Below are 72089 nucleotides of genomic sequence, written 5' to 3'. Positions count from 1 at the left end.
AACTGAAGGATGTGAAGTCTGAAACAGAAATGGATGTCATTAATTAGTGACTTCAACCCCAGATCATCCTAGTGATTTGCCAAAAAAAAAAAACAATTGTATGAGGAAGAGACCAACCATAAGAGGCAAACCTCTCGACATTGAAAATCTGGACAATTGAGAGGTATGTCATATACATATCAGTGTTGGACATCAAATCACAATGAAAATGCATGTTCAGACAAACCCCATTAATCTAGCAAGTTTCTAACTGTATAACAGCAGTACTTACAATCTTTCCCATGTTTTGGAACTTTGTCCCCCATTTTGTTGGGCTTTCCCCACATTTCTTGTGCGAGCAGGTTAACACAGCATGCAAAATTGTGGACATTGCACATCAATCCAAATAGTGGATAGTATTTCCACCTACCCTCTGTGATGCTGTAGCTCCAACACCTCCATAATGTCTTCACAATCAAGAAAAAGGACAAGGCCCACATGAAGGACTTAATTATAGACCTGTGTTTCCATGCCATTGGCTAATAGAAAGACAACACAGCTGTGCTGGATGCACTTAGCAAGTGGGAGACACCAATTGGTGCACAGGCCATCACCTGTTCATGAGCATTACCTGCAAAATGCAAGCTGGTGCCTATGCAAAACAAGTCATTACCTTTCTATGCAAAGACAGACTGTGAATATAGAAAGCAACACTTCTGGATTACCTTGAGAAAACACTAAAGCACTATAACAGGTATGTCAAACAATTAAGCATGTAATGGAATGCAGAAGGGGGGATGCAATAATGTGAAATAGGAAGTCAAACAAAAGGTCTCAAGAAGACTTCCTGGTCTGACATGTTGCTGTCCAGCATCTATGGCCATCCCTGCTGGCTCTGTCTGTAGTGACATAGAGCACAGCTCTAGCTCCTGAGTCAACCTTGCAAAGGTCATCTCACATATGACTACTACTGTAGTGTATGTTGTACAGTACTGACTGTGTCTCTGCCAGGCCAGCTACCTGGGATGTTGTAAATATTTATGTCACTTGTGAATGCTACTATGATACTTATGCTTGTCTTACAAATGTAGGAGACCTATATAGGGTATGTGCATAGTAAACAACTGGCACAGAAGTGTGTGTTGAACTGTATGTTATATACTGAGCTCATACCTTTCAACTGTCTGGAGTTTTGCAGACTAACCACATGTTTGTCTCATATTTGAAGTCATTTTCTCATACAATTCTATTTAGTCTGGAAAATCACTGGCAAATCATTAAAGAATGAGGTCATAACATAACAGGATACATTTGAATGTCAGATGTCATATCCTTCACAGTATTCCTGTGAATGCAAAACCTACTTTGCCATCAACTGTCTCAGTGTATTACAGTAATATTTCTAAAGTGTCAGTATTTTTGGACATTTGCCCCCCATTTATGTGTGCCTTTGTCCATATGTCTTGCTCTAGCAGGTTGAGTTTTATGACTGAGCTGCAAGTGTGTAAACACAGTGTGCCATACTGACAAAGAAGAGAAATGTATATCAAGTATTACCTGTGCACATGTATGTAGTAAAAGTAGTAACTGGAAGCCTCAAACATACAGACATGGTTGCAAAATGTCAAGTAAATATGCTGTACTTATTTTACAAATGTGTAATCTGGGTTTCAGTGCATCAAACTGACATAAATGTCTACAGCAACGGGTTTTTGTATTGCCTTGAAACAGAAATAATTACAAAGTCTGACTATAATTACTAGCTTGAAGTTGGAAAAGTGTTTAACTGTGTCAGAACTTTGTGCCCAAGCCTACACCAAATATATATATGAGCATCTACATAGCTGTATGGACTCAGCAATATCTGACTGGACAAAATCATATCCCCCCAAGGTAGATTAAACCTCTGTGGTAGAAAGCAGCAATACACAAACCCCATAATAGGTGGAAATATTGGTTGTACAGGGCCAAGAAAGAGCAGGTGCCAAATTGCGAGCAATCTTACCTTTGTCTGAGTAAGCAAATGAGGCTACAGGTGAATTACTCTACGGCTAACTTTGAGGCCAGATTGGACACATCCAGCAAGGCCATTCACAAGGTCTTCCCCACATATGTCTGCAATCCCAGAGGCAACACCCAAATCTGCTCTGTACTCCTGGTCAATAACACCACATACACATATGCCACAGATATAGCCAACCTGCTGCAGACAGGTAAATGAAAACCTCACCCTCTTGTCCTCCCATCAGTAAAGGAGGACATTCACAGCTCCTGCCCCATCCTCTCATCATCAGGGAGCATGTCTGTAATGCCCTCTCAAGGCCAACAAACTGAAGTCTCCATGGGACCTGATAACATCCCTGGCTGCATCTTATATGAATGCAGGCATGAGCTCTCAGTTCCATTACACACTGTAGTCAACCATAGCATGAGCACCAGTGTTATTCCACCTGCTCAGAGGACAGCAACTGTCACCCCTCTACACAAAGTTGGAGTATCCACTGACCCAGCCAATCATATGCACATCAGCCTAACTGGCCTGATCTGCAAGATCATGGAAGGCATTATCAAGGCCCTTATAAACAGGGACATTGGCAACCTCAAAATGCTTGAGCTAACACAGTTTGCTGCTGTCAAAGGGAGATCAGGCCTGTTAAACCTGGACGACTGCTTTGAAGCGGTCATCAAACACATGGATGAGGGGAAGACGGTGCACACTGCCTATCTTCACCTAGCCAAAGCCCCTGATGATAACCCCTAGTCGGCCATAATACATAAGCCTACATAAACCCACTCACACAACCCACATGCAAGGCCCTCACATGGCCTGTGACATGAATAATACTTGTTTTTATGTTTTATAAACATAAATGGTTTTATGAAATAAGTTGTATTGTCATTTATACGTAAAGTTTAAGTGTAGCTGAGCAGGTTGGCACAGGGTGGTGTGATGCTCAGCAATGCATAAAAGAAAATGAAGAGCTATATATAGCAGTTTAACAACAGATGCTCACTGGCTGAATAGTTAGCACACCAGAACTTGTACCTGAGGTGCAAGGGTTGAATCCTCTCCATTCATCTTTTTACTCGATAGGGAAATGTTGTAAATGTTTTGCATTTCTTTTGTATGCATTGACATATGTTAACTGTGGTGGTCCAGCCATTCCAGAAGCCTATTTGCAGTGGAGATCCCAGTATAAACCCCCCAGTTACTCACAAGTGTCCAATGCTGTATAGTGACAGGAACAGATAATGTACTGAAATGCATAAGTTTAGAAGATATAATAAAATAGTGTCACTGGATGTATGACGTGAAATCCCCCATGTAAATACAAGTGTCCCAGACAGTACAGTCACACCCCAAAGTAATGTAACAAAAGCACATAGGGGACATCATGTAAAGTAAAATATGTACACTTAATAATATGTCAGTAAGGACTAATTAATGTGCAAGTCATTAATTGTCTAGAAATGAAAACTGAGCAATACTTAGCAGTGCATAGTTCTGCTTACCCGGTTTGAGCATTGCTAAGAAGCATAATTGTAAGCAGCATTCAGCCCAGCTACGCGGATTTGCACACTGCTTGGTCTGGTGGACTGGACTTGGTAATGCCATACATTACTATGCTGATGTTGTGGATAGACAGTGGGGTGAAACATGACCATTGTTCACCTGTGCAATGTCTGTGCTTGAGCATGAGGTGGGAGTAGGGTGTTGGCCATGTGGACATAGGTCAGCAACAAGATCAGCTGAGAGTACAAGTGTCCATGCACATTCACAATCCTGTAGTGGCATTAACACCAGCAGTACCAAAAGGAGGGTGCTGTCTACACCACAACGGTGCAGGCCATGGGCACATGGTTCTTGGGGGGGGGCCCGTCTGGGACACAGATCCAGCAGATAGCAGTCACCATTGGGGAGTAGTACTGCATCTGGCCTTGGGCCTGGTTGTGCCAGTGAGACTCCTGGCAGAACCAGTCCCCATGTCCGTGGTCAGAGATAGTGAACTGTACATCCTGCCATGTATGGCCCATGGCTGTCCAACATTCCCCTGTGTAGGGCAACCACATGGCTTGACTGTGTGTATACAAATGCTCACACATCTCTATCACAGGCAGATCACCAGCAGACACACACAGCACCTCTGCACGGCCTAGTTAGACAACGCCCCTACAAACACACACACATGATGTCAACCAAATGGCCCAGGCTAGGCTTCTGGCAAACCCAAACCACACCCTATGCATATGATGATACCTGTGTCACATCTCTGTTAGCCATACCATCAATGCAGGGATATGATAATATGGGTCTGATGCACAGGGTGAATATAGCACAGTGTAGTAATATAATGCTGTGTAAGGTGCTGTCTGCTGGCAATTGTTATGGGTACACATGAAAGTGTATGTAACTTTTTAGCCATGATGCATTATTGCTGTTTGCACTGCTGACTGACTGTAGTCTCACATACTGTATTATGTTTGTGTTCCAGGTGTCTGTGTGTCTGCAGGCTGTGAGCCTGCTGACATTACCAACGATGAGTCTGGCAGAGTGGAAACACAGTAACCTTTTAATAGCCAAGATACAGCTGTATATGTACATGCTTAACTGGTGTGTATGCATGCAACAGTGTGTGAGGAACAATTGGGGCAGACAGTGTGACCTTGCATACATACCCCTTGACACTGCCAGTTAGCTATCATACATGTCACCTGGGTGTTCTGTAGTACCACAGATTCATACATACAGAGGAAGTTATTCGAGTACTGGCACTAGGTCCCTCACATTACTTTAACCCCAACAGATTCAACTATCAGCACCTGTTGCCCCTGCCATTTCTTTCCCATCCACTCAACTTTGATGCATTTGATGAGGGTATGCATGGCACTGTGTTTGACAAGTTTGGGAAGTGTATTCCTGACACAGGTCAGGCTGTGTTAGATTAACCTGGCAATCACCAGCATGTGTGCCTGCTATCTCGTATGCAAGTCTGGCCTACTATGCTGGTAGTGACACAGAGTCATAGTCTTGTATGTGGGGTGATTGTTGAAGGGCTGATCCCAACCTCTACTTGCCCATTTTTACAAGCGATAGTGCTAGAAACATAACACAAACACCACAGTGGTAATGTAGTAGTGCAGTGTCTGCCAATACTATTCAAGTGGGTGACAATTGCAGGGGCTGGTAGGATTGCCAATAGTGGGTTCAGGGGCCCTTGACATGGTAGAGCAATCAGAAACACACACATGCTGCTGCATGCGGACATGCATTGAGACACACATGCACACATAGTTGACACTTCTTATATTAGATGACCTACCTATCTATGCACAATACACAGTGATGTCACTATTGCATGCACCAGAGTGCCTTTATGTTTGAAACTTATAACTGTGTTTGTAAGGTGGATGACATCTGTAGGGGCTGCAACTAGGTTGGCAATGGTGGACTTAACATGGTGGAAGAGGCACACAAAATGGTATAACCATTGCATGCACACAGTAAAGACAGCCACAGGGGATATGCATACAGAAACACATACACAGTTGCCAATAGACAGATTAGTAACCCTATGTATCCACTTGTATATACTATAATGCTACAGACACATTACATGCAGCACAGAGATTATATGCCTGGGACATAATTTAATTCCTCTTACAACAAGTAATCTTCGGAATGCCTTTATGGATGGTGTGATTAATCACCCAAAATAGCTTGTGGTCTCATATATTTTTCTTAAAAACCTGGACAAGTGATAGAGTAATAGGTTTTGTATCAGCATGATGTTTCAGACAGGTATAAAGTATGATGATAACATGCGTCTCACTATGGTAACTGTGACATATTTGGCAATGATTTCTCATAAATTACTATTGTTAGGGGACACAGACAACATACAGGTTGCAAACATCTGGATATTCCATATACATCTGTATAGGTGACTGGTATGGGCTGTATAGTTTAAAATGATGCATGTAAGGCAGATGCTATTCATTGGCTCTTTAAAGTAAAGCTAAGGACTGTCCAAATGTACTTCTAAGGTGAATGACATCAGCAGCCCTTGCAAAGTAAGGAAATGGGAAGTGTACTGGGTAGGAAAGGCCTCAAAATACTTTAACTTACAAACACTTATAAGCATACACACATTTGCCAGAACTGAGATTAAAACCCATATCTATCTAGTCATTTACACTACTGTGTTACGCAGTTATTGCACATGCCACGGAGCCTATAGGGCTGAGGATTCTCCAAAGGTGCTTCTAAGGTGAATGACATCAACAGCCCTTGTAAAGTACAGAAATGGGAAGTATACTCGGTGGGAAAGGCCTCAAAGTACTGTAAACTGCAAATATACGCACAAACACTTACACACACACACACACACACACACACACACACACACACACACACACACACACACACACACACACACACACACACTTGCCAGAAGTGAGATTAGAACCATTATCTATCTAGTTATTTACACTACTGTGTTACACAGTTATTGCACATGCCATGGAGCTTATAGGGCTGAAGACTCTCCATAGGTACTTCTAAGGTGAATGACATCTGCAGCCCTCATAAAGTAGGGCAACGGGAAGTGTACTTGGTGGGAAAGGCATCAAAATACGTTAACCTACAAACATACACACTTAAAACACACATATGCATGCACACATTAGCCAGAACTGAGATTAGAACCCCTACCTATCAAGTCATTTGTACTACAGTGTTATGCAGTTATTGCATGCACCACAGAGCTTATAGGGCTGAGGGCTGTCCAGAGGAACTTCTAAGATGAATGACATCAGCAGTCCTTGTAAAATAGGGAAATGGACAGCATAGTGGGAAAGAATGGCCTAAAATTCTTTAGCATACAATCACACGCACACACGCACACACACACACACACACACACACACACACACACACACACACACACACACACACACACACACACACACACACACACACACACACACACACACACACACACACACACACACACACACTCACATGCGCACGCATGCACACACACACACACACACACACACACACACACACACACACACACACACACACACACACACACACACACACATTTACCAGGACTGAGAGATGAACAAAGGTACTTCTAAAGTGAATGTCATCAGCATATATTGTACAGTAAGGTCTTTGGATGTGTATTGGGGTGGACAGGCCTCATAATACTTTAACCTAGAAACACACATGCACACAAAGGCGGGTGATGTGATATTAAAAACCCCTACCTCAGTACTATTACACAATGGGGCTCACCTTCATGTTGGCACATGTGACTGGTTATAACTTGTATGCAACTGTCCACAACAGGACATCACTCAATGCCTTTAGGTATCCCTGTCTATGACTCATTCTGTGTGTGTGTGTGTCTCCCTGTGTCTCTCTCTCTCTCTCTCTCTATCACTGTCTGTCTCTCTCTTCCCCACGTCTATGTGTGTGTACGCTTGAAGTATTGATATGTGTTGCCCATATATATGTCTGCATATCACACGCAACAGATTCGGATATATCACATATGGGCCACCTATAGCTAGCTGAGAGTAATCCTGTCTGACAGGTGTGGGTAGAGACAGTTAAGCTGTACATAGCTGTCTGTATGCAAAGACATCTATGGACTATACAGTTATATACTTTGATGTGGGTTTAGACATGGGCTGTAAGACATGTATGAGCATGCCCAGTATGACCTTGTATAGTAAGAGTGGGACTCCATTCCAAAGATAGTTGTATTCCAGTCTGGTGTTTTGTGTGTTACAGTCATACAGGTCAACCTGTTAGTGCAAGAAATCTGGAGATAGCTGGCCAAAATGGGGGGAGAATGGCCCAAACATAGGGAGATACTGTAAATATTGTTCATATTAGTGTAGAAATTTGCTAGAATAACAGAGTTTGTTTTAGCAGACATCTTCTGGCATATATGCCATCTGACACTGAAATGTATTGTGTCATTACTTACTGACAGATATCCTCAGATCATCACATTGAGTTACCTGAGATATACAGGATGTATGATACACAGACCGAGATATTGAGCCAAACTCTGGGCATTCTTGCTCAATCTGGCCAGTTGAGAGGTGTGGCTACAGCTGATTGGCTGATGAAGCTGTGTAAACAGTCCAGCACCTCAGTGATATACTGTCTGGGAATCTCCTGCTTGTGTGGTATTTTTCTTAACTGAAAAGCTATATCCTGGTGTGGGTACAGAGTGCATTCTACTGAGCAGAGAAGTCCTTATATATGTGGTATATTTCACATAGCACTGTGATTTCCAGCTATGTCGGTGGCAGACCAGTACAGAGTAATGTGGTGAACCACTGACAGACATTTGTTTATAGCTTAATAGAATGATATAAGGTTACTATGCTATTGGACCTGAAACTCTTATAACCCTCTCAGATGAGCATGTAGCTCATGTTAAGACATGTCAGCACCCAGAGCCCCTGTCCAGCAGGGACACAGGTGGATTCACAGGACTGTATTTTCTGTTTTCCATACACGTATACAGGGAGCACTTCACAAGGGCTATTGCGGCACTCGGCTTGATATAGACAGCGAGTGCAGTCCACAGATGGGGGAGTGTGTGGGACACATACCTGTCACAACAACAAGCCCTATTGATATCACAGACCAGGTTGATTGCGAGCCTACAGGTTGTATGAGTGGGTCTTGCCTTCCAGATGTGCAACAGTCCCATCACGGCAGGGTCTGGCTTGCTTTGTATGCCAGACAGAGGTCACCTCTAAGGAGTCTGTATGGGACTGAGTAGAGTGACAGTACTGTTAGCCTATCTGTGTAGCGTAGGTGTTTGAGGTCCTGGAATCTCCCGGTGAGGAACTACTGTGGTCTCTCCAGCTGCAGCATGTGCTTTGTGAGGAACATGCCAAAGGGGGCATTGTACAAAATAATTGACCTTATAAGCTTAGAATAGATGGATGTTATCACTTCTTTGTCCCTGGATGAGATACCTTTACTTTTGAGCTGGCCCATCTATGAAGCTTTCTGTACAATGGAAGCAGCATGGTGCACAGACTTCAGGTTGCTTTCAACCTGGGTGGCCAAATGCCTCAGTACTGATTGTGTATGTAGGCGATTGTTGTTAATGTGATAATATGTGGGAATGTCAGTCTCCATGAAGGAATGATGCTACATCTGCAGGCATTCAGCTTGAGGCCATGTTTCTGGCAGCAGTCATTTGTTTTTGTGAGACCCTGTTGTAGGATGTCCGCATCACTTTGGGTATTGATGACTGTTCCCAGCTTGCAGTCATCTGCCAACTTAATCAGCCATAGGCCAGTGTTTTTGGCCTGCACCTCAGGGAAGTATATCCCATACACCAGAGGACCCCAGACCAATCCCTATGATATGCCACTCTTTATGGGTGTACTGATTGGGTTGGCTACCCCTATTATGATCTTGTGGGTTAGATCAATGAGTCAGTTTGCTACCCATCTGATAACATATGGCTTGCTGCCTAGTTGACAGAGTTCATGTACTATGGCCATGTGGGGAGTAGTGTGTAAGGCTTTGGCCAAGTCAAGGTGGCTGGGGTGCACCATGTTTCCCTCATCCTTGCCTTTGTTGGCTGTCTCAGGGAAGTCATGCAGAGTTCACTGACATACCTCCCCTTGAGAAAGGCAGACTGTGTGGGGTCAAGTATTTGGTGTTTGCCAATGTCCCTGTTAATGAAGTCTATGATGATCCATTGCATGGCCTTGCAGATCAGGCTAGTTAGGCGGATGTGTCTTTAATTTCCCAGATACATGAACACTCCACCTTGGTGTACAGGGATGACAGTGGCTGTCTGCCACCTGGGTGTGCTGAAGGTGCTATTCAGGCCTTGGTTGAGTGCGTAATGATGATGCCAGTTCATATCTGGGTTTATGTAGGTTGCAGACCGGGATGTGTTCAGGTCCCATGGAGGCTGTCTATTTGGCTTTGAGAGGGCAGTGATAGTCTATACCCTAGTGATAATGGTTGGGTGGTCAGGTGCTGGGGATGTCCTGCTTTCCTGATGGGGGGGCAGAGGGGAGACATTTCCACTGAATCCATCAGCCAGTAAATTGGCTTATATCTATGGTATTTGTGTATGTGGTGTCCTTGACAACCAGTTCTGTACAGATCTGGGAGCTTCCATTCAGAATGCAGACACTTGTGAGGAAGGCCTTATGATTGTCTGTCTTAGATGTAGGCAATTTGGACTTGGGAATGACTTTAGAGGATTTCAGTGGTGCTCTTATTTGTTTGTTCAGTCTAGGGGTGATTACTTCCAATTGTGCACCTGCTATTTCTTGATCCTGGATAGCAAGGCCATCCTTTTCTTACATAGTTCCTTTATTTCAGATGTTTGTGGAAAATGATGTTGTCCTGTCACAGGTATTCCTGATTCCATGCATCTGTATATATATATATATATATATATATATATATATATATATATATATATATATATATATATATATATATATGCTGGTAAAGTATTTTTGTGTACATTTGGGCATTGGTGTATTTTCCACCCATGGGGTGGGGGGCTATTCAGCTGTTTATACCATCCCACCATCCCTCTGGTGGTTGTGCTCAGCTTAGGATACATTTTAATTTTACCATGTCTGGGGAGGGGGGGGGGGCAGGAGAGCTGGTGATATCGAATGTGGCAACTTTTTTGCCAGATATTTCCAGGAGGGATGATACCATAGGGGTGCTGCAGTGGTTAACCATGTTGGTCACTGCCAAGTCTGACATATGTATCACATCTTGTGGGGGTATCAAGTAGCTGTCCTAAAGTTTAGCATTGATAAAATGGGGGAATCTCTGTACATTTCTGTTCTGTCATGGTTGATTTTCCAATGGGTGGTTGGGTAACATAAGTCAGGCAGGATCAGGGTAACAGGTTGAATCCTGCTAGATTTGTAGAGGGCAAGATATGTGGGGTGGGTATCCTGAGTCAGATATGTTTGCCTGTAGCTACCTATAATTGGCATAGGGTTCTTGTCATCAGTTAACTCCAATTGAGTGTCTTGTGTGTGTCAGACTGTCTGACCAGAGTGGAGGTGTGTGTCTGTCTAATATATCTTTATACTCCATCTCCTTTGGCTTTGCTGTGCACATTTTGGGGTCTGGCTGTGTGATAGGATGAGTGATCAGGTAAGGATGGATGGCTCCCCACAGCTGTGGCCCAGGTGTCTGTGAGTGCACAAATGTCATCATCTGCCAGGGTTACAAATACTTACAATGAGTATATTTTCCTGTTTTGACTCCTAGCATTTAGCAGCATGGCCTTTACTTTGCATTTTTTTGAGTGTTATATGTTGGTAGTATTGACCCTATGACTTTCCCTAAAAAGGCACTATGAGGGAGGCAAGGACCTTTGCCAGAAGCCTGAAGGCCAAGTGAGACAAATGCAGGCCTTCTCTAGCAAAGCAGCATGGTCTATCGGTCATATGTTTCCAGGCTGCTAGGCAGTGGATCCCCCTGGGATGACACCAGTAAGTAAGCCCGTTTTACTGGCAATCATTTTCTGTATGCCATGGGCCATCATTCCAGGTGGAATGCTGCTTAAGGCTAGGGACATACCTGCATGGGACACATATTCAGCAAGCTGAATCAAGTTTGTCTTCCTATAGTCCAGGGAGACACATATGATGTCATTCACACTGTCATGAACTAGGCCAGACTGATAACAGTACCTGTTGTGGAGTGACCTGAATACATGTGTGATATGGCAGATTCTGGCACCTGACAGACATGTAAGCATGACTTTCTCCTTATCCAGCCTGGTGAGAGGCACATCTGTGTGTGTCACGATGGAGTCTCCTATGAATAATATGTTGGGTTTATGGTAATGCCTTAGTAGTTGCAAGATACTGGTGTGTGGACTAGGCATGTTCTGTGGTGTGTAGGTTTCGGGGGGTCCCACGTGCTTTTGACTCTATGTTTGTGTTTCTGTTTTGTTGATGATCTCCACTTATGTGGGTGTGTGTTGTGTTGTTGTGGCTGATGTTTGCTGACAATACTCTGCAGGGAACCTATGTTACTGGCCAATTTGTTCTGGTGTGCACATTTTCCATTTGTCTGGCCAGTGGTTCTCCTTCCCCATATGTGTGCCTCTTTGTCCTTCTGTAATCCAGTCACAGGCTTTGGCCACAGTGGCTGTTGTTATATATTTGTATTTGTGGTGTGAGCGAGGTAGATGTCATAACATCACACACAGAGTTATGGGCTTCATACATCTGAGTGTACCTATTAAGCAGGTTGTTCATTATTGCACCACTACATCTGCTGTGGTCCTCAGATGGTTTGTGTTGCTATGTTATTATGAGACTACATGTTGGCCCTAGCTATTAACCTGTCACAGACTGCCATCTGGACAGGCCCATACATGACGGTCAGACACAGACTCACAAATGGGGATAGGGTGTTAATAATGCTCTGCCAAACATAGACAGTCGGGAGACCAGTCTGGTATTTGCTTGCTTTTGCTTATGGGTATGATGTGTGCTTCTCCACTGTTTGCCACTGATGTTTTGACATGAGCTTTTCTTGTTTTGCAAATAGTTTGGCAAGTAAATGCAATGTTAGGACAAGCAGAACAGATATATGTGGCACACCTGTGGTCCTTCTGTGACAGCCTGTCATTCCAGGGGTATAGATGGTGGCCAGTGACTTGTTGTCAGTGCTGACACAGTAAGGTGGCAGCCATTTAAAACCTGGCAGTACAGTAACTTTCAGGTACCTGCTATCTTACTAGGCACTGTACCTCTTCAACTGTTAGAGCCAGATATCTGGGGAAAGCCATAAATAACTGGGTGACAAAGGGGCAAAAACAGGTACAGCTGTTAAATATTGCCCTGACAAATGTAGATAGTTGCTACAATAACCGGTTTTGCATTAGCATGCATTTTTCTAAAGGGTATGAAGTCTGAAACTAACATCTGTTCATTATTTTCTGACTTTAGTCTTTCATGATTTGCAAATGATTTGCCAGTAAACCGTAATTTCATGACAAACAGCAATCTTATGATGCAAAACTCTGGGCATTCTGAAATATTCTGTACAGTTGAAAGGTATGCTAGGCACTGTGTAGGTTACACTGAGCTGTGTACTGTGTATATGAGTTGGCCCTGTCCTTGATTGTCCATCTTTCCTGCACTAATGGATATTGACTTCTGGACAGTGTGTACAGGTCCTACTGTAGGTGTAGATGACATGCAAAATAGTTGGCACAGAAAGACTTGGAATATGGACCCTGTGACCCAAAGTACTGTACCTAGGCCACTAAGCAACTACAGCCAAGTGTACATGCTGCCCACTTCCTGACAGTATTAACCATGCATATACATTGCTCACTGACCCCTGAATATTGTGGATGTGCAACAGGTTATCAAGTTGATAGGGACAGCCCTGGGAATGTGTGCTCTGCTGCTATTACCCTACAAAAATACATGTTACTGCATTTCTATGGAGACACGGGTGTGTAGCGGGGGGAGGGCATACTTTTCAACTGTACTCATTTGCACAAACTGTGCAGATATTGGCTTTACTTTTTGACTCCACTTAGTATAGTGTTGTGCCTGTCTTGGAGAATACTACCATATCACTAAAGGCTGAAGTTTTGTATGTAATGGCAGACATTTGAGTATCAGACATCCTACCCTTCAGTGACTCCATGCAACTGCAAAACCTGCTGTGATATCACTGTGTAAGTCTGTCAGAGGACTATTTCATCATTGTCCCTATTTGTGGGCCTTTGCCACACATTCCTTAATGGATTTCTACAACTGACTTGCTGGGAGAGGCTGAGGAATGAGTATGGGATCCCAACATTGACACCCATGCATGTGACCTATGATCCCCCAGTTTATTTCTCCCCCGCATACACTGCAGTGAGTTTTGTCAGCTAGGGGACTACTGCATGCTCTGTGTACACCAGCATTTGGCAGATGTTTCCTGTTGTCCCACATAACTGTCAGTTCTCTGCTGCTCTCCTGGTAGGCCACCCCATTCCCTTGCATACATGCAGCAATACATGAAATATGCTACCAAAACATACTACTACATTCATCTCATGTTAAGAAGTGTGAATTACCTTCTGCCTGCAACAGTTGTGAGGACGGTGCTTGAGGGTTAACTCTGTCAGATGTATGTAGTACATGGCCTATACATGGTAAGGTACACCCATTTTACTGTGTGTGTAAGTCAAAGAGAGGTGTCATTCCCTGGGTCCCTAGGTTGTCAGTGTATGTGCTATGTGTTGCCTCTTTGTCAAGGCCAGGGCATACTGGGCATGCCTATGTCTGCCTACAGGGGCAGGCTCAGGGGGTTCCTCCTCTGAGTCCCCCTGTGTTTGTGGAGGCCTTTGTGGGGGGCTGTGTGGCCCTTCCCTGTGATGTTCCTGCCACAGCAGTTTCCACAGGATCATATTGTGTAGCACAGCACATACTATGAACATGTGCGCACATGTGGCTATAGAGTACTGCAAGGCTCCACCATATATATCACCACAGTGGATCTGTGACTTGAGCGTCCCAAACAAATGCTCTATGATGTTCCTAGTTTGTGTGTGTGCCTCATTATGGCATTCTTCAGTGGGTCTGTGTGTGCATTTCTGATGGGAGTCATCATTCACGGTTCCAGTGCATAGCTAGGATCCCCCACGAGATGGCTATATGGGATGTCCCCCCTGGCAAATGCCTGGTACAGATGTGAGGCATGCCAGATGTGGGAGTCATGATAGCTACCAGGGCAGCCAGCACACACATTGATGATAATGCCCTGGGCATTGCACACAACCTGGCAGTTGATGGATTGATAGTCCTTGTGGATGACATACACTCTACCATCTTCACCAGGTGGTGCTTTGATGTGGACGTGAGTGCAGTCTCTGGCAGCCAGTACCTTTGGGTAGTCTGCTACATGGTGGAAGCAATGCATATTGCTGGTCCTCTCCTCAGGGGTGCTGAAGGAATAAATGTGCTCACTGGCATGTGGTCGCATGGTATCCAGGAATTGGCGGAGTACCCTGGATACAGCTGCCTGTGAGACCCCCATGATATTCCCAGTAGGTCTTTGGAAAGTACCTGTAGCTAGTATTCTTAAGGCTACACATACCTTGGTTTCAACTGGGATGGGTTCCCCTCTGTTGGATCTGGGTCTGAGGTGAGGCCGGCAGAGCTCAATGAATTGCTGAAGTTTGTCCCTGTCCATCCTGTAGTGCTCTAGTATCTCCATATCATGCAGCCCCTGGAAGGTTACCCTGGGTGTGAACAGTCTTCTCCTCCTCTGTTTGGGCCAATTGTCAGCATTATCCTCTTCACCACTCAGTCTGTAGCACATACAGTTGTAGCAAAGCAGCAGCATTCCCTAACATTTTGTTAAAATGCCCATGTGTGTACACCAATGGTGCATAGTTTGTGGGAAAAAACAGACTGAAAGGTGTTTGCATACTTTATACTGGTGTGCTGCAGATGCTGCCTCTGTGATTGGCTGATTATGATACATTCCACCTGCCAGCTGTTTTTTGAGGTGTTTGAATGGGCCACTGTGTGGCAGGGTCCTATTAGTGATTTCAAGTTCATTTATTTTATTCTTCTATTTCCTTTTTTTTTCTCTATTTCCACTGTGTTTAAGCCCCAAGGCTCGCCACTCAAACTGTTTTAACTAGTGTACACATTGCTGAGCAGAAAAGGCCCTCCCATGGATATGAACATGCTTATCATTTCTTGAACTAGCTAAGCACATCTAAGCAGCCTCAGACAAACCCCCTTGCTTAGTTGCGCTTAGCTGAACACAAATAGGACCCGCAGAGCTCCAGTGTGCTTAAAGCAAGCATGACTCACCCCCTTCTCATGTCAGCTGCTTCTTCTGCTTACACCACTGCATTTTAGCTGCTACACAGTATAAGTACCCATGGACAAAGTCTCCAATTTTGCCATTCAGTAAATTTGACTCATTTACATACCCCACTGCCATAGTCCCTAGTTGCACCACTACACCAGAGCTCATGTTCTTAGCTACCACTGTTACCTGTTATTGTTATGAGTATGAATTGTGCCATTATAAAGGCAAAAGTCATCTTTCACATTTAACTGACTTTTTACCATCTTTTTTTATTTTCTTCATGATAACATTTGCGTGCAGCTGTGCTCAGCTTAAACGGCTGAAATTGGTCAAAAATATTGATTTTTGCAATTTTAAAACAATTTTGAATGCCAGTGGCCATAGTTCTGGTAATTGGCATGCCTAATAAACATAATGCATGCTTTACTTTGAGCTGTCATGCCCCCATTCTGATTTTTGCAGAAATGTACACAGTTAGTAACTGAATACATTTTTGCTGCGGACACGGCTCCAACACGGATGTCTGTCTGCTTGCTGACATACAAATTCACCTCATTTGCATGGTTTTCTTCAGCAAATGAGGTGATTTGCATTATTCCATAGTGTCCATGTTGCAATAGTGCTAGGGGCTTGTGCACGCCCCCAGCCTTGTTTACTGGATCGCATAGGCTCAGAACTCCATGTTCAAGCCATGCCACTATTCTTACATGGAGTTTAGCTCCATGTAAGCTTTAATTGATCCTGGGGTATGTGTACAAAAATGTAATTGTACATAAATATATCTAAGAAACATATATATATATATATATATATATATATATATATATATATATATATACAAATATTACAGTATTTTGAATAAATAATATAACAAATGAAATCATAAAACTTGTATATAAGTATATGATAATCATACTTTTATAATTTGGCTACACACATTTTTAGTACATTGGCAATAGAAAAATTGTTTTTATTTAGTTTGTGTTTCCTGCTTAGTTAAGCAGAAACATATCGGCATCAAGCAGTAATAGAAATCAAACCAGAAGTAAATAAAAATCAGGCAGCAACTGAATTTGCCAAAAAACAACAGAAAAAATATAAGGTAAAGGATCAGATGAGAAGGCAAAAAATGTGGAAAATGTATAAATATAGTTGCAAATATAGAAAACTCTTGGAACAACTTCATGTTGATCAGGATCTAACTTAGGAAGGGTTAATAACAGGTGAATTTAAACCAACAGACAAAAGGTTAATATTGGCAGTCCAAGATAGTTAATTACATACATGCTGGTTTACAAAGTCCATTGAACATGTGGGAGAAACAGACAAATGCAGGTTTTGTAAAACTGAACTGGAAACAGTCACACATCTTGTTGCTGATTGTGATATACTAATGACAGAAGGACTGTATACTGAAAGGCATAATAATGTGGCAAGACTGTTGCATTGAGGATTGTGCAAACATTATAATACTGAAGTAGGTAAAAACCATTTGGAAACATGATCCACAAAGCATCATAGAAAATTATGAAGTTTATATCACATGGGATCATCCATTATCAACAGTTCAAAAAACAGATGCAAGAAAACTAGATATAATAGTCCATGAAAAGAAGACAAAAGTAGCATTGATCAACGAAATTGCTACAAGCAGTGACTACAGTGTGTTACATATAAAGAGACACAAAATCATAAAATGCCAGGATTTGCAGGCAGAAACAACATCAGAGTGAAAGAAGGATAGCCAGACACTTGTAGTAGTAGTGGGAGTAATGGGTCTTATGAAAACAAATAATTTATAATCATAATTATATATGTTACCGATACATGTAACTCCATACTAATTGCAGGAGTCATTACTAGGTACACTGCAGGTGCTACTAGGAGCATTTTTGGCTAACACCAAAGATTGAAACAATACTAATTTCAAGAACTTTAATAATACTTTGACTTAGGAACAGGGTCCATTCCCATCATGGTATTAGAAACCCAAAAGAATTGGAGAAATTAAAATAGGGTATATATACTATAATTGCACTAACTTCAAACTATTAATCCTCATTGTATAATTATGGGAATGCAAGATGCTAACTTGTGCTTTAATGGGCCATTTTGTTTAGTGCAAAATTTTAAAGCCACATGTATATCAACCTTGGCTTGAAATTACCCAAATACCTGTGCATGTTCTTCCAGTCTTTAGAAACTTGATCACTTTCACCAATTTCACACCATTGTATCAACCACAGACGCAAAGCTCTTGGCTATACTGCTAACACTGACTTTTGCCAACTAATTATAAGAAGAAGTTTGATAATGTGGGCTCCTAAATTTTAATGTTGTCTGAAGTGTTATAAGAAAATGACACGTACACAATACATAATTTCAAATATTCTGCATGACAAAAAACATTTTATCACAGTTATATTCATAACTGCATTTTAATTGACAAACTTATTTTATGTGATTTTGTTTTGTGTTCTGCTTTATTTACTAAATTTTGCAGTTGCTAAATTAAATGTTATATTCCAAGATGGCCTTAGTGTGTGTGTGTGTGTGTGTGTGTGTGTGTGTGTGTGTGTGTGTGTGTGTGTATGTATGTATATATATATATATATATATATATATATATATATATATATATACACACACACACACACACACACACACACACACACACACACACACACACACATGCACAAACACACACATAAAAGAACACTTACCCAAGCATTAATAAGAACATATTTTGGTTATTGATTCCGACTTCAGCAGCTAAGCAGCTAACATATTTGCTGGCAGGTTTGCAGAAGTCAGCATGCCAAGGGCATTGTTGAAGTGAGGGAAATGTACCTTTCCCAGAAGATTATGTGACCTTAGGGTTGATTATTCTAAGATGGGGACTATGGGAGATCTGAACTGAAAAATGATCTGTCTGATTTTTCCAAAACTCCAGTTTATGGCATTGTTTAATATAAAATGTCATTTACTTGCATTTTTCCTGTGACTATAGCATAGCTTTACTAATGCATTAAGGCATCTGTTTATCGCATCTGTTGACAAAATCTTTGATTGCTTAGTGAGATGTTATGACTAGATCTTAAGTCATTGCCAGGAAATGTGCACAGAATATGCACATTTTATTGCAATGTATGCAGAGAGTTTTAAAATGACAGTGAGTGAAATTTGTGAAAGAAAACAGTGTATACTGCAGTGCTAAACTGTATAACTGTGCTATGCTGATAGCAATATAAGGTAGAACAGTGATATATCACAAGTAAGCATTATCTTTTAAAGAAAACATTGCATATTCGCAAATAGGAAAATAGACACTGCTCATAAATCACTGAGCAACATTCTACCATGCAAAGCAACATACTATTGCATAACAGCTGCACTATGGTAGATCAGAATGTCATTTTGGACAAGGAAATCCAAAGATTCTTTCTCAAACAATTTAACAGAAAATTTAAGCTTGTCAAAAAAGAATTATGCAAACAGAATTTAAAGTAAAGAAATCTGAAATATGTAAAACTGTTCTCAAAAATGAAGTAAAAAAGAAGCAGGAACAAGAAAGAAAAAGATAAAATGAACTACAACTTTTTTGCTGTTGGTGTAGGAAAATCACCCTGTATGCCCACCACAACCTTGCTTATATATTCTTAATCCAAAATCACGCAAACTCAAAACTCAAAGAACAGAATGCACTCTAAAGTACATATTTTAAATGTATTCTATTTTCTGCAACCACTGGTCCCAAATGCCAGCTGGGATAGCATCTGTAGTTCCAGTAAAGTACTGCAAAATTATAACAGCATCAATGAGGCAGAAGCTAAGAAAAACTTTGTTGACTACTGTCAAATATCCCAAACTGAATCAGGCAGCTGAAGAGAAGGTTAGCATATATGAATATCATGAAGTGTCCCTGAAAATTATTCATAAATACAAATACAAGCAGAGTAAGACTGACAGAAAACATATTTCAAAAGAAGAATGACTGAGATGAATATGACAGACAGCATGCATCATGAAGTGGGGAAAAGGAGGAGACAAAAATATGGAATATTAATAGATAGTGTTTAATAATTGCAAAATGCCAAGTGGATAACATGCTGCAATTTGCAAAGTGAGTACTGATCTTTGTAAGTGAAGGTAGCACTAGCTAGTCATGTACTGAAAGAACAAGCAGGTAAGAAAGAGTTGTGGTAAGCAGTAATGATGTGAAGTGCAGGTGCAGAGCATTTGAAGGGAGTATTACATGTAACAGCATGTGCAATGTACAGCTATGTACAGACAGGACAAAGAGGATAGAGGATCCAAAGCAATTTCATACCTGGCTTTTCCAACCCATTTGCAATCCATCGTCTTTTGTGTGGTACAACATACTGAAAACTGCAGTGACAGGAAGTATAGGAGCAGCAATATGGCATATCTGTAAAATTAAATGCTGGCAATGTAGATGCTTTCATATAGCTCAAAAAATTAATAACATACATCTCATGTCACTACTTTAAAATAAAGACCAAGTATCACCTGCAGCTCAATATGTTAAAAAATGATTTTCACATGAAGGCCACTGAGTTAACCATGTGGAAGAATGGAACATCAGATACCACACCACAGCCCATGCAGTGCATTGACCATGTCCTGATATCACCAGTGTGTTGTAATATATGCATATTGTGGCTATGTCTAAAAAACAAATAGTCAGACATTGAAAAAAATATCCCCCAGCAAAAAAAAAAAAAAAAAGAAAAAAACATCACATGCAGCAAGCCATATTGCTGAAATGAGAAGACAGCAAATGAAGCAAGAAGAAAGTGTACAGGGGATGTGGAGAAGGGGAAAACAGAGCTAAATACAAGAGAAAAATTATGTGTGCTATAAAACCTTTATTGTATTATCAGAAGAATAAAAAGTTGGGGACAAGGAAAATAGCAGAAATCGGGATACAAATGGGAACAGTGATTCACCAGACATAATGTGTATGGCATGCAAACGAGACAGTAAGGGTAATGTACATTTACTACCATGCCCATGCAAAAGACGCAGTAAGGGTGATGTACATTTACTACCATACCCATGCAAAAGAGACAGTAAGGGTGATGTACATTTTCTTCCATGCCTACTGACCTTCTGTCTACATTCTTCTTCGGTGCTACATCTCAGATTATTGTGATTTCCTGGTTCTGTGTTTTTTTTTTTCTCTAGGGTATAGTCATGTGTTATGAGTGTGTGTGTGTGTGTGTGTGTGTGTGTGTGTGTGTGTGTGTGTGTGTGTGTGTACACATGTGCGTGTGTGTCCACATTTTTGTGTGTGTATGTGCGAACATGTGCATGTGCATGCAGGTGTGTATGCGCACACGTGCATGCCTTTGATTGTGTGCATGTGTGTGAGACTGTGTGCATGTGTGAGACTGTGTGTGTGTGTGTGTGTGTGTGTGTGTGTGTGTTTGTATGTGTGTGTGTGTGTGTGTGAGTATGTGTGTACATGTGTATATGTGCGCACGTGCATGCCTTTGACTGTGTGCATGTGTGAGAGACTCTGTGTGTGTGTGTGTGTGTGTGTGTGTGTGTGTGTGTGTGTGTGTGTGTGTGTGTGTGTGTGTGTGTGTGTGTGTGTGTGTGTGTTTTTCTGGTACCTTCAGCATCACATAATACATCACAATGTCCTCACCTTGCTGCCTTTTAAGGTTATCACCTGAATGATTGAATTATTCTACCAAACTGGAGTCGATTATCAAAAAATAGGTGACAAATAACAGATTGCAAGTGTTTTAGAAGGAAATGCATTAATCATGTAAAAGAAACATATACATTTTCTTGCTACAAAGGCTAATATCCATGGCACTGCAACACCAGTTCTACGTATATTAAACCTTCTGTTGGACAATTACTTAAAACATGGAAAATAATGCACAGTAGTATAGTAACTATGTCAGTAGTTAAAAAGATTTTTTTTCCTTTTTTTCTAAACAAACAAATAAAAGAAAATGGTGGTGTGTGGTCTGAATTACTTTTCTCATGCCTTGGGACCACCATACCTTATATTGAAATAACCACAGCGTCCTGTTATGAATCTTAGACATCTGGTCAGCATTTCAGTCATATTCTGATATGAGGAATGGTGCTAGACACTTTGCATCTGCAGTTCTTAAGCACTTTGGATTCATAGTACTAAAAACAGTAAAAGTCAAAGCATGGGTATAGAAGCACGCATCTGGGAAACAACATCAGCTCACATTATTTTAGATGCAATAACGTATCTGCAATGTGCTGTACCATGGTGGTAGGTTAGTCCAGCTACAAATTCTATTACCTTGTTAGGAACATGTACAAAACAAAGTGTGAAATATGTTTAGGTAGCTATCAGCTTCTTATATACCCAAGCACAAGGTGGAGCTATGCCCAAATGCTTTTACTTAGTTGACCTGGTAGATGGACTGGTCTCAGGATCCTTTTAGGCATGATCGGGATACAAATTTACAACTACAGAGGTTCAACAGAAATGAGAGTCAATCATTTAAAGAAGTGAGAATAATTCTGATTCAGAAAATCTCAGTTATATAAAGCAGTTATTATTCAATAAGTAAATCCACTTGTTGCTCCATAAATCTCAATTATTAAAAACAGTTGTTTTTTTTTTTATTTGTTTTGTTTTGCTTTTTTCAAACACCTTCATTGAAGTATCACTTGTGACATAGGCAAACTTACATTCATACAAAAGTAGTCATACTATAATTAACATAACTTTGCATCCACAGTTATCAAAAACAGGTGTTATACAAAAAGCAAATCCATTTGTTATTCCATGTTATGCAATAGGTCAAACCAGTTGTTCTGTGTAATAAAAATTCATTATATTGTACAGAAACAGCATTGCTAACATTTTGAAATGAGCAGTCACACAACTACTTTTATATTTACAGACATAGAATTTCCTACTTTATAGGTTACATCCTTACTTGTGAAGGGAAGTACACTATGGAGGGTCTATATCACTACATCAATCCGTCAGTTCAGTGAATGACATTTCATTGGAAATGCCGTTCATCGAATTCCACTATTATATATACCAACTCTGAGACTGCACTGTAGTGAGGAAAGGGCAAATTTCCCGAACCTTACTGTATGGCAATTTCAGCATGAACAGTTCAAAAAATGGCATGTGCAGTGTAAGTGCACTGAAAATGCCATTCACTGAACTGATTTTTCGCTTAACTGACATAGACCCCACTATGGATTGCCTTTTTCATATTATACAGCAAGATGATAATGGTAACATGAACATAAACAATCATACCTCATCATAGATTCAAGGCCCAGAGACAGTAAGCAAACACCCATTACTGCCATTATTCTCAGCTAAAGCATGATACATAGCATATTCTCTTAGTACACGTAATTATTGCATCATTACAATAAACTATAGTATTGTCTTTACAAGGCCGAACACCAGACCACAAAATAAGAATTAGCCACCAGAAGAAGCATCATGGTAGCTGTTACAGGACAAAAAAAAAAAAGGTTTGATTATACCAGCATTTATCCAACCCTCATTCTGACTGCCCCTACAGCAGCATAGAGGACTGTAATTTGGTTTCCAAATGTAACCAGCTTATTATGTGTTCAATACACGAATGCCAAGAAATTCTCGAAGCGAATCTTGGCATCCATATCAAGAACACGTAATGTGATGTTACAGTCAGAAATCTAGTCACAATTTGTGCAGTGCACTCAGATTTATCTTGTTATTTGTTACAGAAAATAATGGAAAGTGCTTTTCCTGGATTTTAAAGCCAGTAATGAAGATGATAAACATTGTCAAACAGATAGCAAGAGATTTCTTCATGCATTTTGTTAGTGAGGGAAGTGGTTGGTAAGTACATTTGTTTTTTTGCCATTTTGACAAACTAATTTTCTAGACAGCAGGCAGAAACAAGTTTTTTTTTTTTTTTTTTTTTAAGTTCTGCTGCTGTTTGTTGGTCGGCAATGTGAGTAATAACTACTGAGTACCAGACGTGATCTTAACAGTGTATAAGGGGTGCTTAAATAGCACCTTTCTAAGTGTTAAGATTGAGTGTTGTGCCACAGTATTGCTAAACTAGAGTGTATTTTAATTGATACTGAAGTGTAATCACAGCGATCCATGAGCTATAAGATATTTATGTTCTGGCTTTGTCAGCTTTAGTCTGCAAAATCTGGATTTTTTTTCAACCTTTTATTTCATAAGACTCACACCAGATCTTCATATGTTTGTACATGAATTTTACATCCTATAGGACAAACATGAAATAAAACAGAAGCATAATGTAGTTTAGAAAATAAATAATCAATAATTTGGCTAAATCTAAAGGAGCTGATTAGAATCTGAATAAATCAGTTTTGAATAGATGTTTTTCAAGCTCAACATTATAAACTAAATATATACGATTTTTATCGATTTTAGATTTTAGCTAATCCAATAACCTGTTTAAGATATACTGAACAGGTTACTGGCCTACAATGGCTAGTCTTTAGTCACTCATGTATATCAGACATTCATATTAGAGTAGTGGGCCAACTACAGGCTTGTATAGTACTCTGATAATCACTTTCCTAGTTACTGGCATTGCCTCCCTCAACATAACTCTTAGTGTCCTACAGTTAAATCATGTGGCTAACCCATTCCTCAGTCTTGGATTTACCCCCACTCCACTAATTTTCTTACTGGACTCCTGTGTACACTAAGTCAATGTTCTTGCCAATGTCTAAGGAGGCAATGTCTACTAGTCCTCCAATGTCAGGTTCATCTTTCACCCATTTTTAAAGGTGTATCAGGTTTTCTTGACAGCTCCTTCCATTTGTGAATGTTTCCTGGTTACTTTACTAGACATTGTTGTCCTGTAGCACTGCTACCTGCCATCCAATCAGCACTCCCAATAAATTTCTCATACACCATTGTTAAGCTATCAGATACATAGTCACCCGAGGCTTGTAAAAGGAGGCAGACCATTTGAACCTTTTGTTGTATCCTTGCTCAGGGAAGCCTGTTTTCTTTAAAAATCCTCCTGATCTATCCTGGTGTCTATGCATCTATTCTGCATCCAGCATGGAACCTTCTTGCTTTCTTTTCTACAGACTGAAGCAAATAATTCATTCACTGTCTTCGCTCTTTCCCAGTCTTTTGTAATCTTGCCCACAATATCACTGAGCCGGGACTGTTTGGTCACTCCCTTCCTGCTTTCTGATGTGTACCTAAAAACTCTTTCTTTCCTTCTTAAATCTTTGAGCTAATAGTATTTAAACTTTACCATTTGCTTTACCATCATTATTACCTTTTGCAACCCTCCATAATTTTTCCTTGTCCACATCCATACTCCTGCTCCCCACCTTGTGTTACCCAATCTTTTACTCCAATTGTTAGACTCACATCCCTCTGTAAGCACATTGATACTTTTCTCTTTTTTGCATGTTTGTCTTTTCCCTTGACCATTGTTTACAGCCCATAGCACACCATTCTTGACTCATACACTAAGACTGTTTGCTCCCAGACTTCTAAATCATCCCTGGTACATCATTGTGTCACAGCATAATCCAGTCTTCTGAAATGCCACACTATAGATTGATGGATAAAGAGAGATAAGTACATAAATATACATACATGCATATAGATGGAGAGACATAGTTATGTATGCAGATGGATTAATACCATTATACTGAAGTCACCTTCATCAGAACCAATACCATAAAATAAATACCACTGAAATCCACTTTCATTGAAAAACTGCAAGTCTTTTACAGAACTTGTTATCTTTCATGAACCAAATAAAATATACTGCCCTGCTACCCTGCATAAATAAGAATATAATCTTGCAGTTTTAACAATAGTGGTGAAAAGAGAAACACATTGCAACAAATTCTAATTATGCAGTAAACTATGAGGTGAAAAGATAAGTAAAGTAATCTATTATGAATAAATGTAAGTGACAGAGAAAAAATAACTGCTTTAAATCGAATGTTATTTTTTTTATAAAAATAATGACTGTATTTACAGTTAAATAGATTGCATTCAGGGACAGATGATGCTGCAAGACTGCAAGAAATGACTATGTCCATCTATCCTATATATATATATATATATATATATATATATATATATATATATATATATATATATATATATATATCCATCTATATCTGTCTATATATATATATATATATATATATAGGAGCACTACAGAATCCTGAAGACCAAATTCCTGAGACCAAAATCCTGAAAGTTCAAATTACTAAAAACTCAAAATACTGAAAACTCAAAATCCTGAAAACACACAGGATACCAACACTTGCTATATTCCAGCACAAGTACATAAAGAATCATATTACCCTTCAACTATATGCAGGGGGGCAAGCCCCCCTGCACCCCCCCACTTCACTACATTAAGTGCAATCTTGGAGTTGATATATTTAAGAAGCAGGGGGCGTGAGAGGTGCAGCCCCCACATGGGGGTTGCAGGGGGGGTTGTCCACCTTCTTATACTTGGAGAACAGTAATATAGTTTGTGTTTTCTTTGTTTCTGTATGTACTTGTGCTGGAATATAGTAAGTGTTGGTATCCTTTGTGTTTTCAGGATTTTGAGTTTTCAGTATTTTGAGTTTTCAGTATTTTGAACTTTCAGGATTTTGGTCTCAGGATTATGGTGTTCAGGATTTTGAGCTTTCAGGATTCTGTAGCACTCATATATATATATATATATATATATATATATATATATATATATATATAAATATATCTACACACATATATATATGTGTGTGTGTGTGTGTGTGTGTGTGTGTGTGTGTGTGTGTGTGTGTGTGCGTGTGTGTGTTTGTATTATTTACCCTTTGTTGACTAGGTCAATATCTTCTTTCCAGAGAAGAACAAAGGTAATATTCATACTGGCTAGGAGAAACTGGAAACTACCCCTACTCACTGCATGGTAATGGAATGGAAGGGTCATGGTCCCATAAAGTAGCTGGCAGAGTGAGTAAAGCTGACTATTTCCAAACACAAATCATAAATTGTTTTGTGGAAAAAATGCACCAAAGATCTTATAAGAAGAAGAGAAATTCCCTAAGGTGCTATAACATCTATCCAAAAAACACACATCCTTATATCTGGATGCCATGCCCTTACTTATAAGCTCAGCCACATAGAAGGATTTCCTTACCACCATGAACACATGGTGGTCAAAGTTCAGATTACTATCTATCTGGGTATCCAGATCTCTCACCACTGGGTCCACTCTTAGGTTGGTGCTATCAATATTGCAATTTTTAGGGGTATTTGATTTCTCAAAGGGTATTATTATGCGCTCCTTCACATTTAGTTTGAGGCCATGGCTCTGATACCAATCATTAGTTTCTTTTTTTTCCCATAATAAATCTTTATTGTTATATTATTTTCATACACAAGTAAAAACAAACACAACATTTTAAAAGAAAAAATACAAAATAAAAGACTACTAACTAATATCACTAACTATCACACCAAACAAATATACAATATTTACAAGAATGCTTCCATGTAAACATTAAGAATAGAGAAAAAACAAAAAGTAGTTAATAATATTTCCAGTAATATACAGTTTAAATACAAAATTCTCTCCAAGCAAGCATATAAATGTGAATACCTTCAAGTTAAAAGTGTTATGCTAATATAATATTAAATATCTGTTCCCAAATTTTTGGGTTATTAATGTTTTTATTATTTGGACTTAAGAGTAGTTTATGAGCTAATATATGCCTTGTTGCCAAAACTCTAAAGCTTTCTCAAGATGTTTTAGATGGCTCTAACCAATTAGTGACTATATAAAGCTTCATTAACATAAAAATATTAATATATATAGTACTTTGTGATCTAGGGAGTTCTTTCAGAGGAATATGTAAAATCGTAAATTTCCATGACAACGTTGTACTTTGGTAACCCATCTTCTGAAGTTGAATCTTAAGGGAATTCCAAAGCTTATATATGCATTTACAGCTCCAGAACATATGAAGAAGATCAGCCGGTTGATTTTTACAGTATGGACAAGTTGGAGAGTTTTTAGAATTAAATTTATGCAGGGTAAGGCATGTATAATATGCATTATTCCATATCATCAACTGGGTATACATCAATTTTTGAAGAGAAGTAGATTTGATAGTCAGGTCAATTGCTTTTAACATCTTACTTTTGTCTGTCACTAAAATTTTCTCTTCCCAATAATTGGACAACAGAATTTTATCATGAAATTTAAAGTCTTTAATTAATTTATTTGTTGTTGTTATATATTTAATATCCTGTTGGAGGGCTTGCCACAACTCAAAGCATTTATTAACATTTTCATCTTCAGGTTTAAAATTTATAAATTAACTCATAGCAAGTTCTCTAATTTGTCTCAAAATAACAAGATAATTTTTGGGTAAATTAAATTCTTGTCTTATTTGATTGGTCGAGCATTCCAGATATTTGTATATATCAATCAAAGTTAAGTTAACTATCAGCGGAAACTTTTTAAGATCAATTAATTGATTGTTCAATTTTAAATTAGGATTCCTATGAAAGGGTTAGAAAACCATCATATACTGACCCAGATCCAAAGATTGAAATACATCTTGTATAGATAATATGTTATTTTTAATGTGTTCAATAATCCCATAAATTTTCAAAGTATCTTTACCTAAAAAGGGTATTGCTTTAGGATTAATGTTTAACTTTAAAATATATTTATAATTCAAAATCACCCAAGTTGGTGTCCACTTAGTAGTAGTTTTATCATAGTTGGCAATTCTTAGAATTCTATTAGAGTTCACGATTAGGTAGTACAATTCGAAGTTAGGCAACTCCTGTCCTCCTTTATTTTTTGTGGTCATTAATTTATCATAAGATATCCTGTTTTTTTTTGGTTCCCAAATGAATTTAGCCAATTCTTTATGAATTTTTTTAAAAAATGTCTTCGAAAGTATTAATTGGGCTGACCTAAAATTATAAAGTAATCGTGGTAACACATTCATTTTGACAATTGAAACTTTTGCTAGTAGTGGCAATCTTAAATTTTTCCACCTCCCGAAATCAGAAATTATTTGGTCCCAAATTGTTTTAATGTTATTATTGTAGAAGTCTTTATTGTCTGTAGAAAACTCAATACCTAAATATTTAATTTTTTCTTTAAATGTTACCTGCCCAACCAAAGGCAATAACGAAAAAGGTTTAGGTGTCTTTAAAGGAAAAATATTGTTTTTTTTCCAAGTTAATTTTGTAGTTAGAGACTTCTGAAAAATCATTAACAGCCTTCAATAATTTGTCAGTGTCAGATATTGGAGATGCACAATAAATATTAAGATCATCTGCAAAAGCTGCCATTAATATTTTAATTCCATAAATTATTGGGACATTATGATAGCCATTCTGTTTAATATATAAGAACAGAGGTTCAAGATAAAGATTAAATAGTAAAGGGGACAAAGAGCAGCCCTGGCGTGTTCCAGTCTTAATCTGTATTCTTTTGGAGAGGCTTCTATTAATGCACAGTGTAGTATAGGGATTACTATATAATATTTGCAACATTTGAATAAATTCATGGGATATATTAAAATAAGGTAAAAGAGCAAACAAAAAATCTGTATCAACCCTGTCAAAGGCTTTCTGTGCATCAATTATAAGGGCATAGATATTAAGATTATTTTGTTTAGCATGTGTTATCATAGTATGTAATGTAAGAGTATTATCACTGGTTTGTCTACCTGCCATAAATCCAGCCTGTTCTTTGGATATTATATGAGTCATGATTTTCTTCAGTCTACATGCTATAATGGAGGTTAGCATTTTCATGTCTACTACATTCATTAATGATATTGGTCTATAATTATCGGGGTTTTGAGGATCTGAATTGGCTTTATGTATAAAAATAGTCTTTGAGGCATTAAGATGAGGATCATTAATAGTATTCCTAACTATATAGTTAAATATAACTGAAAGTATCTTACCAAAAATATCCGCAAACTTTTTATAAAACTCCACTGTCATCCCATCAGGACCTGGTGATTTATGTGATTTCATATGTTGAATCGTATATACTATGTCTTCTTCAGATATTGGTTTAACTAAATCATTTTGAATATCCTCTCCTATTTCTGGAAACTTAATTGATTGTAAAAAATGTTCATAGATTCTGTGCAAGGACATATCCTTTTGCCCATCATAAATTTTTGTATATATTTTCTCAAAAATATTAATAATATCCTCTGTTTTAGAACCAATCATTCGTTTCTGGTACTTGTTTGTATTTAACCAATGTGTTTTTCCTGTGATTTTGCACCTTTTTTCCTCTTTCTCCCACTTTATTTAGTTTCAGTTTAAACACTTATACTGAGCATTCATTAGTTCCCCGACTACTTGCGTGTTTAATACATCATCCATTTCAGAGTTTTTTTCCTTGAGAATTCATTAGGCTGCACCTCCATGCCACTAACAAAACTGTTTTGCCTGATACTTTGCACTATTTTACACACTTGCATTTACTTTTTTATTTTAAATTATAGTTAAAGTTGTCTTTCTAGTCAGCCTGCAAACATGCTGAGAGCACTAGTGATTATTTAGTGGCAAGGATTAATTTACTGCTCTTTCTAAGGGGTAGAAATTAGTTGCTGGAGTTTTAGCTGTTTACTTATTGGCTCTTTCAATTTAGCTCCAACTCCCAGTTGTAACTCTGTAAACTGCAAAATTAACCATTGGTACATCATTGCTTGTATAAAGCTAATCTCATAGGCAAAATTACCACATATGTGGTGCTGGCACTAAATTCAAATCTTCTGTATTCACTGTTATTAGTATGCCCCAAAATACCTCCATAATGATCATAAATGCTTCCCATAGTAGTTGCATGAATAAACTGATGTTTTCACTATTAAGTATGTTGTTCTTTGTGTACTGACTTAGTTAATTTTCTTTTAGATATATAGCACTCCAGTAAATCAACTTCAGATGTCATAATTACTATGCTTTCCTTTATTCACATAGTAAGCATCTGGAACCATGGATATGTGCTTTCTTATTATCTCTATAGACAGATTGGTAAACATGGCCATTCAGACAGAATGTAGCAATTGCCTCATGTTTACTGACAATCACCTACTAATTAAACTAACTGACACAGTGTGTGACAGATGTAGTTATGTAATAGTTCTGGAGGCAAAGCTCTCTCACAAAACCACTACAAACAAGAAGCAGGTTGTCAGTATGACATAGCACCATACTGAACCATTCACACACATCTCATACAAAATACATAGACCTACACATGCTTAGCCTTTAAAAGCAGCCTATATAAACCACAAAGGCCTCTTAAATGTATCCTAAGAAACAGTCTCATTCAGTAATCTCACAAGCACATAACACAGGCTGCTCCCAGCAAGAAACATATTTCAGAAAAACACATTGCCTTAAGTAAAAAGCCCAAAAGGCAAATATCTGCCCCAACCAATATTCTAGTTATAGGTAACTCCATAGTGAGATACAGCAATGCACCACTCACCAGACTGAGAAAGGAGAGGGCCGTGGTCACTATTTTGTGCAAGGATCCACTACATCACTTATGCAGTCAAATCCTTGCACACAAGAATACAGATGACACAGTCATAGTGGAAAAGAGTATAAATGATTTCACACATACCTCCCTGATCTATATGAAAGACACTCTTTTATGGGCTTAGAAGTAGAGGTTGCATGAGATGTGGCTGTATGTGTTGATGTGGTCTCTTGGAATATGGTCTCTTGGAATACGTGTTTGACAGATGTATGGACATAGCTTTGAGGAACATTCTACCATTATCAAGAATGATCCTACAATATGAACAAAAAATTATTGACTTCAATGTGCTTCCATTGTCATTTAAAGGGGTACTATATATATTATCCTGAAAGTTAATTGAAGACAGTCCTAACTGCTTTGCAAGGGATGGCCTGCCCACATCCCTAAGGCTTTTATATATGGGTTATATCCTTGCCCATCCATAAAGTGTCTTTTTAGGCAATGTCAGTTTCCTAAATCTTCCAACATAACAAAACAAAATCCAGATAAACTAAAGCGATTGCCGCTCAAAATCGAAAGCCTTAGTAAAAAACTTCTCTCACTACAAAAATTCCTCAGTTTAGAAAACAAAATTTACACATTGTCACAGAGAACTAGTTCACTACAAGTGAGACCTTTCTATCAGTGCAGGGTTTTGATGCCTACCACACATTCAGGCCCACCTCACTAGATGAAGAAATTAAAGGTGGCACTGTCTCCATAGTCTTAAAAAATTCACCTCCAAACGTGTTAGACAAGAAAGTGACCTGGAACTCCTCCCTGTCCAGCTTGCTATTAACAAAACCACTTATCATGTCATAGCTAACAGTCAGACCTCATCTAAATAGTGAAGATTATTTGGCAGATGAGGAGTTTTGATCCTTTAGCCATGATTCATACTCTAGGAAGGTTACTTTTTTGTTAAATTTAGATATGAAGTTGTTATACATGAACATTCTTGCATCTGGAAAATATTAATTGTCAGCATTGTATTTGGAGGTTATGTATGGGGGATAATAAGTGTTTATATATTAGTAACCTGAAACTTCTTATGGGAAAAAGTAGCATGACAGTAGGATACTTCCTTTATTATTATTATATGGGGAGCTTATTCAAAAATAAATGGAAAGAGATGTGAGGGTATGTAAAACTCTCATAGAAAAAGATGGATTAGTCTCAAACGATGTCTGTTAGAGTTTACATATTAAAAAAAGGGCTATTACAGTCTTTAATAAGCTATATTTTTCTAGTTGACAGCTGTTTGATGCACTACAATTACTATAAAATGAGCTTTCTGAAAATCTGTCTTTTTAACACTCAAATCAGAATAAATAGATTTAAAATACAGGAAGATTTGTATTGCACGTACATAATTAATCAATATATACTTTCATTATGGAAAGAAAATTTGGGACTTGATTTGCTTGTCATTCATGGGTGGAGTGGTGTGTTCACCTAAAACAGTGGAAAATTCTTAATGGGAAAATTGGTTGCAGTACAAGAGACACAGAAATGCATGATTGTAATAAAGCTCTTATAAAAACAGAGATGTGATGTCTTTAGGAAAAAAGCTACATTTGAATTGTAGAACAAGAATTAAGCAGATGTTTTTAGCAATATGTCTATTTCTTTGTATATACAAACTCATATAGATAGCTCTATAGATAGATAGGTTAGATAGATAGATTAGGTAGATATAGATAGATAGATGACTTGATTGATAGAGTTGGCAAACCTAAAGATAATTTGTTAGCAGATGTTTCTACTTAAACCAGATGGTTTATTTAATGAAAAATGACATAATTTACCTCAGAATTGTGAGATATGAGATGTAATTCTTACATGTAACATGTACTAAGAAATATCAAGAAAATAGGATTTCCAAAATCCCTAGTAGTGCTAGAGAGATTCCCACTCTACACTGAAAGGAAAGAAAACTGGTTCCATTGACTAAGTCTGACAGTGTGGACAAAATGCAATCAAGATGCCTGAGGTGACTAATGAGATGGAGATATTTCATATACCTGGAAAGCAGTTAATTTTGAGTGATATTTTGGCATGATGCCCAGTAGCTGGCCAGATCAATTTAATATCAAGAAAATGTCATTACATATGTATAGAGTATTGTGTTAAATCCACCATTGACTACTAAAAAGCATGGCAAACTAAATAAGAAACAAAAGATAACAATGGCCAATAGATGGTCAGTAAGTATGAATGTAATGGATGACCTAACTGTTGAATCTGATGCACAAATGCAATACCACAACAGTCCGAACACAATTTATTTCTATTGTACCAGAATAGAATTGTTGTATCATCAGTACATGTTAATGTGCTTCAAGATAGTCAAGAAGGATATCCAGGCATGACTAAGTATGGTAAAAGAGTGAAAATATTAATGTGATGGCCTAGTATCAATATGAGCATTACAAGGCCTGTGCTCTTGTGCTGTTTTTTTGTAATACATAAACCATTCTAGGAGGGAGAACAATTGATATTAACTCATTTATGTAAGGTACATGATAGAGAATAGCTGCAGCTTTATGTGAGTTCATACAAGTAGCTACCATGTTGTAGTGGATTATTACACTCGAGATACAGAAATTCTGTACATAGCAATAACCTCCTAGATGAAGTACACATAACAAAACCCCTCAGCAACCCTGAATAGACTTTTTAAAACAATGCCCACATCAACACATACAGCCACATCTCATGCAGCCTCTAGTTCTAGGCCCATAAGGCAAGCCACCAGATAATCCAATATTCTAGTCATTGAAGACTCCATTGTGAGACACACTGATGTCCCTCTCATCAGTCTGAGTAGGGAGTAAGTCACGGTCATTTGCTTATCAGGAGCCAGGATCCAGCACATTATGCACAAGCTCAGGTCATTGGACTACAAGTACCAGTATGACTCAGTCATAGTCCATGTGGGTGTAAATAACCTGAGACATACCTTCCTAGACTATACAAAAAGAGAGTTCATGTCACTCTCAGAATATGCATCCCAGGCTGGTATGATCCTAGCACTGAGTAGCACTTTGTCTTCTCCAAGGATGATGCCACAGCATGAACAAAAGATGACTGGCTTTAATAATTAGCATAGTTTCTGGTACCATTCTAAGGTGGTGTAGTATTTCTCAGCATGGAAGGAGATGGTCAATAGACCATGCTGCTTTGCCAGTTGTGGTCCACACCTCTTCCCTCTAGGCTGTCAAACATTAGTTAAACATTATCCTCCCCCATAGTGTCTTTTTTTTAGGAAATTTCAAATTGGAAGCACTTTGACATAGCAAATCAAAGCCAAGAAAATCTAAAGGTGTTACTGCTCTGTGCTAAGAGTCTAAATAAAATACTCCAGTCCCTAGAAGCTCTCTTCACCCTAGAAAATGCTGACCTGTGTGTGGTCATTAAGACATGGTTTAAAGTTGCTGAGAGCACACTGACAATGCAAAAGCATAATGCCTTCCACACTTTTAGACCAGCTACTACCCAGACAGGGACTAAAGAAGGTGTCTTGATATACATCAGAAATAAACCGAAATGGAAGGGACTGAATTAATTATACCTAATTATGGGAAATATATTCACAAGAAGAAATATACTTGTAGTAGTAAGGGTGTTGTGTACATTGGGATGTGTACCCAGTGTCCCTGTTTCTATATTGGCAAGACAATCAATGCCCTTAGGAGCAGAATGTACCAACACCTCTATGATATCAAAAAGGAGGATATGAAAAATGTATTGGCTAGTCATATTAAGAGTAATACAGGCCATAATTTTAGATTTTCAGTGCTTGATCAGGTTATTATGGGGGATAGAGGGAGTCCCCTTAACGACTATTTGGAGAACAGAGAACTTAGATGGCAGCTAAAAACTAATGCAGCACAGTTTCCAGGACTAAATACAAGTATTTCTATTAGTTCTGTCCTTAGGCTTAAAATGGAAGGCTACTAATGTTCAAAGACAATAGATATAGTTCCACATTTTATATTTTGTATATTATATATTACAATTTAAATACATAATTTGTGTTTTATAGGTTGTTTAAATGTTACATGATATTTTAGTTTTCATGAAAAACATTATTTATTCATTTGATGTAACAAAAGGGTTAATCAATTAACTTATTTGTCAATTAAGATGTCATTAATTATATGAATGGGTAGGATATAAAATGAGTCAGTCTTGTATAGTTTTGTGTCTGTTTGTCTGGATGGTATTCTGAAGAAGTTTTTATTAAAAAAATGAAAGCGCTAAATTTACACAGTGTGGATTCCGTCTTTCCTTTCTGAGGTCTTCGGTTTGGTTTTGGTTTGTGGAAAAGTTCGTGGTTAATACATCAGAAATAAATACACCTCAAAGCAGGTCAAACAGGACAATTCACTTGACCTTCTCCACATTCAAATCACCATATGCAAAATCCAATATCACTTCCTTGCTAGATATAAGTCCCCTCTCTATGACTCAGGAAACTCATACCATGTATTTAAACTTATGGGAAACACTTAACATCCAACCCAATACCATATTCACTGGCAAATGTTATTATCCTACTATTAACTGGGAATCATGTATGACACCAAACGTATAGCCACAGAAATTCCTGGATTTTGTAAACACAAACTCCCAGGACCTACTGTCAATACACCAATGAGTGCAATCATATGGGATCTGGTTCTTGCTAATATAGGAGAATGCTGCAGTGCACACCCCCTGGTATAATGTCTTCTCTGGTAATGTCAGACCACAAAATGGTCTCTTTTAAAATAAAAATAAAACCTGGAACCCCAGCTGATCCTGTAATAATCAGGAACTGGTCTAAGGCTTACTTCCTACTAATAAGTGATAACCTGGCAAAATGTCATGCCCCCCCCCCCAAAAAAAAAAAAACTCTGAAAACACTGCTGCCTATATAGAACTGTTCACAGAAACCCTATACAACATGTTAATAGCTGCATAGAAGCAGCTATTCCCACCAGGAAGAAGTAAAGAACCAACTCTAAAAACAAGACACCCTGGTAGAATCACAACAACAATAAGCTGTATAACAGATGGAAGTAGATAATGGCAAAAGCTAGGAGGTGCAGCACCCAGCAGATAAAGGTACTCTCATCAAACTAAACAAACAACTCAGAGGACAGATAAAGTCTACCAAAGTAAAATTTGAGGTAAATTTAACCTCCCAGGTCAAAGACAACCACAAAGCATTGTTTAACTACATCTGCATCCTCAAAGGCTATACACAGTTGTGTGCAGAGCTCATTATAAATGGAGCCACCTATACTGAGCAAGAAAATATAGCAAACCTTTCTCCCTATCAACTTTCCTTCAGGAAATACCATCAAATATAGTTCCTCCTGGTATCACTAAGGAACAAGTCCTTAATGCTCTCTCTAAGGACAAGAACACTGCACCACTGGGCCCAGACAATCCCCCGGATTCAGCAAGCCTTGCACGGTGTACAGGACTAGTGCAGGAGCTCCAGCAGGCAATATGTCTGCTGTGCGATCCAGGAATAAGCTGTAGGGATGTGCATGAGCACTCTTGTATACAAATTACCCCATTTGCAGGAGAAATCCACGCAAATGAGGTGAATTTGCAATGCAGGAACCTGGAAACTGGCCGTGCAGAACTAGTGTAATCTGCAGAAATGTACTCCGCCAGTAACGGAGTAAATTTCTGCAAACTACAAAATGGAGCCATGACAGCTCCAAATAAAGGGTGGATATTATGTAGAGAGCATGCCAATGGCCAAGTATAAGGCCATTGGCATGGAACACAGTTGCAAAAATAAGAAAATAAACTTTTATTTTTTTTTAGCTGATCTCAGCGGTTTAAGCGTAGGGCAGCGGCCCGCAAACGGGATCGGGCGAAAACTAAGAAAAAAAAACATAAAATAAGCATTCTAACCAAAATCAATATTTTTCCATTATACTCAATGGCAGGTAGAAGACAACATGGCTAGTGAATAGTGGTTGCTAAGGGGGGAGGCTCAGTGTGGGACCTGTAACTATGCATCAGCAGGCAATCCTATGCAAAAGATGGGAATGATACTGAATCCTAGATTTCCCTGCATGCTAGTCATCACTCAACAGTGTAAGAGCAGGAAAGCTTGATGCAAGCCTCGAAGTTAGATGACATCATAGGGGTGTGTGTCAGGCATACTGTAAGCTTATTGGAGCCCTGTGGCTTGGGTTTGCCCTTAGCTTAGCAGAGCTAAGCAAGGGGGTGTGTCTGAGCTGCCTAGCACTCTTTATATTGCCAAAGCGGGTGTGCTCACTTTAAGGAAAAAAAAGTAAACCAGGAAATAGCAGTTCTGTGCAGATTTGAGCACTGTGTTTCCGTGGCACGCCCCTGGGCTTAAACAGGAAGGCAATAGGAAGGGAAAACAGAAGTAGGAAGGTAATCTAGGAGAACTAGCATAGCTGGCAGGTGAAATGTATCAGAATCAGCCAATTACACAGGCAGCAGACCAGCCCAGCCCAGAACACTACTATAAACTATGTAAACACCTTTCCCGCTGTTTTTTCCCACATACTCTACACCACCGGTGTATACAAGTGGGGAACTTTTAACAAACAAAAACAACAAAATGATAGGGGCTGCAGCAGCTATCAGACATCAACATGTGGAAGAGGCTGAGGGTGGTGAGGATGAGAATGCTGTTGACCAACACACAGTAAGGAGATGGAGAAGGGTGTACAGACCAGGGGGAAACATACCAGGGGCTACATGAGCTGGAGAGAGTGGAGTACTATAGGGTGGAAAGGGACCTCCTACAGCAAATTGTTGAGCTGTGACGGCCACGCCTGACACACAGAACTAACAGAGGGGAACCCATCCCAGTGGATACCAAGGTATGTGTAGGCCTAGGAATACTAGCCACAGGTACCTCCCAAAGCTCAACTGCGGATATCATGGGGATCTCACAGGCATCAGCATCCAGGGTATTCCACCAGTTCCTGGATGCCATGTCAGCACATGCTGGTTAGCACATATATTTCCTCAACACCAGTGAGGTGTTGGCCAGCAATATGCATCTCTTCCACCAAATAGTAGAATACCCTGAGGTGGTGGGTGCTATAGACAGCACACACATACACATCAAAGCACCATCTGGTGAGCGGGGTAGGGTTTACATCAACCGCAAGGGCTTCCCCTCAATCAAATGCCAGGTCATGTATGATGCCCAGGGCATTATAATGAATGTGTGTGCTGGATGCCCTGGAAGCTATCATGATTCCCACATCTGGCATCTGATGCAGCTGTTCTAGAGATTTGCCAATGGGGCATCCCTTACGGTCACCTTGTGGGGGATGCTGGTTACACACTGGAGCCATGGCTGACGACACCCATCAGAAATGCACACACACACGAACAAGAACTCCATAATGTGGCACATGCACAGACCAGAATCATAATAGAGCATGTGTTTGGGATGCTCAAGTCATGGTTCTGGTGCTTGGACACATCCGGTGGAGCCTTGCAGTACTCACCAGCTACATGTACCCAAATTGTTATCATATGTGCCATGCTACACAATATGATCCTGCGGAAACAGCTGCAGCAGGAACAGCATGGGACAGGGCCACGCAGCCCCCTACCAATGCCAAGGCCTGCACAGGCACAGAGTGACTCAGAGGAGGAACAATCTGAGCCTGCCCCAGTAGACAGATGGAGGCATGCCGAGTTTGCCCTGGCCTTGGCAAAGAAGCAACTCATAGCACATACACTGACACAGTAGGGACCCAGGGAATGACACCTCTCTCTGTCTTGCACAAACAATAAAAGGGATGCCAAGCATGACACTACCTGTGCTTAACCATGTATAGGGTGTGTGCTATGTGCATCCAACATAGGCATCCCTAGCACCATCCTCAATACTAGCACACCCATAAGGTAAGTCACTCTCCTTACCAATTGCTGATTGGAGTAATATGTGTTGTTACATGTATCTATGGTATGGATGTGAGCATGCAAGGGAATTGGGTGGCTGAATGGGATGCCAGCAGATAGCAGACACCTATAGTGGCAGCATGAGATCTATAACAAATACTGGTGTCACCACAGTAGCCAGTACTACACACGGTAACAAAACCCACTGCAAGAAATGTGCTGGGCCATATGTGTGTCCATATGACACACACATGCCAGTCAGGGAGGTTCACATACCCTACAACAGTCTCAGCCAGCAGGACAGGTGTAGACAAACACAAATAAAGGCTGTGCCAAGGCCTCTGAATGATGCCTATGGGTAACCTCCCCCCCCAGGCCTACACAGACAGACTACAACAGGTCAGGCAGTGGGATGTTAGTTCTGAAGGGTAGGAAGTCAGAAACGGATGTGTAGGTCAATCAAGCCTAAGACCTGTAGTACACTGCTATGCCTCTAGTCAGCATGATAGGTTAGAAAACAGAATGCAATGTAGTACCTGACATACCAGTGCAGTCATAGCAAATGTGTACAAGTGTCAGGTGTGCCCCGCAATCCTGTGTAGCAATGTAGAAACAGTCTGGTGTGCCCCCCCATAGCCTATGTAGACATGTAGTAACAGTCAGGTGTGCTCCCCAATCCTATGTAGAAATGTAGCAACAGTCAGTTGTGTCCCCCCAATCCTATGTAGACATGTAGTAACAGTCAGGTCTGCCCCCCCAATCCTATGTGGAAATGTAGTAACAGTCAGGTGTGCCCCCCAATCCTATGTAGAAATGTAGTAACAGTCAGTTGTGCCCCCCACAATCATGTGTAGCAATGTAGAAACAGTCAGGTGTGCCCCCGCCATATCCTATGTAGACAGTAGTAACAGTCAAGTGTGCCCCCAATCATATGTACAAATGTAGTAACTGTCATGTGTGCCCCCCCCAATCCTATGTAGACATGTAGTAACAGGCAGGTGTGTCCCCCCAATCCTATGTGGAAATGTAGTAACATGTATGTGTAGGTATAATACCAGTGGAGCACAGACGCTCAGAGGTGGCCAAGGTAGCAGGATGGATTGTAGCATTTGTACAATATGCAGGTATGTGTGTGTTAGGTTGGTGTGTGTTTCATATTGTGTGAAAGTGATCAGTATGTATGCATGTTGAGGTATGACCTGGTGGCCATTGCCCACTATTACTGATGACAGGGCCAAGTCCTCACAACTGCAGTGCCAAAGACAATTCCCACCAGTATAACACATGCTAGCAGTAAGCCATTGTAAATGTATGGTGTTAATATGTGTCACCATCTGAAAGATTGATATGACATGGCTGTTGGGCTAGATATACAAGCAGTACACAGGGGAAAGTACCTCAGACATACATTATATAATGTGTAACTGTGAAATGGACACACACTTGGAACTGTACATACAGGTATGCATCACATTATCTGGGCCTGCAGTAGGGAATACCGGTGTTGTCTGCCCGAACACTTGAAGATCACAAAGGTGATAGGACTGATGTATTGGGAAACAGCTGATGTACTTGGACATGCCAGCATAACTGGAATGCCCCATGCATATCTGTGCATCAGATGCGAGTAGTGTCCATAACACACGTGCACCCAGCTCAACCAAACACCACCCACAGGTACCTCTCTGGTCATATACCTACTGTTGGGAATGGGTACAATATGGCCCCCACCTGTATATGGCAATAGCGAAAGAATGCAGCATACAGTGCAGGTGTCCCATGTAGGTATGTCCCTAGCTGTAGGTAGCACCCTGTCAGCATCCACACCACTTGATCAATACTGATAGAAAGTATTGGCATGAACACCTAGCACACCTACCCTGTCACCCCAGGGGAATATACTGTATGGCAGTCTGGGATTGTAGGACTGACAGAATGCAATGGCTTGCCACAGCTGGCCTGCATCACCACCAAATGGCCTACAGGACACTGCCAAAGGCCTGTGTCTTACACATACTGCCAATGCGTGTTATGTCATCGGCACACAAATACCAACACAACACACTCCACATAAGCCATATGCAAGGCCAGGTGGACAGCCACAGTAACATGTCCACTCTACCATGTCCCACTGCATGAACTGTGGACCAACACCAAAACACAGCAGTGATGAGTTGATAACCTTAGGGAAAGTATCAGAGAATGTATGCATAATGTATGGTAGAGGATAGAATAATAGAGGAGGCATAGGAGCATGAGCAGCATGGAATGCGCAAGGTCCGATACACAGCTGTGTGGACACACTATCCCTGGCTGCAAACACATAAATGGGTGGCTACAAACCTGCCCGTACACCACAAGAGGGGTAATGTCCTGACTTATGGCCCCTGCCTCTGGGTAACCTGTGTGAATCTGTACAGCTGTGAGATATTGCCACTGCAAGATAAGGCCATACTGTCATGTCAATGGATGTACAAGTATGGGATCCTCTGCCAGCACTGTACCAAGGTGCTGAACCGAATACACAGACCCAGCAGCAAGTGTCTGCAGCTCCCTCTCCAGAATGGAATAACTTTCCATGCATATGGAGGCTTTTGCCCACAATACCGGACACAGCTGCATTCACCCTTGTTCCCCAGGACATCACTGTGAGCAAGAATGTCCACCTGACAGTACTTGAGGACATAAAACATCACAGTGTATAACAGTACACATCTGAATATCTCTGCTAACACTAGTGCCATGTAGCAGAAGCAGCACTGACACAATCACCTACAGTATACACTATCCCCTGCACAGTTTGATCCCATATTGCCAAATGATCTACAGATACCCTGCAGAAACAGTTTGCTACCTGTAGGTGTTCAACACAAAGGTCTGCACTGGAGTAAAAACTACCTGGAATGGATCCACACATTCAATGCAGAAGGGCATACTGGGCATGCTCACACACTTGAAGGCAATGTCAGACAACAACATACTGAAAGGTCATACTGGGCATGCTCGCACACTTATAAAAATGAAGCCCATGTCTGCAAACAACAGTGGACCATAAATATCTGACAGTTGCAGATGTTAGTGCATACACTCCTCAGTATGCACCAGTTATGCTTTGCACACACATTGGATGGGAATACAGACATATCCAAGGACAACACACTATAATATGCCAAAAGTAGACATACTGAGAGGTGTGGAAGAGAGTGACTGTGACAAAGAGCCATCCATCACGAGGCCTGTCCCACACAGCACACAGCCAAATGGCTACAACTACATGATGTGTAAATGTCACTCACTGTAGAAATTAGCCACTAGTATCCATCAGCATTACAGACTATGTGGTGCAAGTGCTAGCTGTGCAACATGACTGCATAAGCCAGTAGTCATCTAGCAGCTGTATACACGTACCTGTGGAATATAACCCTGCGTGTGCCTGTATGTGGTGTGTCAACCTCTAATTGAATGGGTTATGACCCATGCACACACACTGCCCTCCCCATAGCCTTACCATGACAAGCCAGCTAATGTCATCCACTTTGAAATACACCTTTGGGAATAGAGAAACTCAGTAACCTCTGTGTTGCATCTTAAAACTGCATAATGCTGTAGTGTGATAAACTACTTAGGTAGGAGTTCTAATCCCAGGCATGCAAATGTATGTGTCTGTGTAGGGAACAATGCTTTTTAGGCTAGTCACACTCACTACAATTCAAATGCCCTACTTTGGCAAGCCTGTTGATGTCATTCACTGTGAAATACACCTTTGGAAAAAGTGTAGCCCAGTAATCTCCGGGACACGTGCTATAACTGTGTAATGCTGTAGTGTAATAAACTAGTTAGGTAGTAGTTCTAATCCCAGACATGGCAACTGTGTGTGTGTTTGTGTGTGTGTGTCCCTGTCTGTGTAGGGACCAATGCTTTTTAGGCTAGTCACACTCACTGCAATTCAAATGCCCTACTTTGGCAAGCCTGCTGATGTCATTCACTGTGAAATACACTTTTTGAAAAGATATAGCCCAGTAATCTCCATGGTGCATCCTAAAACTGCTTAATACTGTAGTGTGAGAAACTAGTTAGGTAGGAGTTCTAATCCCAGACATGATAACTGTGTGTGTGTGTCTCTCTGTCTGTGTAGGAAGCAATGCTTTACAGACTAGTCACACTCACTACAATTCAAATGACCTACTTTGGCAAGCCTACTGATGACGTTCACTGTGAAATATACCTTTGGAAAAGGTGTAGCCCCGTAATCTCCATGGTGCATCCAATAACTGCATAATACTGTAGTGTGATCAGCTAGGTCAGTAGGAGTTCAAATCCCAGACATGGCAATTGTGTTTGTGTGTGTGTGTGTGTGTGTGTGTGTGTGTGTGTGTGTGTGTGTGTGTGTGTGTGTGTGTGTGTGTGTATGTGTCTCTGTCTGTGTAGGAAACAATGCTTTTTAGGCTAGTCACACTCACTACAATTCAAATGCCCTACTTTGGCAAGGCTGCTGATGTCATTCACTGTGGAATACACCTTTGGGAAAGGTGTAGCCCAGTAATCTCTGTGGTGCATCCTATAACAGTATAATGACACAGTGTGATATAGTACTTTGGAATGTGTGTGTTTGTGTATGGAGCAATGCATTGTAGGCTAGTCACACTCACTACAGATCAAATGCCAGATGTCATTCACTGTGAAATACACCTTTGGGAAAAATGTAGAGCAGTAATTGCCGTGGTGTGTCCTATAACAGCGTAATGCTGTAGTGTGATATAGTACTTGGGTAGGGGTTCTATTCCCACACATGGCAAGTGTGGACGTTTCTGTGTGTGTTTCTATGTCTGTGTAGGGGAGCAATGTTTTTTAGGCTAGTCACACTTATTACATTTAAAATGCCTTACTTTGGCAAGCCTGCTGATGTCATTCACTGTGAAATACACCTTTGGGGAAGGTGTACTCCAGTAATCTCTGTGGCATGTCCTATAACAGCTTAATGCTGTAGTTTGATATAGTACATTGGTAGGGGTTCTATTCTAACACATGGCAGTTTTGGATGTTTGTGTGTGTGTTTCTCTGTCTGTGTAGGGAGCAATGACTTTTTAGGCTAGTCACACTCATTATAATTCAAATGCCCTACCTTGGCAAGTCTGCTGATGTCATTCACTGTGAAATAAACCTTTGGGGAAAGAGTACTCCAGTAATCTCTGTAGTGCGTCCTATGACTGCATAATGCTGTAGTGTAATAAACTAGTCAGGTAGGTGTTCCAATCCTAGACATGCCAGGTGTGTCTGTGTTTGTCATTCGTATCCTGTGTGAAGGTGGCTGTGGCTGTGTAACAACTGGACTCATTGTGGAACAAGTTTTACAAATTTCTTATATGGTGGCCCTATTATATGTCACAATGTCTACCTTACAAGGATAACAGATGTGAAATAGCCGAGAAGCTGGGGTGGCAATCCCTACCCTAGATGTGACATCAAGGCCTGGTGAACAATGTTAGCAACCCTTGCATTACACAGTGAACACTCTCGACCCATGTCTCATACACAAACACACTTGCCTAGGCAAGAACTGCTATGTTGGTAGTACTCTGCATATTGCCCACAGATAGTGACCATAGTGTGATTACAGCGGATGATAGAGGGCATGTCACCCTGTCCATCAGTAAAATACACATGTACATGCAGACGGTGTGCCTTCACTATGCTCCCCACTGGACGCCTGCAACACCTGTGATGCCATTAAATGTGACCCACAAAGGACATACCATGCCTTATACACACGACTTGTATGGACAGATGCCACTGACACCAGTGAATACCTGTATCATGCTATCAATGTAGGTGCAGGGTCAACCTGCTGTCCATTACCTGTTCCCAGCAAGTGAGGCCAGGACAGGCACATCTAATTATAACAATCTGTGTACACACCATGGGCCAGACACCCCAGGTACAGTTCCACATGTCATTGTACATGCATGTGGGACATGTGCACACCCCAGACAGCATCCATGTCATGAACTAAAGAACACATACATGGCAAGCATCGAACAGCAATGGCCACACACAATTGTTACCCAGATGACTGGATGGTGAATACAATACCCACCTGTGTGGGCCAATCCAGACACTACACCCCTGAGCCACACTACAGACCATTGCGATGTGGCTTGATGCCAAGGTACACCCTTCCCCTAGCCTTGTATAGCCTTCTGGCACAGTCAACCATTACGCCCCTGTGAAGCAATGCATGCATGCATGTCAGTGCTGGCACCCTGTGTCTGTATGTGTGGTGTATGATGCTTTTGACCACATTGACACTCACTACAAACCCCATTGGCATACTGAAGCATGCTGTCTGATGTCAGACACCTCCATATACCCTTTGCCTATATAACCTTTGGATAACCCCTGTGGTGCATGCGATACCTGCACAGTACTGTATTGTGGCAAACTAGTGAGGAGGTGTATTCCTGACCCTGCCAAGTGTGTCAATGTGTGTGAGTCCCTGAGAGTGTGGCTGTGTTGACGCTGACACCTATCCATGTGGACAGGCACGTGTACTACATCTACCGTATCACTACCATATAACTGTTGCAGATGTCACTCATCATCACATATATGTTCGGAGAGCTCCTCAATATGTAAGCTATGTGGTGCATCCAATAACTGCATAGACATGTAATAGCAATACATAGTCAGGGGTTTGTTACCCTATACTGGTAGGTGTGTAACACAAACATGTTTACATTTTACCCTCCCACCCCCTCCCTGACCTATCTTTGTCTGTCTGCCTCTCAAACTCCCTCTCTGGTGGATGTGTAGAATTACACCTGCTTTGCTTAGGCAGCAGCATGTGTTTTGTAAGTGATGCTCATGATCAGCTGAAGGTCTCTGCATGAATTGCAGCCCCTCTCTAGCTGATTGCATGTGGAACAGCTGTGGTAACATTCCCATAGTCAATTGCATAGAAACACGCTCAAATATCTAGGGACATCATGTTGGTGTTGGGCCTTTTCATTCACTGTGAGCAGGACCTTGATCTGGTGTTTGGCAAACAGCATCACAGATGGATCAGGGATTCACCTCTAACAACATACACAGTGGAAACAGACCAACACACAGGAGGGGGATGTGCCTGACATGACTACAGACTGTAAGTGTTGATATTCTGAATTTGGAGTAATGTTGGTTTAACAGGGTGTGTGTGGATATGGCTGGTCTACATGTTTTAATACCTGTCATGATAGTGTTATGTTTCTGAGGAAACCCCCATCTGTAGGGTCATCCACAGACTGGGCAGTGTGCGGTGCCTTTTGTTTCTTGTGTTACTCACAGAGCACCTATCTGTGAACTGCAGAAGCATAGTGTGAGGATTGCAGTCAGTACATGGTGACAGCTCGGAGAGTTACTGACTTCATATCCCTCATAGGACATATGTCACAACAAAACCTGTTACAACAGTAAATGTATGAGGTTATCACAGCAACATGTCAATATTGGCCCTGTGTTTCTGCCTCCAGCCACAACTCTGTCAACCATTGTACATATGTCATGCAGTAAGATGTGCATGTCTTATGTACACCATAATTTATTGACATCATATCTGATAACAAGCCAGTAAAATATCAGACTGCTACACATGTTATGTATAGTAGGGGTTATATTTGAGGACATAACCTGGACATTCTGTGGTTGTGTGTACAGTACTGAGGTCTGTGTACATATGGTGATTGTTGACAGTGTGTGTATTGTGAATATGTACCTTGGCCTGTGTACAGACGGTGGTAGATGTCATTGTTCTTGGTTCTGTTCTATCTGATGTAACATGCTGCTCCACTGTATGTTACACTCTTGGCTTACATGATTGTAGGTCCAAACACACACATGTCCCATACCACAGACAAGCATCGGACCACACCGTGTAGTGGCCCAGTATATGTAGGGTTAGTGTGTGAGTGGCACATATGAGGATGGTGTTGATCTGATAGTCCGTATGCTCTAATATTGCGCTAGCTTGCCATATGTGGCTGTGGCTGTGTTCACATTGGTTATGGTTATGCACTTTCACACAGGTGTCTGTTACTTTGTGCTGTGACATGCTTGTAGAGCTACTATATGTGCAGGTACATGTGTATTCCCACATAAGAAATGTAGGCCATTGTTGCGGCAGTCTGCTTGTAGCCTGCACAGTGCTTTGTTACATGCCTAGCAGCTTAGTGTACTTACCCAGTGTAATGCTATGTCCAGATACTTGCCAGATGTACTGCTGCCAGGCCACCATAACAGTCATGTATGTCAGACAAAGCAGTGGGATGCTGTACAGTTGTATGTCACTAACTAGTGGGTAGTATGTTGCAATGACACCTCTGTACCAGTGATTATTATGTGTCAGGACAGACAGGGGTGTGTGAATGCATAACCTATAGAGGCAAATGTATACCAGTATTTATGTGATATACCCATCTACATGGCTGTTAACATCCACATTGGCAGGCTTAGTCCACATGTCTTGCACTAAAGGGTTCTGTGTATACCTCTGGACTAACCAGAGTGTGCAAGACTGAACACATTTATTGGCCATATATTTGCTGTTGTCCACAGGATCATTACTGTGCTAGCAGTGGTACTGTACTATAATGTCCTTAGGATGTCTGTCAGTAACCAATGGCGCACATGTTAAAAGCAGATTTGACCTCCCGCACACAACAACATGTCTGTGAAGAAAACCCCTATCACAGTAGCAATAGTCTACATATATACCTGCAATACATACCTGACATTCCCTTGCACTAAGAGGTTGGGACTACTGGGGCTGAGGTAAGGCCCCACTCCATGTTCAGTACATGTGGTGAGCATATATATATATATAATTATCCATATATCTATATTGATATATGCACATATACATATCAACGTACACAGATGGATATGTATATGTACATATATATATATATATATATATATATATATATATATATACATATAAACACTCTGATATATACATATACACAGCAATATAGGTCTACACATATACAGATAGAGATACATATGCACATATACTTATGGATATCTACATATATATTGACAATAATAGGTATATCAGAATAGATATGTATGCACATATAGTTATAGATATCTACATAAATAGGCATATCTGTACAGATAGGATGTGCATACATATATAGCTATATATACATATAATATATATATATATATATATATATATATATATATATATATATTTATATATACATATACATATATATATATATATATATATATATATATATATATATATATATATATACATACATACAAAGAGAAGTCCACATGGCCATATATATGTTGCACTATACAGATGTGTATACAGACATATGTATGAATATACATGTGTATGTACATGTAGACATATATCTACCTATTATATGTACATATCCATATTCCTGTCATATGTAAACCTCACAGTTGTGTATACCTTCCCAGATGTATCTCACCATATGTATCTACTATGTGTGCAGTATGTAAAACGACATATGTGATGCAACAGTCATATTAATAACAAGTACTACACAATTGTGGAAGTAAAGGCAATTGTTCAATACTAATCAATACGTGTATTGACAGATATATTGAAAAACAACGTGTAGTGGTTAAGTGCTGTGACTCTAGTGTACAGAGTCCTGGGTTCAAGACCTGCAAGGGCTGTTAATTTTGTTGCTGGGCAAAACAAGGGCTGTTGGATACAGAGTGGTTAACGCAGTTTTGATCAGCTTTAAGCACGTTTGCATTTGTTTGCGCAAAGGTAAGAAGTGCTAAGATACGGGTAAATGTAGGGGCGCTTACACAGCGTAGGCTTTGCTTATGCAGCAATGTTGATACCTGCTCAGCATGGCTTAGCCCTGATAACCAGTTCACACCACCCAGTCTGATAACATAGCAGGGCAATGACATCTGTAATAAGTGTATGTAATGTCATGTACAATACATGCATATTTGTGCTGTCATTACAGTAGCAATGGGTGTGAGTGTCATGTGTGTGACACAGACATATATGAGACCTGTACAGAACTGTTATCCATGTGAATATGTTACATACAAGAGTAGTAGCCCAGGATACATGCTGTCACACTGGCATGTAGTGTATCATGGCGGTACTACTGTTGACAGTGCTTACTCAATGGGTTGTATCGCAGTCGTGGCCAATGTGTGCTGGTGGGTATGTCAGAGTGTCATCATGGTTTTCAGGGAGTACAATATCCACTGGGAGATGGTGCTGTGTACATTGTCATTACACCTAGGTACACCCAGTATATGTCCCATGTACCATGTTATGGTTACCACTGTCACCATCAACCATACAGGTAACTGATATCACAATCCAGGCCAGTTATGCATGCACTGTTTGCAGTCTACCTGTAACACACTGGACACATGGTCAATTTAGTTAGCAGCGATAGGCCCAGGTCTCTTGGATGTGTGTCTGCCTGCTATGTGTCTGTTAATGTGCATATGAAGGTATGTCACACTATGTATTGTCCATATACACCTATTACATCCCCCATTAGCATACTGTACATGTCTGGGGATGTTCTGCATGTAACATGTAACCCGGAACACACCTCACCCTAAACGCCATGTGGTGTGTGCAATGAAAGCCACACACTTAAGTATCACTACATACTCAGGTAAGGGTCTAGTCCCAGTGTTGCCAAGTAAGAGTGTGCATGTATGTGGATGGGTCTACATCAGGTTGCAGATTATACATGTCTCAGCAGGTCACCTGTCCATGTGACACTTGCAATAACTGTTATACAAACCTGTGACATGTGTGCAACCGTACCCTAGATATGTCACGGCCATGGTGTCACCACAGTGCCATACCACATTGTAGAATATGACTGCAGACCATCCTTGTGCTGATACATGTACACCTACAACACAAATGGAGATCATTATAGAGACGACAATCAACCAGTGTTACAGCTATAATGCATCATGGCTGGATGGCTACACTACCTGACATATATGCATTACACTTTACTCCTTAGAACATGTTACACTGCAGTACTGTGGTACACTATAGTACAGTCACCATGTGCTCCAGAACCATATTAGCCTGTCCCTGCATCAATGGTATGAATGACAGAGATGTGGCAAACGTATCATCATATGCACAGGGTGTGTTGTTGGTTTGCCCGAGGCTGATGGTGCGCTATACATTTGACACAATGTGTGTGGGTGAGGGGTGTAATGAGGTGAACTGGGCATGGTGATGTGGTGTGTGTAGGTATGGGTTTGCCCTAGGTGTGTTCGTATAGTGTGTGGGTATGCATGCACACAGTTCTGCCATGTGGCTGCCCTACACAGGTGTTTATGGACAGCTGCAGACCATACCTGGCAGGATGTGCAGTTCACTGCCTCCATTCATGGACACATGGAATGTGCCTGCCAGGGGTTCCATGAAAACATCCAGGTACAGGCCTTGCCTGACGATGACAAATGTCCGCTGGAACCAGGTCCCTCCTGGGACTGGCCAGGACCACATGCTCATGGCCTGCTGTGATGTGGTGTGGACAGCACCCCCCACAGTGCCGGAGCTGGTACTGCCCCTACAGAAGCCCCTTAGTGTCCTAGCACATCCACATTAACTGCCAGCTGTTGGCTTTGCTAGCCTACATCCACATGGCCATTGCCGCACTCTCACCACATAGCCAAGCATGGGCAGACCATGGTCAATGAGGGCCATCATCTCACCAGACCATCTATCCATGAACTCAGTTAACGCATGGATGGCACCAGCCATTTCACAGGCATTGTAACTTGCAGATGTGAGAGCAGCCCTCTGCAGCATCAGGCCCTGTCTGTTGTAACATTTCATATATGCCTGCACTGCCATGACAGCCTGAAACATGTGCCTGCTGGTACCAGCTGTGTCGCATCTTCCAGGGGCATGATGACCAGCAGCCCTACCATGAGCACCCTTGGACATCTGCCTATGTGGTGTCCTGCCAGACATCCAGCTATGCCAGCTGTGACCAGACACATTAGGCATGGTTACCACACTTTCCTGTGCACTGCCACCAAACGCCAGCTGTCCCTGGCAACTGGTGATGGGGTATGTATAGGCACTGAAACTGTGTGTGGGGTTGGGGTGGCTAAAAGGGGGATGGCAAATGATGGTGCTGTTTTGGCCCCTGACAACCCCATCTGTGCCTCAACAGTACTATCATCATCTTCAGTGTCTGTATGGATGCCAACATCAGATTGCATGCAGGAGGGCCCCTGACCAACCTCGCCACCTGTGGGGGAAAACAATAAATGCACTTTAAAACCTGTACAGCATTGCCTAACAGTATACACACACACACACACACACACACACACACATACACACACACACACACACACACACACACACACACACACACACCATCGTAATACCTACCTGTCCGTGACTTTACAGACAGTCCCACATATATTTCCATGCCTTCCCTGTCCTGCATCACACTTGGTAACATACACTATTTGATACCTCTCATTAACATATCAGTCTTCTAAATGCCTAGACAAGTGTTCACAACACAAGATCTGTTACTACATTACCTGCCTGACATGTGTGTAGTGGTTTTAGATGGTCTCACTGCTGTCATTCAGTGTTCACCCTGTGTATGTCAGGACATTATGAGCATGTCCCCTATATGTGTGGGCTGCTATGTTCACTAAATAATATCATGCACTGGAGTGTCATGTGTATGTATTGCTCAGTACATGCCAGATATGCTGCTCAATCAGCCTATCATGTGACAACCATATGGATAGACTCCCTGGTGTTCACTGGTAATTCCCCAATGCATCTATATTGCTGCATACATGTGTTGTTGGTCACCTCTCTGTTGAATGCGATATTAAGGGTATACCTGGTGTCTACCTTCCCTCTCAATGCCTGTTCCTTGCTACAGACCTTATTATACTATCAGCTTTCCTGTGATTACATACATGACAAGTATTCCTTGTGTGTAATGTGGCAGTCCATGTCCATGTACTGCACAATCCCAAAGGGTGGTACTGCTGTATAAACAATACCACAATCACACATGTGCATACATGGTCACCCACACAAACACACACACACATGCACACACGCATCCTACATGCATCAACCTCCCTCCACTTTACCAGAGTGACCCTACAGACAAACTAACTATCCACCAGGATGCACATACACACATACAGGTGAGGTTGCACAATGATAGTACACACAGTCCTCCTATTACCCATCTGTCAACATGCATAACATATGGTACACAACAACATGCAGTGCAGCAACAGTATAAATGTGTTTGATGCATGTGCTGTCTCACTAGGTGATGCCCCTTCCCCTGGCTACCACTGCACCTATGTACACAGTATTGCTGTGCACCTGTTCTGCACCCTGCCATGTACTGTGCACCACACTTCACAGGTGTACAACCCATTGCTGAATGTGTAGTACTGTGTCAGTTATGTCAGCTTAAATGCTCACAGCCTCTATGTTTTTCAGCAACAAATACCTGGGATGATATGTGGACAGATGTCATTTGTGAATGCCTGATGTCTTATTTACAACTCTCAACATCAGCGGACCATGTATGACCAATCCAGTACTCTTACACTGACAACCATTAGAGCATACCATGGCTATGGGGGGTGTACACACCCTTATTGATATGACGCATCCATCCTTGATCTTCCATGGGACCACATCACCGCATATCTTAGTACATGAGCCCGATATGTGACATATGTTCTGTACTTTCACATGCAGTGTCTATGGAATGTGTTAGGTGTGCAGATGCTGACCGCACTGCATACACTCCATGTAGGCATATGTGTGCACACCCTTATCATGACGGTTTGTTGCACCTATTGTTATGTGTACTACAGCGGTCACTACTCCTGGCAGGGGTATACTAGCATGGGCTATCTGCATTTGCCAGTGTATGTTCAGTCTGCCCTACACATGTCCCCCTAATCTGCATGGTTGCAAGGTCTACTTACGTGCACATCCCTTGGTGTTCACACACTGCCATCACTATTGCTGTGGGAGTAGAGTTACATCTGCCTCAGTTTCTGATCCTGACTATGTGTAGATACAGCCATTCTTAGCATCCTTAGGATCCCTGCTGTAGTACACTGGTGTGCTGTGCTGTCATCCCCCCCCACCTTCAGCCTTTTTGCAGATGCTTGACAAGTAAGGTCTACACATGTGTGCCACTTTGCAGTGTCCCATACACTGAACACCACATGTTACAGCCTAGTCTCAGCTGATAATGTAGACCACAATAATACCTTATGCCATAGTGTAACTCTTCAACAGTTGCCATTGTCCTACAGATATATACACTGGTGTTGCACTGTATATGGGTGTTGTTCCAAGCATGTCCCTGCTGTAGGCCATGTCTCCCACCATTATGTTACCCCTGTGGTCACATTCCACAATGACAGGATGTTAGTTATCTTGCAGGTGTCTGATATACCCTTTCAATACCTCATCATGGTCACCACTATGATGCTGTGCATTTAACAGCAACAATACGTGCACATGTACAGCATGCATTCTGGGTAGGTGTGTTAGATGTGTGCATGGAAGATACCATAGCCATTACATGCCCAATGTATTGGCAAGCATCTACATAAACCATACTCACCAGCTACAGGCTGCTGCCTTGGTGGCATACAGGAGGGACCTACATAAGATGGTGAGAAATGCAAAGTCAGTGGCCATACCTGTGGCATTACTACAGGGTGGGTGCAGCATTACAATACATCAACAGTACATGTCCCATCAACAGTACATGTCCACAATACTACCACATATGCACATCTGTTTATCACTACTATGCAGCAACAAACTATATCTATGACATGTCAGATATGCATGATCTACCTGAACAGATGCAGATGTATATGCAGCAGTGGTCTACTGATGTGCCCTGTGGCTTTACCTGAACATTCCTCAGCCAGTGTGTGGGTCGCACCCACCTCCACAAAGGTGGCTGGCAGTTGGTGGCTATGCAGATGGACAGATGCCATGAGGCTGGCTAGGAGCTCCTCCACATGTGTCGGGGGGGATGGATGGCATGGACACCCCCTGTGGCAAGGTGATCCCCTGGAATGCAGCAGCATGCTGACAGGCATTGCGAAGCAGGTCAGAACAATGATGCCAGACCTGCTCATAACTGCGGTTGTGCAGTCTGACATCATTGACTCTTTGGACTAGGTCATTCTACAGGGCGGTCCACTCCTGCTGATCATGGGTGGACCAGCCAAGCAAGACAGGGTAGTGCTGCATGAAGTGGTTCACCACAATGTCATTTTCAGTGACTGAGTATGCTGGAAGCCTTCCATGGGACATCTTGCCTGAAATACATAAAGATGGACACAGGGGTGAGCAAGTCATGCAGCAAGGTTACCACAGTTCTTAATATACATCACTGTCACCACCCCCACCATATCAGCAACAACAAACTGTACACACAACTCAATAGGTATGACTACAGCATACCTACCATTGGGGCAGATATTGTATTGTACCACACTTTGTGCAATTTGTTTGTAGCCATGTTCCCTGTGTGGACACTATCATTGCTGGCCTGTTACAGACTATTCACCTGCATGCCATTGTTAGGGCCACTATGGTTCCATATATGCCTGTGGTATACTTGCTACATGGTTGCTGCACATCTGACATTCTGTGTTATTGGGGTTATCTATGCATGCTGTTGGACATGTTCCGGGAATGTGTAGACTATTACTACCGACATATGTTCCATAACAATGACATAAAAGCATGTATCTGTACTATTGGCCAGCAGAACCACCGCTCTAAACTCATCTGCCCATGTTACCAGGCCACATCACATGTGTGACCCACCCTGGGGCCTGCTCAGGTACTGGCCAAGCAATACCTTTAGGTGGAACCAACTCAGGGGATGTTGTCCCCCCCAGGGGCACACAAAGATGTAATTTTGTCCCCTGAGGTCAGGTACAGGGTCTGTTCCATAATGGGCTCTACAGACACATGTGGGATGTGCTACATCACCTTGAGGCATCCAGTACACATTCACAGGGCTCACATGCTCCTCCTGCTCAGCCTCCAGGCCAGCCACCTTTGGGACGTGGACTGCTGTTGTGAAAAGCAGTGGGTGGGAGGCTTGTTCCCATTGTGTCCATATTGGGGCACATGGGGCATCCACATCACAGACCACACACACACCATCCAGGGTGTTTACCCACCACATGTGTCACATACCACCCTTGTATGCTCTCCTCTATAGCTACCAACCCTGACCACCTCCACAAGTATACCTGGCATACTTCCCCATATTCCCATTCCATACTTCACAGACAAGGGCAATGTGGCACCAACAAGGGGTTCACATGTGACATAACCGTCCATGTTGCACACACTGACAGCTATAGATATATGTGTGTATTGCTATGTGTGCTGTTCCCTCACACATAGCATGCAGCACTGTGGTGGTAATATAGGGGACATGTATTTATATTCATATATGTTTGTCTGTGTGTTTATATATATGCAGACATGTGCATATAGGTATATATCTATATATGTGTAGATATATAAATATATATATATATATATATATGTGTGTGTGTGTGTGTGTGTGTGTGTGTGTGTGTGTGTGTGTGTGTGTGTGTGTTTATATATATGTGTCTACACATGGGTATCTGTATATTTTTGGACATACGTATATATCTATATATATGTATATATATATCTATATATATATATATATATATATATATATATATATATATATATATATATATATACATATCTATATATATATATATATATATATATATATATATATATATATATATATATATTTGTGGACATACATGTATATATATATATATATATATATATATATATATATGTACACATATGCATACCTACATACCTATATATGGGGTACATTCAGACATCAGGTCCACAAACTCACAACATCATCCTGCACAGCTGCACTGTTCTACCTTGCTACAACACAGACAGGTGAAACATATGGATACAGCATGACATTAAGGGGGTATATGTAGGGCCAGATTGCAGGAAGCTCTATTCCACACGTATGGCATCCCTGCATGCTACAATACAGGTTAACCTGGGTATCCCCCAAGAGGTGGGCTATGGAACCCACGTGTCCATCATTATGGCATTACTTCCACCACCAGCTATTGGCCACAGTAATATCCATGCTTCCCATTACACAACACACACTATAATGGCTTACATCTTATCAGTCAGTGCTGCTCTGCACGGTTGATGGGTATGGTCCACTACCCACAGGGACAGACTCTATTGTCCTTACCAGTTGTTCAGCTGAACATCAATACAACAACAACACCTGATGGCACATATAAATAATTCCACACCATCTATCCTCATTATTATGGACCAAGTACTACAGTCATTTACATGCATATATACTTCATATACCTGTTGTTGGAATGATGTCTCTTCTGGCTATTTTGCTGGATTTTTTTTTGTTTTGTTTTGTTTGTTTGTGTCTTTCATGTACTCTCTCTCTCTCTCTCTCTCTCTCTCGGTCTCTCTCCAGTAAATGGATTGAGCTATTTTGAATAGATTTCAGCATGGATTTTGTAGCTGATGCACATAATCAGGTGATGGCCTCTGCACCAGTCTGTGTCCTCCACCTGCTACCTGCATGCAGCATGCTGTGTAGTACTTCCAATTACCCCTGTCATGGCAACCAACTACTATAAATTCCTACATCATGTGGGTATGGTCCCTTTACCTTTCCTGTATGGTGGACATCCTTCATGTGTGTGGGCATCAGTGTTACAGACAGCAGATAGCAATACCTCTTACAGGTTAACCTGCCCACTCAGGCCAGCTACATATTTGTAGGAGGTGTGAATCGTGTCGTTGTATGTATTGTATAGCACCAGTGTTACGTGTTACAGGGTTTGTATGTACATACTAGTTTACCTTGGAATGCAGTCTGTCTCTATAGTTCTTAACTGTGGGTCTATCCACTTGATGGCCAGAGGTGTGCCTATTATGTTTTGTCTGCCCACCACACAGGTCTTGTCTCAGATATATCACTGGCAGTGTGTGTGTTGAGTGCTATCAGTACATGGCAACATCCATTTCTGTTTCTAACTTCATATTCCTGACTATGGGTATGTTGCAGACTATTCTGCAACACCAGCAACTTTCTTAGTGTATGACAACAGTATTTCACATATGGGCCTGTGTTCCAGCCTCTGTCCTCCACCTACATACCAGGCTTTGTAGATATGAAATGCTGTCAGGGTTGTTATGTAGTGGGCTGTGAGTATGTCATGCTGCCATTCCTGCCAGCAGTCCACTGGTATTGTGGCCCCCACACATATTGTGGGGCTGTGTCCATATATGTGTGGGCTTCACCTACAAAATACATGTGTGCCCTTATCCACTCCAGAGTCCAGTGTATGTAACAGTGGTATATGGCTCTGTATTATTCAGTCTATGGGGGGTGCACGATAACTAACCTAGGCTGTTACAACATGTGGGGGTATCAGGGGTAAGCTGCCTTAAGGTATCTGGATGTACATTACCGTATAATTCACCTTGGGTAAATGCAGGCCTACTGCTTACTGCCATACAGACTGCTCTGTTTGTCAGTGTGATTGTGATGGTGTCAGTTATGGCTTGCTATGTAATGGATACATCCCATTGTGTCAACTGAGGTCTATAACTCCTAGAGATTGTGTACAGAGTGTAGATAGAAACGGCTGGACTATAGATCTGCATTACTTACTGTTGACTGATTGGAATCCTGTGGCCCAGTCTGTCTTTACTATTGCACTACTTGAAGACCTTGGCCTGGACTACTGTATTAATATCACTATTTCACAGTTGCATTAGTCTGTTTATATGTATGTCAGAGTCTAAACAGCTATAGGACATGGCATATACAACTGTAATAGTACACAAATAAAGCTTTCCCATGTATGCAAACCTGTCTGTGGTGTTATATCCTTTGACCTCTCTGTGGGTATATATTGCAGACAACAATTGTCATTTGTATGGTGGCTCATACAGTCTCCAGTTGGTAAGGTGGCAGCTGTAGGCATAGTGGCTGTTCCGTATTGTGTGCTCCTTCTACATATGTATCTTGCTATACATATCTCTGTGTGTGTATGTGTAGTTACATATATATCTATATATATGTATATATACATATCTACGTATCTGCATATATGTGTCTGTGTATATGTATCTTAGGAATGTTGATTGCTTCCACATTGTACATTCCTTATGGTAGCCAAACTGTACCACATGATATGTTACTGATACCAGCCTGACATCATACAGGTGGGATGGAGTACTGTTAACATTGTGTGCCCATGTTGTGTCAGGTCCTGGTTATGAGATTTGTAACAGTTGGTATTGTACTGCAGGGTAGACGTGTTTGGCTGTAGGGGAGATATCTATACATACAAGATGTATGTTGTTTGGGCCCCCTCAACCCCATTAATGGTGCATGTGGGCATATATGTTTTTGTTATGTTCTCTTTTATATCTATCAATATATGTCTGTATATACCTATATAGATATATATTTAATATACATATATAGATATATTATGTCTATTTAGATATTAATATATACACACACACACACACATGCATCTCCATGTTTAAATACATTTCCTGTACTGTTGAATGACTGGGCTGGATGATATGTTTGTGAAAACATCTGGGTTATGTGTATCTGACATGGCTTAGTGGTAAATCACTTTGGCTATGGTATGCAGGGTCCTGGATTCGCGCCTTGCAAATGCTGTTTATTTTGTTGCTGGACAGAACAAGGGCCATTGGATACAGAGTGATTAAGGCACTTTTAAGCAGATGTAAGCGGGTTTGTGAGGGTTTACACGGAGGTAAGCAATCCTAACTTCTGGTTGCAGTTTCTTAATCTCAGTTAGCTTCTAAATTGCTTAACCTGTGTAGGTATTGCTTACCCCTGTGCAAACAGGTTTAAACCTGCTTACAACTGCTTAAAAGTGCTTACTCCCACTTACCACCATACTAATTTCTTTAAAAGAAAAGAAAAAAGGGTTGATAGGAAAGTGGTGAAAAAGGGGCACAAAGAGGGAAATACAGTAGGGAATATAGCTAGGGATGTGCAATAGGGTGTAGGGAAGGTCCATAGCTGGCCATTTCTTCTACAGCAACAGATGTGCATATACACTGAATTTGGATGTAGATTTGGACACTCAAACCCCTGAGAGAAGGGCAAGGATAACAATAATATGTTGTGATGCCAATTAGACCAGATTACATGTGTCCAGTGAACACGTGTGTGAAATGGACAGCTATGCATGGGGCGAAAATTTTTTTTTTTTGGAAACAGATTGCCCTTTTTTTTTACAGGTGAGAGTGGGATCTTGGGGAGGGGTAGTAGGTATATTTGGGGGGTAGGTTGGGTAGGTTAACAGACAAGACAAACAAGTTGTATACAGGGACGATATATGACACGTGGGGGTTAAACACCTTGATGGGGAGAGGTGTTGGGAAATTGGAAGCCCATTAGCCTCCTAGTGGAAACAGTGGGACTGAGGTCCCCACCCATGGGCCGTCAACACTGCCCCTTCACAGCCCCAAAGGTTGCTGTGCTGGGGGCTGAGTCGGAGAGCCAGACTGACCCTCTAGTTGCGACATGCGGCCCTCGAGCTGGTGTAGCAGATCTCCAAACTGCTGATTGAGCTTGCTATGCACCATGACCCAGACCTGGCTATGGGTGACAGGTTCCTGTCTGCGCCCGCTCCCGGGGGGTGAGCCCCATCCCCTGAGGCGGTTCCACCCAAGGTGTTGCAGGACCAATGGATGAGGAGGTCCTCATGCCTGGTGCCATGGCCAGCTGAGATGGGACAGGTGGGTCCGCTAGGACCCACATTCCCATACGTGCTATGGTGTTTATGGTTTATCAACATATGTGGGTTAGTAATAGTCAACACATTCCAGGATTAGGTATAACAGCATGCAAATATATTCCCATTAACCCAGACACCAGATATGGAACAATTGTATAGCAAACGGACCACATACATATATGGGACCACAGTGGTAATAACAACAGCACTCAGGTACATTGATGGCACCATGCCACCAATGTTGGAGTATTTCAACATAGCACATGCCTAGAAACAGATTTATATAATTATCAAACAATAGGACATATGTCCCAACATTACAGTGGAGTCATCACGTACCAACTGAGGTGGGCATTTAGTGTATTGTTGGAGATATGGTGGGGGGGAGAGAAAGGCGTCAATTAACAACTAGTATATTCCTGTAGTTCCCATTACTTTCCTAGTCATTGCTGTTATCTGTACCTTACAAGTATTACTACACTACTTAGTTTGGACAGTGATATGGCTGTCGACAACTATATACATGGACTGATTTCACCTGCAGTATACACCTCTAACCTGGTATACCTGTGGAGGAATTGTTTGTTAACACTAACAGTTTCTACACATACTCCAAAATTCCAGGCTGATGTTATGCACATACCTGTTCATCTCCTTTTACACAGACTCTGGCCATGTCTTGACCACATGCAGAAGAACCGGGACATATGTAGACTATTGCCCTCTTCAACCTTTAGTGACTTACAACACTATTATACAGGATTTCCTAGACAGTTATATTATGTAGCAGAGTGTGGATGACAGTGATGAGCAATACCTTATTATTCAGAGCAACTGCAGCATTCACAATGACATACAATACCAGAGTAAACAGTACCAGTACAGGGTATCAGGCTTTTATTTCTCACCAAAGTGTTTGTATCTGATGTACCTGTGGGAGCAATGTTTGTTAGCACCTGAATGTTGCCACACAAAATGCCAGATTTCACATTAGTATTATGCACATACATCTCATTATGTTACTGTGCACAATCTGGTCACAGCTTGACAACATAGGGGGTGTAGATGGGACATGCATGGCTTTTTACTCTCATAACATTTTGAGGAGTTGCTAGTGTGACAGGTTTGTTCTTATAGATGTGTGACAATCAGTTGAATTTCCTGTTTGCTGCCTAAACATCTGGGATCAACCCACTGATTTCCTAGGGGGAGAGGGTGACAGGCAGCAGATATGGGCCGATATACAGGACATTCTGGACTTATCTGTACAGTTGTGGGATATGATTCTGTATGCAGCCTACTTCCACTCCCAGGATTCAGACCACGGCTGTGTCTGCTAAAACCAAAACTTTGTCCATCATAGTTGTGTGTGCTATATAGATATTGCTGTATATCTCTTATCTGATTTCTGTCTTATAATTCTCATGTGGTTTTACATTCTGACCTTGTATTACAACATTCTTATACATGATTTCCTAGACAGTTATATTATGTAGCACAGTGTGGGTGACAGTGATGAGCAATACCTTATTATTCAGAGCACCTGCATCACTCACAATGCCATACAATACCAAAGTAAACAGTACCAGTACAGAATATCATTCTTTTATTTCTGGGCATAGTGTATGTATCTAACAGACCTGTGGGAGCAGAGTTTGTTAGCACTACCTGAATGTTGCCACACAAAGTACCAAATTCCACATTACTATTATGCACATACATCTCACTCTGTTACTGTACATACTCTGGTCACGGCTTGACAATGTGGGGGTGTAGATAGGACATACTTGCTTTATTACTCTCATAACAGTTTGGGGAGTTGCTAGAGTGACAGGTTTGTTCTTATAGATGTGTGACAATCAGTTGTATTTCTTGTTTGCTGCCTATACATCTGGGATCATTCCACTGATTTCTCAGGGGGACAGAGTGAAAGGTAGCAGATATGGGCCAATTTACTGGACAGTCTGGACATATAGAGTTGTGGGATATGATTCTGTATGCAGACTACTACCACTCCCAGGATTGGAACCATGGCTGTGTGTGCTAAAAATACAACAGTTCACGTCTCAGTTGCGTATGCTATTCAGATTTTGTTGTCTGTCTTTTCACTGTTTTCTGTCTATGTGTCTCTTAGTTGTACTAAATGTCCTCTGGGAAATATACCAGTCATATACAGACATTCCTACACATTTTATTTATGTTGCATAGTGTGGGTAACAGTGCTTAATACAACAGTACTATTAAGTGATTGCAAATCTACATTACCATTTGATACCAGAGTAAACACATGCAGTCCAGCAGTTAGACCTTTATTGTCAGGCTATTATGCTTTTATTTACATACAAACTATATGAGACTCTTCCTGACATATTCTCTGGTGTATGTAGTACTTGCCTTAAACAATACAGGTTTTATACTGGCAATTAACTTACTAATACTTTTAGATTTATTTCCTATGACAGTGCATGCAAGAGTATTACTAACCTGCCTCACGTCACAACCTCTCCAGGTGACATCCATGGGCGTCCTGGTTCGTGGCCTGCTCATTTGCCACTGTGAAGGACATAAGAGGAATATTTAGCCATACCTGTCCATAATATACATGAGCTGGCAATTATTAAACAGGTAGTAGAGTGATACTTACACACAGCTGGGACTACCCCTGCCGTCCTAGCCTCTTGGATCCACTGATCCAAGAGATCCCCCTTTCACCGCTTCAGGTCAGCATAGTGATGCCTGACCTGCTCTCCAGTTCGGGGTATGCCAATGGCACTAGTGAGGTCATGGGCAGATGGTCCCAGGCTTCTGCTTTACATTGGGAACCCTGATACTGGCCCTGCAGCAGTCACTGCTCATGGTCTTTGACAAAAAGTCCTGCCATGACTCTGACCTCCTGGATGTCCCAGCACTGCACCCAAAAATGCACTCCCACTAACCTTCCTGACATGGTACCTGCAAGGGGAAGCTACAACCAGTTATGAAATGTATTTATACCTGTTGGGTTTAAGTAGGGCTGAATTCCTGGACTTTGCCATGATTGGAAGGTTTTGAAAAGGCTAAGCTATAGGAAAACCTGCTTACCTAAGGTTGGCATTGTTTAAAGGAGTATACCACTGGGCAAATTGAATTAGATGGCCTACACATTGGTTACACCTACTAAGCTGGCCTGTGCAATGCATAGCATTGCTTAATATTTACTTTGCATTATATTTGCTTTTTGGCATTTATATTATTCATTACGTTATATATATATATATGTCTGGTATCCATGATTCATGTGTACGTACACTGTATGGGGTCCCTGTGTTTAATAGGGGACTTCAGCACTCTATTACAATTACACCTCACATCTGGTCTTACTTCTGTACTCCAGTTCACATATTTATGTTATGTATTAGGTTATAGAACATATGACTGTATACCGATTCCTTTCACATGTTCAGTTTGATTTTACTATAGTCTGGATTTGTTTGGTCTTACCTCATTCTTATGCACTGTTGTGATGGCTGGGTGGTTAACTACTGTGAATATAGTGTAAAGGATCCTGGGTTCAAGACCTGCAAGGTTGTTTGTTTTGTTGCTGGGCAGAACAGCGGCTGTTGGATACAGAGTGATTAAGGCATTTTAAGCACTTGTAAGTGGGTTTGAGTGGGTTTGCGTAAGGGTAAGCACAGCTAACCTTCAGTTAACATAGCTTACAGAGAGTTAGCTTCCATATTGCTTACTCTGTGTGCACATTGCTTACCCCCATGCAAACAGGCTTATTCCCACTGTCCAACACCAATCTAAAATAAAATAAACACAGCATCAGTGTTCACAAATCTTTTTTTTTTGTTGTTGTTTTAGGCTCATACCCACTTACTAGTGCTTACATATACTTACTCCTTCTTACTATTGCTTAATAGTCCTTACACTTGCTTACTGGTGCTTACTCCCGCTTACCACTGCAATGATTTAGATAGTAATGTCTAATGGTTCTTGGGAAGGTGGGGGATTTGGAAGCTGTATGTAGTTATCATTCATTACACATTTTACCTTCCATTTGTATCCATGATTCCTATGTACATATACTGTATGGGGCACATGTGATTATCTGTGGACTTTGCAACATTATGACACTGACACCTCACATCTGCATTTAATGCAGTACTCCAGTTCACAAATATATGTTATTTAATAGTTTATGCAACTAAAAATATTGGTCATAATGTGATTTAACAAGGAAAATGGAATGTGTTATAGTGGGACTCAAACCGGGAATGACTGCTCGTAAGGCAAATGCTCTGCCCACTACACTGTTACTATACTGCTTGATTTGCATATATCTTTCTTTTTATCCTCTTTTGCCATTTAAGCTGCATTAACCGTAGCTAAGCGATGGACAAACCCACTCACCTACAGTTAAATTTAATCTGTTTCATAAAAAAAAGGTATCTTTATATTGTTTGTGTTTACTATTGCTCTTGTACACGTGGGGGATGTTGCTGGGGGTATGCAGACACCTATGAGTGGTCTCGCTCATTCTTTTAGGGCTTTCTGCTGTTCTTCATTGCAGGGGCATGTATATTCTGAGAGCTCTGCTCTCAGACACGCCCCCTGCACTCTTACACGCACCATGTAAGATTAGGAGCTCAGGCAGCGCGCCTTCATTAATATGTATGGTGTGCTGCCATCCTGCTCCAAAATGGCTGCTTCCATGCAGGACTAAGCTAGTCCTGCACAGAAGAATAGTAAATCTGGGGGAATATCTCAGGATGCCTTTTAAATAACATGAAATATGACCTATCAGGCCCTCTGTATTTATTCTTTAACTGTAGCCTCCAAACAGGCTTCATGCCTCATAAATGATGAACAGTAACAGTCATTCCTCTGCACAAAGGTGGGATGTCTACAGACCCTGGAAAGTACAAACCCATAAGTATCACTAGTCTCATATTTAAAGTCATGGAAAAAATTATCATGGAAATGATCAATAATGACATAAGAAACTTCCAGACATGGAACCACCACAGTTTGGTATCATCAAAGGCAGGTCACGTTACTGTTCAGCCTAGAAAAGGTCACTAAAGCAAGGGATGAGGGCAAACTGATTCACACTGCGTACCTTAACCTGGCCAAAGTATTTTACACAATTCCCTACTCTGGCATTGTTGACAAACTTAAGAGGTTAGGTTCATATCCTTATTTCACCTGGTGGATAGCCAACTGGGTCATAGACAGGACCCAGGAAGTTTGAATTGGGGAGTCCACCTCTACAAACAGACAAGTCACAAGTGGAGTCCCTCAGGGATCAGTCCTGGTACCACACCTTTTTGTCATTTATTTCTCTGAAGTCAAGGCCAATGGCAATGGCCTCTGGCTGACTAAATTTGCAGATGACTGTAAATTAGGAGCTGTCATTGAATCACCCAACAACACAAATATTCACCAGGAAGGACTGATAGAGACAGACAACTGGTGCCAGAGCTGTGAACTAAAACTAAATGCCAAGAAATGTATAATAGTATCCTTTGGGAAGTCATCTACCTACTGGTAACTATCGCAGTGACAACACACCCCTATGTGTTGACCGAGTAGTCAGTGACTTAGGGACACACATAGCCAGTAATCTAGCCTTTGACTATTATGAGTCTACAGTAGTGAGAAAATCATCCTATGTTGTGCAACTTATAAACAAAGGTATGGCATCTAGGTCCAAGGATGTCATTGTTTCAGTGTATTCAGCATTCATCAAACCTGTCATTGAGTACAATTCCCCCTTTGGTATGTACATATCCAACAATTTGAATGCCCACAGAGGTTCTTCACTAAAAGAATACAGGGTGTAAGTAACATGTCCTATGCAGACTGCCTCAAGGACATATCCCTGTAGTCTGTCTCCTACAGCCTATTGAGGGGAGATCTATGCCTGGCATACAAGGCATTGTCAGACCCCACTCTGTTAGACCTCCTGCATATTCTCAAAACAAACATCACCAGAATTACCTATTCTAAAGATTTAAATCTTGCTTATAATATAAATAGGACCTGCTGGAGATACAGGTATGTATCCTGGAGACTACCGCTTCTCTGGAACAAGCTCCCCACCTATGTAAAGCAGAGTTCCTTAACCCAATTCAAGTGTAACCTGGACAATTGGATGGGGAACAGGACATTTGTCTCTGGTTTGGCACCTTTGTCTCTAATTGACACAGGCAGCCTGTAAATGGTTCTTCTCCCAGATCCCTGCTTGTAAATGTATTCACATCTCAAGCCCCTGCTTACACTTATCAAGGGTACCAGAAACTGTCAGATTTGGGATGCATACCTAGGGTTAAAAAGGCACTTGTGGTCATTAGTCTAGTAAAGACCTATGACCCTATGAATCTAAGTAGCTAACAAATTATTGGAATTATCAAAGCAATGTTTACCAGATATTGTATACTTCTGAATTATTCTCAAATAGTACAGCAATTTGCTGAAGATTATGACTTCATCCTCATGGTCTGAGGGAGCTGCTGAAAGCAGTACAAAGCACAAAAAAAAAAAAGAAAAATCTTTGTAAGTCCAATGCCCACAGTGCTGTTATGTTTTACAGTGTTACTAGTGTATGGCCCCTCCCAGCTGATGCTTGGGAAATAAATCAGGATTAATATGCCTGTGCTGGAAGCCAAAGTAAGACCAAGGACTATTATTTCTATTCAGTCAAGAAAAGGACAACAAAAAAAAAAAAAGACGCTTGAGGACATTTCTACGGTAAATGATATTTTACCCAGTCTCTGTCTGTCCTTCAGCTGATACACCTACTGCTGGAGAGAGAGAGAGAGAGAGAGAGAGAGAGAGAGAGAGAATAAGAAATAGTTGTTGTTACTGTACAAAAAGCTGATTACCCATGACCATATGTAAAAAAACAAATGACCGTGGGACTAAGATACGTGACCAGAGATATACCAAAGCCGATTCTGCTGAGTCTCATCCATACAGATATATATGAATATAAAAGAGCCACACTTAGGTGTCTGCACCAAGAATGATAAAATTCTTAGCTAACAAGTGTACTGATTCCATCAAGTGTGCTTCCATGGCTAGATGTCTGGGATAAAGTTAGAAGTTCTGAATTCAAAACAGGTCATGAGGATACCAAAAGTGCCTGATATGACTGTAGAAAATGCTATGCAGCCTGTTCCAACTAAAGTTATTAGACAAGGCTCTAGAAGCTCTGACTCTTTGCTTAATCCTTTTTCTTCTGCTGGTTATTTTCCAGTGAGAGTGACCAGATGTGGCCATTTGAATACATCTGCATGAGCAATGCAGGGAGTACAACCATGTTCAAGTGCAGATAAGTAACTGATTACTTTTTACCTTAATATTAAATAAGAGTAGCACATTTTTTCCATTGAAAAATAGCATAACTACAAAAAGGTACTGTTTAAAAAGTATAAGAGTGTACACTGCGTTCAGGAATGTTGATTATACATGTCAAACTGTATGTTCAGGTATTTTATTTTTATTCTCTCTCGCTTTTTCTCTCTCACCCTTTCTCTCTGTTCAACTTTCATATACACAAGGATATTTTTAGAGATAGCTAGCGAACTAGATAGAAATATAGATAGTTACTAAACATATATATATATCTATATATATCTATATATATATATATATATATATATATATATATATATATACACATATATGTATAGCTAGATTTAGATAGATATAAATCTATAGCTATGTGTGTGTGTGTGTGTGTGTGTGTGTGTGTGTGTGTGTGTGTGTGTGTGTGTGTGTGTGTGTGAGTGTGTGTGTGTGTGTGTGTGTGTGTGTGTGTGTGTGTGTGTGTGTGTGTGTGTGTGTGTGTGTGTGTGTGTGAATGTGCTGTTATCTTTACTAATGCTTAGTACCAGTAAAACAGAGATAACAGCTACCTTTGTAAGAAGGTACTTTTGTGGTATCTGTGTCTTCAATATGCTCCCAGTTTGTGTGGAATTAAAGCTGCATCATAATTTTGCAGTCCTGAGTCTAGTGCCATTATTCAGTACCGTAAGCTGATAGTTTGTCAATGCATTTTTAAAATTTAACAAAGTGAAAATATGTGTGTGCGTGTGTGAATTCAACAAAATTATTTGGTAAGAAAATAAACTTTTTTATGTTAGTGAATTGGTGGAGAACTCCTCTGTGTGCCTGTGCAAGCTACACTACCTAAGGGTCAATATCACTTTGTCAAACAAACTATTTACTAAATACTTCTTCGTCGAACTTTATTTATTGAAACTTAATCCATCAAATGCTCATTTTAGCAAATTTTTCCCCAGGGAGAAAAATTAGTTGGCCAACCTAGCAACCATCACAAAAAACAAAAAATTTAAAACCCACCCTAGTGGGGGGCTGCACCCCCCATACCCCCCTAACTAAATATACCAACTCTGAGATCGTACTACAGTGGGGAAAAGAGCAAACTCCAGATGATGGCCAGCTAGTGTTTCTCCCTGAGAAAATATTCTCTAAAATGAATGTTCACTGGATTAAGCGTTGACAAATAAAGTTTGACGAAGAGATATTTGATAAATAGCTCATTTGACAAAGTGATAGGGATCCTTACAAGGGACATTTTGAGAGCTCACATTTGCAGATGTAGAACATATACCCTTCCTTAATAGCTTTTTCTTGAACTCAGGAAGGAACTAGTCCAGTCATTCCAACCCGTTTTAGCCTAGTTCAACAGAGGTGAATAGTGACACAAGTTTTGCACAGAAGTCCCCTGCATAAAGCAATAAGCACATATCAATGTTCCCACTGACTCATTCTGTTTATTTTGTGTCTTCGGAAGGAACAGGCTACACTACTGGTGCAGAGAGTGATGATAACAGATATCCTTCACTTCCTACTGCTCAAGACCCTGTAGCACATCAGCAGTGTTTTTTGGGGGCAATAATGTAACTTTAAGTAACAATTTTATTGGAAGACAGGGAGAAATGGGACTCATAGAACAGCTCCAGGTGGACAGTTTCAACAATTCCAGAAGAAAGGTAGGTGACAATGATTTTTTTAAGAACAGTTGCCTGTATACAGGCTGGATGTGGTATAAATTCTTTTGATGTTAATTTACCAGGTTGTGTTTTTCAGAATGAACAGTATGCTGTTTTAAACTTAGGACTAAAATTTATACTAAAATTTATACCCACAGTGTTACTACATTTGCACATTTTTAAACAGGAAATGTTTTGTTTTGTTCGCAAACTACATTTAAAGTTTTTCTGTAGTAAGAAATCTATAACTCGTGCAATTGAGTTTGGTGGATATGGTGAGTTCAGATGAAAGTTTTTTTCATGTCACTCAGAAATAGATAGTACTAATATTGATTTGTTGAACAATGCTTATTGTTTACTGGATACATCTTCTATTGCTAATAAATGTAAGTGTATTCCGCCTTACATGAATGAAAGTATCATACAATTTAATGCTATGCTAAATCATTCGGTTAGAACTTTGTATGAAGAATTTCTAAATAGAAAAACAATATGTGTGCTTTAACTTAACAAGGAATAAATGGAAGGCTTTAAAAGACCTTAGCAATTGAAAAGATTTGGTTATAAAACTCTCTGATAAAGGGAACAAAATAGTTATTATGTATTACACACAATATGTAAGTATGTGTTGAAAACATTTGCAAGATGATAACAGTTATGAAAAAAGTGATATCACTTCATGTAATGAGGCATTAATACATTATCAAGATTTGTTGGATCAAGGTGTAAGGCTAGAATATCTATCCAGGGAAGATGTGGATAAGAAGTTTTCTGTTGGGGGTTGTAGTCTTGCTACTTTTTATTGTTTGCTCAAAATTCATAAGGATTTAAGTAATCCTGCTGGTCTCCTAATTATTTCAGCTTGCAAATATTTCTTACATAATATTGGGTTATTATTACATTAATTTTTTCTTCTGTATGTTCTTAAAAATGCTTCTTATATTAAAGATAGTTTTGTTTTTGTAAGCAAGATTTCTATCTTAAAATGGGATAAAAATATGTATTAGGTTACCTTGGATGTAAGGACCCTCTATACAAGCATTAGGCATGCAGATGGCATACAGTCCTTATACCGATTTTTTGGTGAGAGTCCATTGACTCATTATATTGTAGAACTTGCATATTTTTGTCTTTTAAATAATTATTTTATGTTTGATAATGAAATTTATTGACAAGTGCAGGGTACAGCCATGGGGAGCCTTTTGCCCCCATGTATGCAAATTTGTTGATGACTTTATTTGAAATAGATTTTTTTGTATAAACATGAGTTTATGGATAATTATGTTGCATGTTATTATCATTACATAGATGATTTGATATTTGTTTTAGGGGTAGCTGAATTGAAGTTACACAATTTGTTGCTAACTTAAAACTCAATATGTATAATTTATCCTTTGCTAGGTTACAATATGGTTGTGAAGTAGTATTTTTGGATTTATCTTTGAAGGGTTTTGACAATGGAGACATAGGTATTTCTGTACACAGGAAATGTTTGAATGGAGAGCAATATTTACATGGGAGCAGTTGCCATCCTCACCATTTGCTTTCTTCATTACCATATGGGGAACTATTAATGTTATCCAGAATTTTTAATAATGAGGATTATTTTTATGATGAAGTATTTAGAACTGTTAATATGTTTTTAAATAGAGGATATGGCTATGATGTGATTAATGAGGCTTTTTAAGGGTTTTAAAGCTTAATAATAAATCAAAGCAAAATAATAGTAATCATTTTTGTAGAATTTAGAATATAATAAATAGTGATGTTAAAGAACAGATGTATTTTGTAACAATTTATAATATTCTGAGTGATAAAATTAGTGCTATGTTAAAATATTATTTAAGTTTTCTTTTAAAAGATAATTAACTTGCCAAGATATTTTGGGGGTTTCCTTGTATTTCATATAAATGTGGATGTAATCTTAAGGATATGTTGGTACATGGTACCTTTATTTCCCCTAATCTTGATATTGCAAGACAACCAGTTACTACTGGTACTTTTCCATGAAGTAGTTGTGCTGTTTGTCATAATGTGGTTTGTTCTTTTAAAATGGTTAATAATGTGAAGTTTTATTCCAACAGGATTGTTTTCGTGTAGTACCAAGGGGGTTGTATATGCTCTATGGTGACCATGCATCCTATTTTATATTGGGGAAACAAAAATGATATTTAAAGAGAGGTTGCTGGAACACATTAGGGACATAGAAAATCAAAAACTAGATAGGTTTGTGGCTTCACATTTTAAAGAAAAGCACAACAGTGATTTTTGTTATTCCAAGGTACTGTTCTTGAAAAAATCAAGTTTGTAGTAGGAGCTAATTTTTCATTGAAGTAACAACTTCTTTATAAAGAGTCTGTTTTGGTTTTAAAGTATAATACTTTAATATCTGCAGGTTTGAGTTGTGAAGTTAATTGGACATATTTGATTTATTTATTTAAGTGGTTAATTGTATAAGTAATTGGTTTTATATATATGTGTGTTTTATGATATTTGTTACTCTGTGAAGGCCACTAGAGATAATAAATTTCTTTCTTTGTGGAACGGTAGCCTGTTTACTTTATTTTATCCTATTTTGTAGTTGTTTTTATTCCATCCCCTTTCAGCCTAGTCCAACAGAGGTGAATAGTGGCACAAGCTTTGCACAGACGTCCTCTGCATGAAACAATATCGACAGCCCCCCCCCCCCGACCAGCTCATATTACAGAGAGACAACTCAATGCAACATACCTCTCACCTCCTTACAGGCCTGTCCTAGATATGTCCTAGTCAAGTCTTTTATTGCTGTACATTCACTGCTGTTTAGTTCCT

The sequence above is a fragment of the Protopterus annectens genome, chromosome 5.part0, assembly GCF_019279795.1.
Source record: "Protopterus annectens isolate FY-2018-M chromosome 5.part0, PAN1.0, whole genome shotgun sequence".
NCBI classification, from domain to species: Eukaryota; Metazoa; Chordata; order Ceratodontiformes; family Protopteridae; genus Protopterus; species Protopterus annectens.
Note: the sequence above shows the minus strand (reverse complement) of the source record.